Source organism: Pelmatolapia mariae, linkage group LG4 (assembly GCF_036321145.2).
Source record: "Pelmatolapia mariae isolate MD_Pm_ZW linkage group LG4, Pm_UMD_F_2, whole genome shotgun sequence".
NCBI lineage: Eukaryota > Metazoa > Chordata > Actinopteri > Cichliformes > Cichlidae > Pelmatolapia > Pelmatolapia mariae.
The window spans coordinates 24651485-24723573 of NC_086230.1; the positions used below are offsets into that span (position 1 = coordinate 24651485).

Below are 72089 nucleotides of genomic sequence, written 5' to 3' on the forward strand. Positions count from 1 at the left end.
ACGCACGCACGCACGCACGCACGCACGCACGCACACACACACACACACACACACACACACACACACACACACACACACACACAGAGATGCACAGCCAACCTCGGCTGCATCAAAGAGTGGTACTTCGTTCTCCGGACTTCTGGCACGTAGACGTGCTGCTCCTAGTGTCGGCACCTTGCAAGCACAGCAGTCACCTTCCAACCTCTGGCCCCCCACCCCCCAAGCTCCTGGCGCTCAGTCGCAGTTATTTTGCAGGACGGAGGGGACCGCTGTCTGTTCACTTTGACTCATTACAGCATCTCAGGAGTTTGCGCTCTATTTCGCTCTCTCTCTTTCTCTCTCTCCCCTCCTTTCTCTCCTTCTCAGAGATAGGAGGTTCAGCGTTCGCTTCCCGCAAAACTGTCTATGCTCCACAAAAGACACGCGACTGGTCGCTTTACCGAACCACATAGGGCTGCCTTGCGTCCCGGTGATGAGGCTGGTGGCGCACAGCCGATACAGCATTGAAGGAATCCCTCTGTATGTGAAGAAACCGCCCCAGTAACGATTAAAAAAACACGGAGGAACAGCTGCCGGAACCGGTGTCGGCTGGGACGCGAACATTTCGACAAGAATGCATCTCTTCAGTGCCATGTTCCTACTTGTGATGTTAGCTGTCATGCCCGGTGAGGTAAGGACGCATGCATGCGATGAATAAGCATTGCTCAAAAGTTCCTGAAGGACCTATTTACGAATCTCCAAATTGACATTATACCTCTGAACCAACGCTTTGATTGGAACAGCATCGCAATTTCAAATAAGGTAAAATATGTTAAATGACTGCGAAGACCTATTAATCCGAAAATATCGCAGTTCAGTATGCATTCTATCATGCTACTGAAACATAGGGAGAAAGTTCAAGCATAACAATAAGAAGGGCTGTAACAGTCGATGGCATATCCACGTAAACTAGAGCCCTTACACATAAAAAAAAGAATATCGTCATGCAATTTATAGTCACTGCCTTATGGGAATGGTAAGAATACATAAAGTACCGTCTTCCTTTGACAGTATATTAATTGATTTGTCGGCGCTCTGATGCTTTTGATGCCCTGGAGGTCGTTGTTTACAGATCTTCCTATCAACCTCTACATCCGTGACAGAGGGGTCCCGGGGCTCACCGAGAATCAGATATTGCGCTGTTTAAGCGTCACGCAACGAAGTGTGATTTGTGGCCGTGAATGCAAAATATGAGTAATTACTATACTGTACCAAACCAGCGCCAACAAATGGTTGTAGTTTCTGGGGATGTGTGCCTGCTTGTGTGGCGTGCTCTCGTGTATGACACTCGAGAAAAGCCGTGCCCGTTTGGAAAAATGACGAGCTTTGATGTGACAGTTATAAATTAAAGTGAAGGACGGTAAATCATTTGACCCAGAAAAGCTTTCGGCCAAGGCAAGAGCATTTGAACTTGCAGGGTTCAGCTGGTCAACATACGTGCAGTGATGAGCATAACTCAGATGGATTAGAAAGTGTAACGTCTACAGAGGAGCCAGCTACAATTCTCCACATTTACTAGGATCACACAAACTAGCCAATGGTCCTTGTAGGTCAGCGCCGTTTATACCTTTAGTAACGAGCCAAGCTATATTCAGGACCGTGGACAGCGCTGTGTCGCTCCTTCAGTTAAAACTGGCAGTCTGAGTCAATTTAGCACCGAAGACAGCGCCTCCTTATACGTTGGAGGTGAGTATCATCATTTGTCAAAGGCCATCTAGAGGCCTCAGGGTCTTGCAGATATAACACCAAAGATCAAATGAAACGGAATATATGTGCATTTACAAGGTCAGTGAAATACTCGACGTTAAAATGGTATGAAAAATAACAGTGAATAATATGGCCGTCACTCATGGATAATAGAATTGCATCATCTCTCTATTACATTGTCTTCGACTGCATTTCTTTTTCAGAATGGCTCTTTAGGTATTTGCAGTAAATGTATACTGTTAAACTAATGGACTTTTCATCACAAATATGAGCACAGCCTGTTACTCCATTTAGCTGTCGATTATCATTGTAAGATGCAGTATATTGTTGGAACTGTTCAGATTCACTAATATTTCGTATTGCATTTGCATTAGCCATGTGTGGTCACATACATCACTCATTTATGTTTACCAGCCGAGTAAACAATTAAAACTGACCTGTAAAAGGAGTGAAAGCTGTTGTGCGTTTTCAATCTATAGGAGATGAGTAGATGTGCCATACACCTGTTTGGTAGATTTAAAATAAAGAAAGTACAGCACAGATGGTATTAGAGGAGAACTGTGTGTAACTCCTAGAGTGGTAACAAGGTGCAAAACTCTCATTTATTTTCAAGCACAACCCCAGCATGATTAAACTTCCCTGATGCTTAATTATGGAGTAAAAACTGATATATTCTAATCCAAACCAAAAAATTTGTCCAAAATCGGAGGAAATTTGTAAATTGCACAACTTTCTCTGTTCAACAAATACTCACACAGCATCACAGATGCACTTCAATAAATGGTAAACACTTGCAAATGTGATCCTGACAACGTAACTGATGATACAGTTTCATATCTCAACCTCTTCTTCAGTGGGTTTATATAGTAGCTGCCTTTGGGGGACAATTTGTTGTAAGTGTTTACATTAAATATTGAAAGGTTTGAAAGAAAATATGACACCACCCATCTTCTTAAGATTGCATTGCAAACATAAAGTATTGATGAATTCTTGCATATGTACTGCAACGGGGATAACACTCCCTACCAGCAGAGCTCATATCCACAGTCAGCTTCAGTCACAGTTTCAACACAAGCTTTTATGAAATATTTAGACAGCTTTAATGAGACAGATGCACTTGTTCGTTCACTGCGTGTGTTTGTTAAGTGCCCATAAAGCCCAGGGGTCCTTAGTGCCACTGATATAAATGGGCACCTGTTTGACCTTGGCACAGATGTCTTGCTATAATGTGCACACCAAGTGACGCATGACAGAATACAGGTACACTCAATCAAGTGCTAGGATTTACCATACATCAATATGTGATACTGCATGTATTGTATACTTTGTTTGTTCCATCATTAACAAGATAGGGAGTGTAATGTATTGCAGCTTGGAAAATTACTCTAATGTAATAAATTAAAAATAATGAATTATTGAATTGAAGTAAAGATGAATAATAAGGTGACTTCTTCATCAATAGATATAACTTTAATGTTACAATCAAAGACTTGAGAAGAATACTATATTCCTGCTCGACAATCAAGCTCTTTTAAAAAGCATGCAAGGGGCCTGATGGGGATGTAATGTGTATTTTGTTCCAATTAAACAAATGATTTATTTGTTTCATTTTCTAGAGCGGCACAATTACTGTTTAAGGTGTAGTGATTGGTTCATGTACTTTCTCTCTTAGGGTTTGCGGGGCAAGGAAAATAAATAAATTGATAAATAAATAAATAAATACAAACGCTTCTATCCCAGAGGAGTGAGTCAGTGCCAGAGGAATGCCGTTATTGGTTTAAGATTCCTCACCTTGAAGCCTGCCGATAATAGTATGGTTGAGACTTATGGAAATGAACACTTGCTTTGGTGTTTTGCTGTTGAGACACAAAGTGCATTGGGGGAGAAATCCTTGTTGTTCTCAAAGAGGGAGACAGGAGCCTGTGTAAGCAATTGGCTAGATTCTTCAGTAATTTTCTTGATCCCTTCTCTCGCCAGTGATCATGATAAACAACCAATTTGAAAATACTACCCTGTAAGACCTTGTTAAATTGTGTTTCCTCATTCTAGTTTGGTGTGATGATTGTAGGAGGAACTTGCCCAGCCAGGGCCAATTTATAGCTGAAAGGCGAGCAGTGTAACAGAACAAGCACTTGTAAATCAGGCTGCTGTTTAAAACATCATTTGGCACAAACATTAAGTTTATTTACATTCAGCTAATTATACAGTAGTTTAGCGATGCAGCATAAGTGTCAGAGAAACTAGATGCTTTTAGTAACACAAGTGCAAAAAACAGTAACGATAATGCTGTAAGCTGACCTAACGTAAAGCTGTTTACAGTGCTTCTACATGTGAGGACAACAAGGACAGACCTTTGTTCATTCAGAGTCAGACAGGACAAAAAGCTTGGTTGGCGAATGTCCACATGAGACAGCTTTAAATAGTCCACCACCCTGGCATTGACCCTTTGGAAAAAAATGGCTTTGCCTGGTGCCAGCTGAATGAGAGCAAAGCTGCATGATCATAATAAAAACCCTTCCCTAGACACGAACGTGATCGAGCCATGTTAAATCTTCATCCTCGTCTCCACACCAAAAGCCTATTACACAGAAATCTAAGAAAGAAAAATTGTATGTCAGAAATATTTCTTTATAGAAATTCTCCCACTGCCATTATTATCAGAGAACCCACTAGGTAAAGGTTTATACAAATGTTGAGAAAACAGACGTGTAGCTGGATAATGTTCTAAGAATAGAGATGTGAATCTATGTTTTCCAGGAAGAAGGACACTAAGTAGCATGCTGGACAGAGTGTGCTCTGCCAAGCCGCATCATAACCTCCACCTAGAGAATTAAACAAATGAAAAGCTGCAGGAGCATGGGTGTAAATCTGCCAGCGAGAGGCAAAGACACAGCTGATAAAATCACCTTGCTGGACTAGACAGCTCCAGAGCTTGAATGAATTATTAACACTGCATGACCACACAAGCCTATGTAATTAGAAGGTCAAGCAGCAACAAAGATATATCTTCATACGCCAAGAGCATTACATAGTATGGGTGTAGCTCACACATAACTGATGAGTCAATTGACTCACTGCTAAAAAACGTGGTTTTAAAGACATATTTTGTGTTACATGGCAACAATATGTAAGTTTTCTGTAAATGTCATCTGTTTCTTGAATAAAACACCACATAATTAGCTATGTGAACTAATACCTGTGTTGCCTGTGAGTCAGAAGCAATCATGTTTAGCATGATGTGGGTGAGTAAGTGAGCAGGCAGGGTTATATTAGCCTCTGTGCATCCACTTTCATGCGCTCCCCATCAATATACAAAGGTGCTGCTTCACAATCAGCCACAGATAATGAGGTTGCGTTATATCTGATTCACTGCTGCTTGGAGAGATTGAATAGTATGTGCTTGTGTCATGACTGATTAGGGTAGGGCTTGAATTAGTGCACGATAATGATACCACATTGTGTGAGAGATTTGTTTTATAAAAGAGATACTGCTTAAGAAGGGGCTGATGCACTGAGAGCTATCGAGCCTTTGTGCTGTCCACTGTTCACTCCCTCATCTTAATGTTTGATGTGCTTTTATGTAGCCTGCTGCTTCATCATCAGAGGCGTTTTTATGTGTGTGTGAGCGCATTTGCAGGGACAAATAATCTTCACAAGCACCGACACTGTATGGATTCACGACTAAGAACGGAAATCAGGACTTGAAGAGGTTAGCAATTTTTTTTGCTGTAAGACTTTTTTTTAAAAAACTTAAATTCAGTTCAACTCAGTTTATATTGTAAGGCAAAGACCCTACAATAAAAAACACAGCAATCAGACGACCCCACTATGAGCAAGTGAGTTGCAAAATTAAAGTTGAAAGTTGAGACAGCTGTGAATGGTGCCGGTTATATTTAGATCAAGTAGTACTGTGCAGGGGCAGATAGAGGAAGGTTAACGTGCTTTTTGTGTTCTTAATGATGATTTACCTGCTCTTCATCATTTTGTTCACAACTGATTCCTGGGTGACTTAGGTTCTGATGATGCTGGGGAGTTTATTTGAGGTGTGTCTCAATGACAAAGTGAAACGGGTAGCTGATTTTACTACTGCGGTGCTTTGGATGAGCCTCACAGGCAGGCAGTGGTCTGCATGGTAATTGGTTAACGGGTGCACTGCTGAGTAGAGAAGCGTGTGAGGTCAGTGGCCTGACTCTAAGACTAATACTGCCTCCCTGTCATGATTGCCTCCAGAGGTAGAGCTAGCACAAGCTTGGCCATACCTCTTCATATGGAATAACATTCTTACATAGGTTATGTGTTTGTTTTGTTTGCTTTTGCAATTGCCAAACCAAAAAATATGTTTTGTAAAACCTTCAACACACTTGGCAGACATTTAAATATTACTTGAAAAGGGGCTTGCCAGCATCAAATAGAACATTACAGTTTAGTTTCACTTTAAATGACTGCTTACTCATTCCGAGTCACAAACTGTCCACTACATATGCTCAAGGCATGTGTGGGCCCTAAATGACCTCTATTGCTGTTTTCTGTCGTGTTGAAAATCCAGCAGCCTGCTGTCGTATAACGACCATTAGGATTCACATGGACCAAGCTGTCTGACTGGAGGACAGATTGCAATCACTATTAGAAAGCTTAGCTTTGTCATTTCTACATAAATGGTTGGTTAACCTGACATTTAGCCAACAATAACTGGGTGATTAAAAAAAAAAATCATACAAGAGACCTAAAAAATAGCATTGCATGTATCATATTTTGAAATTACGTCCCCCTCCTTGACTCCTGATTTCTCTTCTACAGAATTTACAATGTTTGACTCATGCATAAATAATTTCTCAAAACATTCTGGCTGCTAATATAATGCATAGGATGTTATTTGTATGCTTCCTGTCGACAGAGTATAGAAGCATCGGCTTGACTGGTGGGATGAATATCATCCCTATATCGCATTCTCTACCCCACTTTCTCTCTTTCCTTCTGTGTGAGTGTGCTCGAGGGTGCAGGACTCCCAGAGGTTTATGTCTGTGACTCTAAGCAAGAGTGACATTTCTCTGACAACACCCAGCACAGACACACATGCACCTCTACGCACACTCAAATACACATTGTCTTTGTCTCCTTTTCTCTCTCGCCTTTGCGCTCCAAGCATGTCAGCAATCGGATCCACAGTAGACAAAGAGCCAGACAATGCACAGAATCGATTCAAACAAACGTGGCTAAAGCTATTAAGGCTGCTGAAGTGCATGGTCTGAGTGACAGATGCCAATTAGTGCACAGACGTGCTTGATCATTTGGTCAGTGCTGAACACACAGCTGCCTGTAATAAGGATAACAACACATGTAGCCCTAGTAACAGTCACTATGGGAGTGACCCAGTGTTTTGGGGTGTACGTGAGTGTGGGTTTGTGTGTGCCAATCGGCTCTTTTTGTAAAAATTTATTTATTTTTTTGCATTGCAGTAGGCACCTCCTGACCAGCTCTCTGTACGACCTTGCTTTCCCCTGCTCGATGAATCTTTTATGAGCCTGGCAATGTGGGTTTCTGTGTAGAAGATTGGAATATAAATATGGCTGTTGCGCCTAGAGCTCCTCTTCCCGCTCTGATACAAAAGCTTTCATAAGACTGAGCAGATTGGGCAAGCTGCTACTTAAGTTGCTCTTTACATCTCTTCACTTTTATCGGAAGAAACACATCAAGGAGTGTTGTGCATTCAAAAATACCAGTCACAGATTGTGCCTCTACCTGCTCACTCATATGGCTAGGCAACATACAAACTTGTTTCTTTTAAAAGCGGTTGGTTTTCACGTCAGATTCTCAGTCGTGGATTTTGTTTTCCTTTTGAACGTCCTAGTTAATTGCTGACATTCATCGTATGAAGCAGAGAGCTGTAGCAGTAACTGACACTAAATGAGGGGTGATAAACAAGTGACAGAGTAAATGTTGGTTGAACTGCTCAAACTGTGCTATCCTTCGTCTTCTCTCTCATTTCCCTTTCATCTCTTCTGTTTTTTGTCTCTTCCTGCTTCTACTTCTCATGATCCCTGCTACCTTTGTTCCATCAAATCGTCTGCTCGCCGCCATGTGTGACTGTGACAGCATTGCCTCCCATGTTGAAAGCTAACTCAATTGCAGGGTGATCATTTTGGGTAATGAAGGATGAGAGCTATGCAGCACAGTAGAGGAGGAAGTAGAAGGCAGGAGGAACCATTTAATCGATGTGTTTTCCACGTGGCACTGTCACAGCCACTCAGTAGGGCCATTGATGAGGGAGACTCACTTTCTCTGACTGCGCCAGGGCTTAAAGGCTCCAGTCAGGGAGGCGTGGGAGCCCAGCAGCGACCAGACACTGCTGCATATCAAGCAGGCTAGCAATGCTGCTCTTTGCAGCCCCACGGTGAGCAAGGTAGAAAGGTCCTTTGATAAAGACACTACATGCAGGAGAGGGGGCGATAACAAGATGATCCAGTGGAAGGAACTCCAGCTTGCATTACATTATGATAGCTGAGCCTAAACCCCCAGGATTTCTCCAACTCTATAAAACATACATGGACACATTAGTGCGCAGTACTGGATGTGAATGCAACATCTGGAAGTAGAGACCATGATGCAGCTAAAAACCAAAACATGAATATATATTAACCAACAACTATGATATGCACAGGACATTGCTTTATTTCATGACACTGCTGAATGTCCTGAAATAAGTAGTGTCATGGATAACATAATGCTGTAGGAAACTGATGTAACACTGGGCTTTTTGCAGCCATTTAACATAGATTAGAAAGCTTAGGTTTAGATAAGCCTGTTAGAGCAAAGCAACTTTTCTTAAGTTAGTGAGTCGGATCCGGCATCTGATATATTTGTGATTGTTAACTTCGAACAAAAATGTTTTCATCTTTTTCTTTAAAAAAAAATAATGGCAGTCTCAGACACACAAAGACATCCTGCAAAAAGGACAAAATGTACTTCAAGTACTGAAAAGAAAGCATCCTTTCCCCCCTCTTGTCCCTTAGCAATACTCTTGGAAATGCGTATGCATATTGCATCTAAATTATATTAAAGCTACTCTGTGTGTGAGTGTGTGTGTGTGTGTGTGTGTGTAGGAAAAAGTGTAGTTCCAAAAGCTAATCCACTATAACCGAGACCATATAGTGTGCATGCATATGTTTTTGCCACACAGGCACACACACTGTAGACAGATGCTGTGAACTAAAGCTGCTGTGTTGATCAGGGTTGGTGGGCAGTATCAGTACAAAGTGAAAGGATGTGAACTGAGTTTGAATTAGTGCCCAGTGGAGTAGCTGAGCAGGGCAGCATGGCTGGTAAGTGAGTGTGTGATAGAAAGAGAGAGAGAGAAACTGAAAGACAGTGAAAGACAGAGTAGAGTTACTGAAAATGAAAACTCAGATTGTGAACAGGGACAGAAGGAGAAATAGTCAGAGGGAGCCTTACGACTGTGTCTGCAGGGTTTTTATCTCTCGCATCTTGAACGAGAAGGAGAATAATAATTAGAGGCCTACCACTTTGTCATTGTGATTTTATTCCCCTCACTGGCAACGACACTCTTTTGCAGATTGTCTTTAATTAGCTTCACATCGCTTAATCAATACGGCCATGACCATGACAAAACAATGACATGTGCATCCTGTCGCTTGGGAGGGAGAGGCACAGGAAGCAGCAGGATGGAAGGATGAGTGTTGACAGACAAGATGCGACAAGAATATGATGTAGAGTGGCATTTTTGTTGGAGGAGGGAAAAAAAGGCGCCATGCTCTGATAAAAACCTGCTCTCATGATGATTAGAGTCCGCACTTGTTTGTCTACTTTTGAGTTTGTGTGTGTGCATGTGTGTGTGTGTAGATGAGCTGCATGATAACTATGTCTGTATCTCGTTGCATAACAAGGTGAGAAAAGCAAGCAGGTTGAAGTACTGCTGTGTATCAGGCAGCAGTGATAGTCATGTCAAACTATGAAATGGGATCTAATGCAGTATTTCTTGTTATATGGTATGAGCAGCAGAGCTGAGTGCTTTAGCCACACTAATGGTGATGTGATGAATAGGTATTCAGGAGAGGTCTCTCTCTTTACGCCTTAGTGCCTCAGGCTACTGGCCCTCTCGGCCCAGCTCTCATCTCTTACTCTTCTCAGTGAGAGTAACAGCTTGCAATGAGCTGGTGCAAGTATCTTCACAGCAGAATACATCTCACATGTCATCCACATTTTTCTACTTGGCGTGTCAGGATCAATATCTGCAGCTGCCATACTTAAAATCAGGGTTAATCTTTTCCAAACAGCCCAGAAGGAGGGCATTACGTGTGAACTGTGGGACTCCTTTCAAAGTAAAACTAACCGATTTGTGCCCATACATAGTTTGATGAATTTAAAGGTCATTTAAAATGAGGAAAAAAAATCTAAGCATAAAGGATTTGGATTTTGGTAACTGCTTATAAATGGAAATGATCAAGGAAATTAGAAAATGTAATTATTATTGACTGCATCTCGGAAGGGCCATCTTTATTCATAAGTCTTTCCTTTTCAAAATGACACAAACACTCAGTTGTTGTTCAGAGGTGGGTCCTTGCATGGGTGTCATTAAAATTTAAATGAATGATTTAATCTATGAGGAGAAAAAATATCACCAGAATTCTTTTCCCTGTTATTAGAAACTCCTTTGTTTAAAGGGTAGATCTTATTTTGAATGCATTTTACTCATGGCAATCAGCTAAAAGTCAACAATGGTTTGTCCAATGAGGATCGAGCAATGGAGTAGGAGACTGCCATGTCCTAAAGACCACCAATGAAAGTAATTATGTTATCGATTAGCAAAGAAAGGTGGTGCTTGGTGCTGCATGGAATATTAGTGCAAAGAATGACCTTTCTCTTATCCTATCTGAACGCAGACATTCGCTCACGAGTGTCATTATTAAGCACTGCAGATCTTGCAGTGTCTTCATTGTGAAACGCAGGCTGCACAACATCTTGCATCAACAGAATTTCTGCAGACAAATCCACAAAGCTGCTTGTCTTTGTTTAGCACACAGACAAACTCACATAAATCCTGCAGTGTAATTCATATGTTTGAAGAGGAACTGACTAGAGACAGTAACATAGCAAATGCTACTACAATTATTAGTTTACAGCTTTGTACTGCTAAACATTACATCTGTTGCTGAGAGATCCAGACTAATGTCCTATGTGGTATAGCAGAAGACTTTATAACTACTCTTTACCATTAGGGCCTATCCACCCTCCTCCCACTATCACCTTCCCACTCACTTAACTCACCCAATCTTCTCATCTCACACTTGACTAACTCCACACAATATTACTGCTTTATAATATTTGTACAAACTTCTCATTTTTGCACCGTACTGCAGTTTGCTGATATTTTCCTGTCTGTTTGTTTGTGTAATCACTGAATGGATCAGTGGCTCCTCATTTTGATGTGCAGCACAGACACTGCAGATTATAGTATATGGCTGAAATCGGCAGGGAGTTGGAGGAAGGCAAAGGAAGAACACAGGCTATTACAGGACTGTTTATTTATTCTAATAAGCCTTTTTTTTTTCAGGCTTTTTCTTCCCAACTCAAAAAAGTATAAAGTGACAAGCTAATTTGTTTATCTACAAGTTTCTGCTAACCTTTACCCTCATAATTCCATGTGGCTGTAAATGTAATATTCAGTTAGGGGCTGTTTGGGGATTTCTCTCTGCTGCACACTGGGCCTGTGTTGTACTAATAATGTCTCCCTAATTAAATGTTACAGCTTCTGTGAGCATTAATGACCTGAAGACAGAGGATACAAATGGAGGCTTCAATGTGAGCTCTGACAAAGAGGTTGGACACAAGACTGCAGGCTGGTTCTGTCCCTTAATTACTAATATACGGTACATAGCTGTTAGGTTCTGGTCATTGTTTGCTCCTTGTCTATGTCAAGCATGTTTTTTTCTTTTCTTTTTTTTTAGTATCTGACTGCTGCAATCTCTCAGCAAACCAAAGTGCAATTGGCAAGACCTCACCACTCCTCTCTGGTCCTGTTAGTTTCACTGTTGCAGACATGGCAGAAAACCGACAAAGATGTAAATTCATCACCTCAGGGAGCTTCAAAATACATCTTACACCCTTCTCCCTCCTTTTTAATTTGTCTTGCTGTCTTTCTCTCTGCCTCTCATTAGCATCACAGTTTCCTTTATAACCTTTTTGTCTGTTTCCAGAGTTATCTTTGGCTTACTTTCCTCTTGTGTAACCTACCACGGTGCTTAGCTAATCACTGTGATACCTTCACTTTGTGACTTGGTGACATTTGTAAACAATGACTCAGACAAAGACCAAACACAGCCACTTTGTCCACTGGCTGTCTCTTTGGTCATCTAACAAGGTACTAGATACATGCTATCTAAGAATAGCTACCAGCTCTACTGCAAACAAACATGAACAGAACATTAATGAAACAAAGCAGTTTGAAAGTAAAGTGATAAGATGGTGGAATAGTGCTTATGCTGCATGCTAAAGCAGATTTGAAAATGCTCTTAAGACTAAACAGCAAAATTGTATATAGAGATTTGTAAATGTTATGTCAATTACATGTATTTTATCAACTGAGATGTCTTAAAGTGGTTCAATATCTGAGGGTTTCTAACATTCAGAATAAGACAAGTTAAAATCTGGATGAAAAAAATCATATTGTAAGTTCAGTAAAGGCTGTTTTGAAGAGGCAGGTAGCTATGGGGGGCCTGTCTCAATTAGGAGGATTTCTTTGAGCTTTTGTTACCTTTCTGTTGTGAAGAAGACTTCCAAATTGCTGTCAGTAATTACTCCATTTACAGTAATAGCTTTCGCTATGTTACACAGAGAATCAATGATTAGCTGGGAGAAAAGGTCAATATGTGGCATGGGCTCTGCTGTTGGTCTGGTGTGTGGGACATTGGTAAACAGGTCACATATCCAGAAAATGACTACAGTATTACAGTATCTGTAAGTGTCAATGCATGTCTGCACGCATCTACATATGTGTAGTGGCTCTGTGTGTGTGTCTGGGGGGGAGGGGGGCAATTTAACTGGGCGTATCAAGCCTCAGGAAGGGCTGCACTGAGTCACATTCAGCTGGTGATGATGGCACGAGAAGGAGCAGAACATAGAGCCATGCTGGGCTGCAGAATGCATTGCTGCTGATTGCCACATGTAGTCCTTGTGTATTGGTTTGATCAAGGCTTTTCTTTTACCAAGCCCGAAGCAAAATGTGGCACCCTGCTTGTGCCTGATTGAGCTATCTAAGATTCAACCACATACAGTTTATCGTATCCTACAAATAATACTGTATAAACCCCCATAGACAGTTAGGATTGTAATCAAGGGAGCAATCAGGAGCAATCAGTTCTTCTGTGAATAAATTTGAATGCATGTTCTAGCAGTATATTCAGAAAGCTACCCGGTATATTATACAAGATTTTTTTTTTTCATGTCATGTGTGCTGGAGAAATATTGTCTGCGAGGTTGGCTTGGATTTAAATGTTTTACTCACTCTCTGCACAATAGTTCTTGAAATCTTACTGTAAGTTTGACCATTCTGTGAGCTCAGGCAAGAATATTAAAGGTTCAGGAGCCTGATATGTGTATTCAATCTTCAGTCTTGCTTTGTCTGTGGATGGATCTTCTTGCTTTCATTGTGACTTGATTAGATGGCATTTATGGGCTATATTGTAAAGACAGTAAATAAGCTCAGCAGTAAGGTATTGTGTTGGTGTCAATATAGCCATGCAGACACACTTACCAAATTAATTTTCGTTACTACATATTCCTACAGCACAGGTGAGAAGAACAAATTCTCACCTGTTTATGACCTTTATTTTAGCTAAACGCTTTTAGCCCGACGCTTGGTCGATAATGCTGTCATGTTCCTTGGTTTTGTTTTATGTACTGTAACCCGCATGGCACGGCTTAACCAGGACTGTCACGCAAGCACCATGAAAGGGTAATGCAGAAAAATTCACAGCTCAGTGGAGAAAAAGTGCTGTTGCTCATGGAAGTGGACACAAATGTGAAAAAGCCTTGACATACACAGACAAAAGTCGGCATGCATATGTGAACACACCCACACTTAAATCGAAACGTAGGAGGAACATAACAAATGGGCTGTACTGTAGCTCTCACGGGCAGTATGTACCTAAGGTTAGCTAATTGTCTTCAGATTAATTAAGCTTAAAAGTTACCCTGATGCAAGTTCAAGATTAACAGACTCCCATGCAAGGTCTGTATGCAAGCATCATATATCCTGTCATTATTCATACTCATCATCGTCAATCATCTCTGCGGTCAGAGTGCAACAAATGCCCTACTTTATTTCTGGTGATTGTTCACTACTTGAATTATTGACCATATTCTTCAGAAAAGGGCGTGTCCTCTGTACTTTATGCCTGCAAGTCTTGAATCGTGTATACAGTCCTCGCATGGTCTCTGTCACTACTGTAAAATGTAAAACACCAGATGAATTTCCTTAATCATAGGCCTGCAGGAGCCATTAATAGATTAATCATTCCATGTTGCAAATACCAGTGTGTCTGTTGGCCTGAACCTTGGGGTACAACCTATTTACGGGATTTAAATAGTTGCCATGGTAATGAGGTCACACTTTGTTTAAGCTGATTTTGATCTTGATACATTTAGAAGGAAGTGGGCCTCCGTGTCCATCAGCTAATTAATGAATTATGACTCAGAAAAATAGCCAGTATTCTTAGAGCCAGATGACTCCGCTATCGTTCAGAGCTCAGGCGGGGGCTTTATTTCTGCGAAGCCTTGCTACTTCAGTCATAACAGTTCTGCATCATGATGACAGAGGTCTGTGTAATTAGCTGAGGTGTAATTTGGTTCTGTGTTTTAGCTGTGAATCTGTAGCTGGCTGTGTATTTGTACTGGGTGACAATGTTGCTTGTGCTTGGTGCTTTCTCTTCCCTAGTATTGTAGTCTCACCCAAAGCTTGTCCCTATAGCCTCTGGGCTTTGTAGCGCTCTACTGCCACCCATGGGTGTGCACAAGTGTTTCCATTTCTGTAGTTGGTGGGCAGCTTCACCATTTGAACTGATTAAAAATGCCCTTTATATCCACACCCACAGGCAAGAGCAGAATGGCCTTTTTTTAGATGTTTATAATAACAACACAAGGCCCTGTTTGTGTAACTGTGCTGCAAAGCTTTGCAACATGCATCCCTCCACAGTAATGTATGTATTGCCAGAACAAGAGTAAAACATCATGTGCATCTTTTCTCATTGCCCAAAAAGCAAAGAGAAACAAAAGGGAGACACTGAGGGTTCTTAGAGGCTATATACAATTTACAGTGAAGAAGAACAAAAGGGAGGGACAAAAAACTGCAGACAATGGCACAGCAGAGTTATGCAGAAAATTATGCTAGCCAATTATTCGAGTCAAAATTATATGGAATGGAATGGCAGTGAAAATTAATCAAAAAGGATTAAATTAATACAGGTTAAATGGCTGACTTCCTCTCTGGCTAATATTTAATAAAAGCTTGTTCCGCCAACAGACTTTGTGATTAGACAGTTGATTGGCAGAGGCTGGAATTCTTTGAAGTATAACAGATTGTCCTCATCACCCATTATTGCCATCATTTATTTAGTCCATCTAGTCACAAAAGATGGCATATGACCCATAGTCTGTGAAAAGAATTTTAAAGAGCTCAGTGGAAACATGATCTATACAGCAACAGCTAAAGCACCACTTATCAGCAGCGGACTTTGATTGAGTGATGCTTCAAAAAGCAAGATAAATGTGCAAAAGTCAAAAGTCGGAGAAAAGATATGAGGCTGGATCTTGGATGAGCCTCCTTCAATATTGTTAACCAGCACAATTAGCAGGCACAGAATCAATGTGGTTTTGTTACTGGCACTAAAAAAAAATCAAACTGAAGAATACATAATTGTGTACACTGCTAGACTCAGAAAGTAGAAAATAGAGGGCTAAGAAAACTCCTCCTATGTGAAACTTGATGCATTTTTATTCAGTCATAATTTTTCATCTAAAAAATATGTTCTTTAGAATGAATGATGAATGATTTCTCTGTTTGAGGTTATGTATATCAAATCTATTTCAGTTGTACCTGTCTGCACACCACAGCAGCCATCACAATAACCTTACAGGACTACACTATTTTATGGCTAGTTTGACCTATTTGGACTATTACTTCTGAGAACATTATATGACAATGTCTGGGGCTCTGTTTAATTGCTGGAGCAGTACATAACTAGTACAGAGTACTTTATGGCTGCTGACTGTAGATGGTTATATCAAAACTCTGGTCATTTTATTTAATTGAGCATAGCAATAGTTCAGGCAGGCCATTAAATCCAGCTCAGCCATAGACCTGTGTCAGCCTACACCAGCTGAAGGCTCAGTTGATACCCTTCTACTCATCTAATTGGCAAATCTCAGAAAGGACATGGTCTTTAGGTTGCTTTAGCCTTCTCACCATTACTATGCATTTGCAGGCCGCTCTGCAGCCCACCCACCACCACAGCTCCAACTTGTATGGCATATCTGACATACCTAATGCCACATTTCTCATTCTGCTGGTTCCAGAAGAGAGCCATGCTGCCAAATATAAATTACAGCTGATGGAAATAACAGTTTTCTTTGAACTGACCTAAATGATACAATTTGGTCTATTTTGAGATCTGAAAATAGAAAGTTCAGAGCTTGAGCTTGATGCAAAAATGTGTCTGTGATTTTAAAAAAAGACAAATTATAACTACTTTTATCTGTGTATGTCCTTTTATGTTTTGTGAAAGCACGTTTGAATTTTGAGTATGACATAGTGGAAAAACTGAAGCTGTATTGCCTTATTTTCATTCACAGGAGGGGTTAAGAGTTTGTTTTTACTTTAGATTGGCATGATGCCAGTCTTTCTGATGATGGAAATTGTTGAGTAGGGGCTAGGAACAGCAATCTGTCAAAACATCCTTGGAAGTGTAGAGTAATGTGTGTGTTTTTACTTTCTCAGCATTTTCTGTGCTATCTTGCTATTGCATAATGCATTATTGAACTCTTATTCAGCAGCCAAACTGCACAAATTGGAGCCACAAAAAAACAAAACATAAAGAAAACAAACAAAAAAACCAAGCAAAAAACAAAATAAGAACAAAACAAATAAATAGATTTTTTCTTCGAATCAAAGTGAAATATATTTTACTTCTGCTAGTTGCCACATCTGCACATTGAATGTTTGATCTCTATATCTATATCTATATTAAGCATCATCCTAAATTTCCTTTTCGCTCAGGCATCTTTCTTTGTTACCAGCTTTTCTTTGAGAAACCTGAGAAGATTAGCTCATTTGATTACGGAATAAAGACTCAGAGATGTCTGTATCTATGCTTAAATCTTTGCTGCCACCCTGTGAATATGACCAATACTGCATGCTTTACAGATGATGTGTTCAAGGAAGCAAACAGTAAGGGAATTTGTAAAATATTGCTTCCCTCAACCTCCATATGTGAGCAAAACCTTCTGAAATAAAATTAAACTAATCAAAAATACTCAACTCTAAAAAATATAATTACATTAGAGACCTGTATATGCACATTATAATCCAGAGATAAATACAGATATAACTGGTTTGTTAGAAAAAATAAAAGAAGCAAACTGTTATATTATTAATTTAATAATGAATAATGATTTTTAAAATATACTCTTGTATATTTTAAAAATATACAAAAGTATATTTTTAAAATGCTCGTGGGCTCTATTAGAATAACATTTTTAAGAAACAGGTGAAAGCATGTATGTATATGTGCGCGCGGTCACGTGTGAATGCGTGCGTGTGCTGTCACGCACATTACATTTTACCTTTCTCACTAAAACCTCTGTTAGACATGGAAAAGTGTGACTCTAAACAGTGCTGCCACATTCACCCTCATATCTCCTTGAAGAATTTTCATAAGGTGACAGCTACCTGCCATCAAATTCCGTGTTGCTCAATAACAACGACAGGCAGCGGCCATCACCTGCTGTATGTTGACGGCTCTTGTTTACAATTCCACTGGCTACCACAAGGGGTCAGTGTTGCCACATAAATATAGGGCACAAACAAGCACGAATTAGGCAATAGCAGGTGAGCTGAGGATGGCTGACGTGTTTTGGATGGGGCTCAGAAAGCTGTCTCTTCTGATTATCACTTCACTGTACACCCCACACAGAGGAGCTCATATCATTCACCCAATGTGACTGTTTGGGAAGGGGAGCCCAGCCATGGCTGACAAAATGAATAAGTCAGCAGACCAGGAAGAAGGCAAGAAAAGGGGATGACCTGGCCGTTTTGCCTGAGCAAGCCATTCTGTTATCATTTAGGGCATAAAATGACACGGCCAGTCGTCAAATAACTTCCCAGTAATTGCTGTGAGCAGAGGCTTCAAGGAGAAATTTGAGACATGGTTCAATTTTCATACCGCTCCATCTGGTCCATTGTAGAGGTGAGCGGAAAATTCAAGCAGCTATGATCTCAAAGACAAAATATTTCCACGAAATCGGTCTAGACTTCAGAACATGCTGGATGTCTGGCCTGACACAGGCTCAAACCAGACTTTCCCTGAGGGGAAATGACAGTAAAATGAGACAGAGACAGTTGGTAAGCTATCTGATACTGATTTACCTTCTGTTTGATCACAACAATAAAACTCTGCTACTTTAAAAGTAATCTAAGCATAATTTTTTCAGCAGGTCATCTTACAGCACCAGGATGAGTAGCAAACTGCAGGTTTATTATAACTTTAAGTCAAAATTCCAAGTTGAAAAAAAGCAGTCCTCTTGCAAATGTTTGCAATTACACTACGTAACATCAGAGTAAATTAACATAGTGAGCGTCAAGAAGTTAGTGTCATTTGATATGTTTCTTATCACTCCGACATTGATTCTTTAAAAGTACAAGCTACAGGCTACTTTAGGATATGTCATGAAGCAGAATGAAAGATGAGCTGTCAGAAGCAGCCGTGGGTTGGAGCACCTGCATCTCTCCCACATCATGTCTCCCACTTTGCCAAACCACCTGCCCATATTCACTGGTGAGCCCCTAGCCAACCTTTTAATCTAAACACCCACCGGTCTACATTCTCAGCCCTGTCTTTAGTACAAACACGATGATGAAACTGCAGCATGGTCTACTGTGCCTAGCATTGCACTCAGTTGCCCTGGGCATTCACATGTCACTTAACATAGAGCACAGATCAGTCCTATGAAATCAGTCTCAGATCTCTCTGCTTAAGAAATAAGTGCACGCGCGCACACATCAAGATGTGAGTCATAAAAGAACAGGCAAATGTCAGAGAACGAGAGGGGAAGGAAAAAGAATGGATACATGCATGCAAAACAGGGCTGGAAAGAACAGAGGAAGGGCTGATTGGGAGGGGATGAGACGGAGAGGCAGCCAATGCGCAGCTCTGCATCTTGAGGAAGAGAGGAGGGGAGAGAGAGGGAGAGAGCTAAGAGGAGAGTAAGGAAGTGAGAGAGATGGAAAGAGAGTGAGAGAGAGATGAGAGCGAGAATGTGGGGGAGGGAGGGAGGGAGAGGGTGAAGCTAAGGCAGTCACTCTGAGAGGGAAGGCTCCAGTGTGGTGCTTTTGGATGTGAGCTGCTCTCCTCTAACCAGCCTCTGCCCATCCCTTTGACTGAGACAGTGGTGTGTGAGTCTAGTAATTGTGCTTTACCAGCTCTGGGGGGTGCTGCTGCTGCTCAGGCTCAGGCACAAGCTGACTGGCTGGTTCCCTGGCTAGGCTGTCTGAGGCAGAGTGGGGTTGACTGGAGCTGAGGTCTAGGGAAGGGCAGGGCAGGGCTGGCTGTTGGGCCATTTGTGCCAGGGCCCCACAGGAAGCAAACATGAGTGTTCCTATGCTAAAGATCGGGGCAGTTCTCAGCACCATGGCCATGGTGACCAACTGGATGTCTCAGACTCTGCCCTCTCTGGTGGGACTCAACGGAACCACCATCTCCAGAGGGGGCACATCAGAAAGGATTGTCAGCGTGCGTATTAATTCTTTTTGCTTATTTGCAAGTGTGTCTGCAGTGTTTTGTTTGAGCATGCTGTTGTGAATGTGAGAAAGAAAGCGAGAATGTGACAGATTAAAGAGAGTGACACAGCAGCAGACAGAGGGAGAAAGTGAAGAAACAGAAGAGAGGTTTCAGAGAGACGTGTGAAGACGCAAGTAAGAATAAAAGAGCCCACGTTGTGTTAACAGAGAGACGATGGAGACAGATATGCATGTGAGAACAATGTTTCAGTGAAGCATGAATGATGCATATGTTTGCGGGAGAGTCATAAGTATAATGATGCAGAATTGTTGGCTTGTGATTGTGAGTGATGGTGAGTGGCGGACAGTCCAAGTGTGGATGTTTGCAGGAGACCATATGTTTTTGCCAGGGTGACAGGAGGTAGAGAGCTGTCCTGACTGATGCTCAGGCTGATCCTATCTGTCAGTCACCTCCAGGGTGGGAAGGAGGTGATGAGGAACACCGAGAGGTTAATACAGTTTTACGCTTTGAGTATGTCTTATTCCTCCCTTGCTATGTCTATCTTTAAGCATTTTAGATTGTTATCTCCTCAAATTAAACACTGGCCTCATCCTGAAAGGTCATAAGGGCAATTAAGGTGTTTTATAAATAAAACAGCAGTTTATTTATTTATTTTGAATATTTTTTAGTGGTTGATGCTTGCATAATGTTACACTCTCTTTCTCATGAGATAACACAGACAATGAGACAGACAGGGAACAAACAAAAACAGAAAGAAAGAAATGAATGTAATATTTTCCGGATCATCTGCAGTAAGTGATCGCTTTTCCTCTATCTTGAGTGTCTTTCTATGGCAGCTTACCCATTAAGTAAATGTTCTGGTCTGTTCAAAAAGACAGAATGAAATTGAAAGTCCCAAGAGGTCTGTGACCATCTGGATGTGTGGTTTCGCATGCATGTTTGTGCATGACAGTGTTTGTGTGTTCAGACATGTACACACGGAATGTTTAGACATTCTTGTCTCAGGGGTGAAGGTCCATCTGTGGTAAGAAGAGTTTTAGGATGCAAAGTGGCTTGTTAAAACATAAATCTACCACTTTATGTCTTCCTAATGTATCAGTGGTGTGCCAGTGGAAATGTTTCCCCTTTAAAGAACACTTTCAAACAGTGTTATCTTTTTTGAAAATGTCAAGCACCTGGCAAATTTTGCTTCAAACTGTTAATCTTTCAAACAACTTGCGCATATGTCGGGTAATTTAGAGCAGAACTCAAGGTAAGAAATGTTTGGATTATAAGTCTTATATATTATTCTATTATTCCAGGTTTCCTCAGAGGTTATGGCTTAGTTAATCATTGATTTCTTTTCTATACCAACTCATTCTGCTCAGGATCAGATGGGATAAAAATAAACATTGCCATGTTTATTTTCAATAAACTCTTTTCAAACAAGATTTGAGATCAGAAGCTTAATCATTTGCATTTCAAAAGACTGGATACAATAAAATACAATAAATAGTCATGAGTGGATATTTTCTTTGAGGCAGCCCTAATTCACCGCCAAAGGAGGAAAAATGTTGCTACTGAAGTTCATTTCATCAAAGTTTTATCAAAACTGATGAGCCCGTTTGATGGTGCCACAAATTATTATTGTGTAACAGTCGGTTGTGATGGGGAATGTCTTCTCTTTGAGACAGGGATAATCTCCGCTCATAAACAATGGCAGCAAATAAAACTTTAATGTAAAACCTTGCCTCAAAGTCCCATCACTATTAATGAGACTTTTGCCTGTGATGATCTTAGAAGCAGTCATGACTCACAAATTGTTTAGAGCTTGAATCAAAGACAATCTAGCTGTGGTCTTGTGACACTCTGGTGCTAACATGCCAGTGGCTGTTGCATGCCTGCCTCCCACCCTGGCACCCATGCATGCTGCATTGCATATTCTCTAAGCTCAGAGCTATTTTCCAAGTCTGCTTCACTTGCTTTCTGTGCCTGTCTTCTAACCAGCTGATCCAAGAACACAGCTGACTGAATTTATGTGGGTCTTTCTGTGATGGCACTGAGCACAACACTGCCTGGGTGCTTGTACACATCTGTGTAGTGCAAAACCATGTTCCTTAATGAGCAGACGAGACCCTGGAAACACTTACACAGAAGAAGCGTGGCTATAAAGAATTGCTAAGACAAGTTAAAGCTATAAACCTGCCAGACAGAGTGTACACACTAAATCATCTTTTTTATTATGATAGTAAAATGATTTATTAATCTATAAAGAGTGTTATACGTTTAAAAAGAAATGTTTTTAAAGTGCTGTGTGGACACACAGCAGATACCAGGGGTATATTTGATACATTTCTGCACTTTTTTCCAGTTATTTATCAAGTTCTGGTCAATGAGACATAAAGGCATGGATTAAAAATGAGTTTTAATTTCTTACTATAGCATATATATCTTCTCTGTCTGACAGCAAGACAAACAAGTGGCAAGTACTACTCAAGTAAAAGAAGTAGCATGATGTTCAAAGCTGAAAACAGTGTCAAGGAGAGCACTTATTATCTCGGGCAGAGGTTTAGGAGAAATAATGAGACTTCCAAATTTGCCTTCCAAAAAGAGTAATTACCATAAACAACTACTGCAATTCAAACATTACCTGCTATAAATTGTGAGACACAAGATACACCAAGTCTCTAATGCAGTTCGGTGTTCTTCAGCTTAGAATGTTCAACCTGCAAAAACTGTCGTTGAAAAAAAACTGAGCTGTCTGTCCTCAGTTATAGAAATAAAAGGACACATTCACAGTGCGAGACACATAATAAAAAAAAGGCTTGTCCATGAATTGAACCCTGCTGTGCTCTAAGTTAAAGCTGAAAATCTGTTGAGATGAAAAATGCTTGCTTTTCTACATAATAATAATAATCACTGAATCTCTCAACACTTTCAGTGAACACAGCATAAGTCAAGGATAACTGTCTCATTATAGATAAAAATAAATAAATAAATACAGGTTTGTGTGCACAAGACTGGCATAGATAGGTTATGATCATACTGTTGTTGTACCTCTCAATAAAACTGCAGCAGGGTGCCTGGATGTGTATGCATGTGGTGACGCTCCCTTTGATATCTAAAATAAGAAAGCTGTGAGGCAGAAGTCTGAATAAAATATTCTCACCATCAGAGGAGAGAATGGAACAACAAACGGCAGTGTACAAAGAGGCAGGACACAGAAACTGATTGGGGTCACGCAGCCTCTGTCAGGATGTGAGACCGTAAACTTTATCACTTCCACTGCGGAATCCAATAAAGTGTATTGTAAAAATTGATTCTCAGCTATGGATTAAAAATTAAATACGACTGCAGGCTTTTATTTGCACACTTTATTTTTTACATTCATTGTGCTGCTTTCGATGAAATTTATCTCAGTTGGGATTCTGACAAGTGTAATCTAACGTCTGGTTAATGGGATGCAGTGGGAACAGCGACAAGCTCAGCCAATCTATAAAAGATCATTTTCAATTGTTTTTAACTTTAATTAATTATGTGATCGTCTAGCATAAAGCAGCATTGATCCCAGAAAAGGGAATCAGGGTTTTGACATGGTTCATTTGTCATTATAAGAGTATAATTCCACCCTGCAGGACTCACGCCTGTTGCAATTCCTTCATTTTTCAAAAGCAATTCTGTAATCCATATTTCTACCAATGAAACACTAACTGTATTATAACAGTTTACACAGTGTTTTCTCACATAAGCCACCCTGGCACTCTCTTGCCTGTGTTTAGCACCAGACATGATAGAGCTATCTTGCATCGCTGTAACAGAAGAGCAGAATCCAAATGCTTTTCACTACGGCACCTGGCACGGCGCTGGCTCGAAAAAGTGTAGAGTTGCAGTTGCGCACTCATGCCGAGTGCCAGTGAGTGTCATTTTCTTTCACCTCTCCAAGAACTCCCCCCCTTCAAAAAACACTTGATGCATATGCCCACCCCCACTGTCACTCAAGTGTGAGGTGGATTGGAACAAGTTGGGTGCAGATGGAAGGCGAGCAGGACGCCACTGAGAAGGGTGGCAGTCATGAGGGTGATGGAGAAAGACGGAGAGAAAGGCAGTAGGGCTTAGGGAGCCAAAATGAGGCAGTAGGGAGAGGGGCATGATGAGTTTATGACTCATATTATTGACTGGCAACCATGCTGAGCTGATTGTGTTAATCACTTTCCTTGGGAGCAGAGGAGACCAGGGACTTCACTTGGTGTCTTTATTATTTTAAAGCCCAGCAGCTGGCTTGTGCATTAGGGATTTACTGATTGTTCATTTGAAGAGTGAATGTGTGCATTTGCATGTTTATCTATATACACTCAATTATAGCAATACCTGGCAAATCTGAAAAATGAGAACCGATTGTTTGGGTGTAATATAGATAAAATCGAACACTGTGCAACAGAGACAGATGTCTACTTTTGTGGGGACAAGTACTGATGGATGTTAATGCCTGGCATAAAGCATCATTCTGCTGACAGAGAGGAAAAGAAAGTAAAGCAAAATAACTTTGATTATGAAAGCTGGCACTGCTGGATGCCAGTGAAGGAAAGAAAAAGATTATTTAGGTAGAACTTCATATTTTATTTCCTGAATGAGAGTTCCTCTTCTCAATGACGTCTAGATTTTATCTTCTTCTATGTCTTCTGTCTTTCTCCGTGTACAGCTCGACCTCTCCTCCTCTTCTTAACCTGTCCATCCTCGGTAGTGTTGCAATTTCTCAGCCGTGTTGGCAGTTCACAGTGTAGTGGTCAGCTCTCTTCCATATCTCACAACTTGTGCCTGCCTCTGCCTGTTTGCCCCTTCTGCCTGCTGCTTATGAAAGTTATAATAGACTTCCCGTCATGCTCATAAAGTAGGGAGCTGTAGATTTATGATCTCATTTAACTCTGGCTTTACAGCAGCAAGCTCCAGGGTTGGTTTAATGAAACGCCAGAGGAAGTCCATCCTGCAAATCAGCAGTGATACCACCAGCTCAAATGTCTAATTGGATAATACCTCTAAACTTTGCTAATCATTAACAAAACCAAGCACTCTTAGTTTCTTTGTGCTACAGAGAATCACTCAGATAATTGTTAGACTTAGTAAGTTTTTTTGGGGAATCAGATCTGATTTCTCTGCAGCAGGAAACAGTGGAGAAGCATCTCTTCTTCACCTCTCTCAGCAGAGATTCCCCTAAAGTTGTCAATCAGCATTGTAACTGGATACCGTTTAAACCAAGCTAGAGGAAATTAGAGCCACTTCTCTCTTCTCCGTCAGCCTTTCTGAAAGCACAACTTCTCCTTTTCTGCTTATGAAAGTAAGCAGTTCCTCCTTTAATCAGTTTTCTCTTGGGAGGATGGGAGTTTGTGGTTTGAAGATATGTTTGCAGCTGATGGTGATGGGACGTCATGCATCCAGGCTATCTGATATGAGGTCATGGAAATGGAGGAGACTCTGAGTTGGCACAAAGTGGGAAATCCAGAAATATAAACGAGTAATTTTCATTTTAGTGAGCAAACCCAATTGATTTTTAATTTCTCCAACCCTTTGTGGTTTCCTGTTGTTTTCATTGCTGCTGTCTTCTCCATTAATGGGCTTTTACATGGCAGCCATGTTACAGCGTCAAACCTGTCCATTACATATTTTATTTCATCCCATACATCTGATGGATAAATTTCTGGGACAGTGAGCTAAACGCCTCCCCTCTGCTGAAACCACCATCTGTGTCTGGGAGAAAAGGATTATCCTTTAAACCTGAGGTACTCCAGCTAGCCGCACTGATAGCACGGTGGCAGCTCAGGTTATGTTATCGTCACTACTCAAGTGTAGCACACTAATACACGAGCTGCATACAGTATGCAAACATTACTCACACTCGATTTCACTCTGCATATCTTGAACATAATTATGGATAAAGGAAGATATTGAGAAATTAGCTTTTTCATTACTAATGAGATGTTTGCTAGACTACATAGTTTTGACTGTCTTAAATGAACTAATGTCAATGACCCATTCTCTAGAGATGCCTTAATCATATCATATTAATATCATATTAATACCTTCCAAAACATATTTAAGTTTATGACACTATGTTCAATGTGAGAGATCACTAGCTCTGATATATAGATCCGTCTGGGCACAAAGCATATAGGGACAACGCACATTTGCATTTAAGAATTACCTTTTCTCTCCTGCTCCCTAAACTGCCACTGTGATGAGAATGGTGGAGTTAGTGCTGAACGGATAGGTGGGTGGTAATGAAACTGGAAGTGATTCAAATAAGCTCTTAATTTCAGCTCAGCATTTATGAAACTTTAATGAACAGAAGAGAAGATTGGTTGCTGTGAAAACTCTCTGGCTTGGAAAAGCACAGGAAGAGCACAGCGTGATATTAAACATGTTGGAAAATGAAGAAAGTATGATAATAGGCCTTACATGGCTCTGATATTAAAAGAAGCTACTTTCAGCTCCTCCCTTATTCGCAAGGGGTCGCCAGAGCAAGTAGCTCCACATGTTTTATTTGGCAAAGTTTTTACAGCAGATGCCCTTTCTGATGAAACCCAATGTGCCTCTGATTTTATTTTGCTGAATTTCTACTGCCCGCTACGTAAGATTTCATTTGGGAAAGAAAAAAAAAAGTTGGTGCGACACCAACTGTGGCTCCCTTTGAAGCTGATAGCAATATGAAAAATTAATGCACACTTCTGCATCCATTGGCAAAAATCTAGCTAAGCCCAAAGTGAATATCTCGTGCATAAGCGGACAAGCCCTACGTGTATGGATATGCAGCTATTTTACCGAAGACTGCAGACACCTTAAGAATTAGCAGCTTAAGTAGAAAACCTCCACCTGTTAACACTGCAGGGTACCAGTTTTAATGAAAGTGCTTGTAACCAGCTGTGACTTCACATTCTAGTATTTTACGCACATTCACAGTATTATATCAGCCATTACATATACTCTATAGTTTTGCAGTAAGCATGCATTACAGCTGCAGGAATTTCCAAACATAGCATCTTGAGGGTGTGGATCAGATGTGTAGTTGCATTTCAGTGTCATCCCACAATGCATGTATTATTACACAAGAATTTATGTAAGTACTGTATGTTGAAGCATACTCATACTGATATACATAGACATTATGACAGAACAAGTTTTAGCACAGATGACCGCTCTCACACACGAGCATAGTCACAGACTTCAGCACATACAGAAACCTGACAGTGAGTGAGACGTGAGCAGGGAAGTAGATGCTGAAAAAGATGGCCCCCCACCAAACACACCCACACACATACACACAAACTCCCTCACGCCAAGGCAATGGCAGAATGAGACAGACCATCAGACAAAGCTGAAAGGTTCTGCTGTGGCGACTGGCTCTTTTGTCTTAACTCTGGCTTTGGCTATTGTGCCTCTGTATCACCATATTATAGACTTTTGATGGTCGATTGCCTCGGAGAAAGAAGACTAATGATAAGAAAGGCACTGAGTGACAGAAAAAAGTGCAAGTCACTGCAGGGACTGGAAAATATGCAGCAATACTGATAATATTGTAAAGATATTTTAACCAGTGTGCCAATACGTTCCACGGTGAGTCTTTCACATGGAAAGTAGAAATTCAGTCATCCTGAAATATAGCTAATATATCTATTTAATACTATATGAACAGAATATTTCTCCTTACTTAGCTTAATTAAATTTAGATGCAGTCATATAAATAATTCATGAGTCTATTTAATATGCATTGAATATAATGAAAAAGAGAAAATGTGATAAGAATTACGCGTAGAACTTTATTGTTGCTATTGGCACAGGATATTTAAGTCTCTCACATAGCTATAGTCTGTTTGCCATCCCTCGATTTAAAGTAAGTCAGATTTAAGATACGCTCTTTCTGCAACTGCAAGGGAAGAAGAAGAAGGCAGTGAAAGAGGGAGCAGAAAGAGTGGAGAGGGGGTGGAGTGCCAAGGGATTGGCAGGAATGACAAGATGTGACAGTGAGCACATTGGCTCGCAGGGTGGTTGCTACTTTACACTCCAATCACACAGTCCCCCTGTCCCCCAAGACATTTTAATCTGATCCCCCGACCCAAGGAGACGAGATCACAGCATAACACTGCTCAGAGGAAAGCAGGAGAGAGGCACAGAGCTGAGACATAACATTTTATTTCTAGACTTTTCCGACCTCTTATATGGATGGTTCTTTAATTGCATCTCCAAAAAGGCTCTTTCTTCTCTTATTACAGCTTGCGTCATATGCTGGCTATGCTAGATGCAATGTGAATGAGCAAATCAGAATAGAAAAACCTTTGCGTAAATTGTGTAATGCATACATGTGTGATTGCAAGCGCACAGCGCTGCTTTTGATTGGATTAGACAGAGAGAGACATCCATCCTTTTAGCCTCTCCCCTCCTTCACTGGTAAGGGGCTGCATTATCGATCGTGAACAGCTCCATTTCCTTTCTGTGTCCAAACTTATTAGATGCTCTGCTTTTATACAGCCTGTTCTGATCCCTTTTTCTTCCTCTTTTCTTTGAAATCCCCATTTTCCTCCAATTTATCTTTGTCTTTCTTCATCCTCCACAAAATTCTTGCTCTGTCTTTGTCATGTCACTGTGTTCTCCATCCCTTTGTGTATTTTCCACCAGTGTGTCTTGTCTTATCTTAATCTACACCCATTTCAGCTTTCACCCTCTCCATTATCTTCTAGATGACTCTTCTATCCTCTATCTCTCCCTGCTGGTGTCTTTTACTACTGTGACTACCAGCTCTGTCAGTCTCTGTGCTCACGCTCTTCATCTCCAGTTAAAACTGAAATTAGACTGCAAATGGTTTTGAATAGTTGGGGTGAGCAATTGTCATTAATTTTCTTAGGAGAGGATTCATTTCTGAATGAGTCACAAAGAAAAAAGTAATGCAATAGAGAAATTATGACTTTGCAGCTAATTTATGGTGACAGAATAGGCTCAACCAATCATGATATGGGATGTATAAAAGAGTCTTTTTTTTTCTTCGAAAGACTTTATGCAACACTTTTAAGTATTAGATAAATTTATTGGCTTAGACACATTTTATAAGGGTGGAACACTTTTCAGATTACCATTGATGCGTGCTGGCAGAATAAAATATCTTGTCTCCCCTCATGCATTTTGAAAAGCCAATTTGGTAGTAGCACAGATAAACAACTGCAGACAGAAACAACCATATTTTATTTTTTATTTTATGCCTCTAAGATATATGTGTCTCTGTATTTCTGCAGGCTCTATACCCAAGACCAGAGGAGGGCTGGGAGATCTACAGTTCAGCGCAGGACGCAGATGGGAAGTGTATCTGTACCGTCGTTGCACCAGCCCAGAACATGTGTAACCGCGACCCACGCAGCAGGCAGCTTCGCCAGCTCATGGAGAAGGTGACAGCTGTCAATAACACACCCACACTGGGACACGAGTATTACCCACACAGACATGCAAGCACAAACTGCCACACTGGGCTCGTGTCTGACGCCGTCTGTCACATAAAGGCTGCTGAAGTGAACGGTTTTCCTTTACGCCGCAGTTGATCAGTTGTGCATATGAACACGACACCAGTGAGAAGACTGTTGTTGAGCAGCTGAGTACCTGAAAGTTAATGAATTATGAATTGCTAATGAAAAATATCCAAAAACCAACCCATGTAATTGAATTCACTGAACCTTAGCCTTACAATGTTTCTTTTATAAATATAAATTTATGAGATGAAAATTAATAAAATTAACTGTTAACAAGTCAGTGAAGATTACAAGTACTTTACGTGGAGACTTGTAAATTAAATACTGTGCTACCAAATCTGGGTTGATTAGGACATTTCATTAGAGCTCTTGTGCTTACTTGTGATATTGATAACATTTAATGACGTAGTGTGTATTATGAATGCTGTTTTCAACAGGCAGAGAATAAATCTAGGTATTATTTACATGCAGTAAAGCATTACTGACTGACACGTAGAGCATGCTAATACCTAGTGCACAAACACAAACACGGAACTAAGGTCAGGCAACAGGTAGGTTCATAAATGAGCCGCAGAGGTTTGTTAAATATCCAGATCTGCAGGCAGCACACCTGTCTCTTTTTATTTATTTAATTCATTTAATTTGTATTCATGTCTGTTTAAACAGTAGAAACCAGAGAAATGATGTTAAACACCTTTCAAGTACTTAATGGTCTATGGCAGAGTATCTTCGGTCTGCTCTCCAGTTCATTCATAGTACAGTTGATTTTTTTTCTTGGACAATCAAAACCAGTGAGTAGGTGAAAGAGAGGCTGGCTTCACCGAGTAACTGAAAGCCTAGGAGCAAAGAAGCAGAATGGAGGAAAGGAAAGACAGGAGGGTTGACATTGATGTGGTCTTGTGAGGAGAGGTGGTGGTAAATTGAGATGCTGAATAAGCTCCGAGGCCCTGATGGATCAATGAGACACCTGAATTCACATATTGCATTCATTCTCATTGAAGTTTCCCTTTTCCCCTGACAGTCTCTGTCTGCTCCTGTTTAAAGCACATGTTCACGCTAACAAAATCCACACTCATCCACACTTTAAACGAAGCATATTCCAACAGAAAAGGAAGAGCCTGGAACATAAAGAGACAAACTCGGTAAAACTGGTGAGAGAAGTTCACCTACACATTTGTGCGATGCAAAGTATATATTCTTTTATAGTCTCCATATTTGCTCTTACAGTGTGTGTGTGTGTGTGTGTGTGTGTGTAAAGAATAGATTTTTATATATATTAAAAGACTGCAAGTTCAGTTTTATAATAACTATAAAAATGCACTAGTCTGTTTGCATGTTGATGTTTTTTTTCCTCATTTTTGGTAAATATAATTCTTTGGGAACTGACAGGTATTCAGTTCGTTTTCATTCTGAACCTTTGGGGAAAAAATAACCTGGTAAAATGTATATGAAAAGTGCATATTATAAAATACTGTTTGTATTTGGAAAACTTTAGATTAATTCTGAATGCAAAGCAAGTGCACATTAATAGTATTTCCTCATCCCCCTCTTTTGTCTGAGTTTTTTCCTTTAATTCCATGTTCTGGCATGTAGAGGGCTGTTCAATTTTGGTGACACCCATTTAACGAAAGTGTAAGTCATTTTCGACATATAATTTTTGGTGTTGTACTTTGCATACAGTTCTTGAGCACTTATCTCACACCAGTTGCATCGGTGTTGTTAATCCAGGTTGGAGGATGATACATTTTTATTAAAATGAGCTAGTTTCTTATATATTTTTTTCTTCAATAGCATGCCATTGTACAAATTATAATTAGCATTTCCAACATAGATCCCAGTGTGGTTTCTTTCAGTGGTTTCCCTTTTGACCTTTTATTTTCTGATTGTTTCCAAATATGTTCTGGAGTTCAGTATAAGCAAGGTGTCAGCTTTTTTCCCCACTGGCCTCTTTTCCCCATCTTACCTTCCTCCTGCCCTGCATACAAGTACAAACACCCCCTTGTTGCTGACTGGCTGGAGTAGTGTTGCATGGATTGATCAAGTCAGTTTGTTTATTACCTGTCTCCAGATTTAATTTCCACTGAAATTTTATATTTTTATTTTTCACTGTTGTAACAAAGCAGCCTGCATTGATTAACAGTAAGCGATTAATTAAATTAAAATAAATAAATAAATAGCTTACAGTACTTTGCCATTTTTTTCCTTAGTGATTCAAGTGAGTCATACAATCATATATAAATGCAGTCTTCTGAAAAACTAAGTACATTGCTTCTATAGAAATGAAGAGGGTAAGTAGCAGACAAGTCCTCCTAATCAAATGCACTTGATTAGCTGACCATCTAATGTGGCCACCTCTATAACGGCAGAGGTAGTTTCCTGGTCAGGTGTGTGTTAACACAATGCCATGGAGAAAAGACAAAGGAATGATCTCAAAGAAGCAAATATTGGTGAGAATGGCTCTAAGGCTCTTTCTAAACTATTTAAAGTCCATTATTCTACAATGAGAAAGATTATGCATGAGTGGAAAAGATAGTTGCCAATCTTCCCTCGAGTGGATGTCACAACAAATTCACCCAATGTGATGTTCAGTGAAATGGCAAAAAAACCCCGAGAGCTACATTTCAGACTCTACAGGCATCAGTTAGCATGTTAAATATTAACGTTCATGTAAGGCCACCTGTCTGACAGCTAAACCTTGGCCAAAATGTGTCCATGCAACAAGACACGCCCAGCAGCAAATCAACAACAGAACAACTAAAAAATGAAAGAATCAGCGTGTTGCAGTGGTCAAGTCAAAGTCCAGACATCGACCTGATTGAAATGCTGTGGTGGGTGAAATGCTCAAATGGAATTATGCAACATTATAAAAAGAAAAAAAACGAAATTTCTTCCATAATGATGTGAGAGGCTGATAGCCATACAGAAAGGGATTACTACAGCTTATTGCTGCTGCATCACAATCACATTTTATAGCAGTTTTTAACTAAGATAAGCCATAATAACTGTCTTTGTGACGCCTTTAATGTTATTTGTTGATAGGTTGTTATACACCTGTAAATTTTAACTGAACTATTTGCATTGGTTAATTGCATTACATGTGATCCCTTGAAATGAAATACAATTTATTATATAAAATAAGGATTTAGACACTACAATAATAGTCAACACCTCTCACACAGTATCAACTGAGCTTTTACAAGCTCTGGAAATATTACTATTATGTTATATTGCATACAGTGTGGATGTTTATGCTACTGTGTCTGTGCCCCCAGCATGCACACTACTTGTAAGACACTAGTTATTAGAACCAAACACTCCCATCTACTACTGTCCACAGCCCAGCTTAATGAGGACACCTGGGGTAAATGCTGCTTCAGCTGCACACAAGACGTTAGTTTAAAGACTACGTGTTATTCTCTGTGTATAAGCACATTATAGTTCCATGCCCACCAAGCATCCTCATTTGAACTCAGAGCATGCGGGTGAAATGTTTGATTGGACCAGATCCACAAAATCTCTCTCTGACAAAGAAAGCCAAGGATACGATAACAATGTCAAAACAGCCCCTCTGTTCAAAGAATTTAAAGTAGCCTTGTGCAAAATCTCTATTCAGCTTTCTGTAAAGCCAGACAAAATGCCATTTAATGCAGAGCTGACCTGAAGAATACTGTGCAAGAGTGCTCACAACAGACTTTTAAACACCTCATGTACTCTTTTAACCTTTCTATGGAACTGTGTTGAGGTAAAAAAAAAAAAAAAAAAAAGTGATATGAGGCCAAGTCAGCCATACACATAAGGACAGTTTTTAGGATTTGGTACAAAGTGAGTCATCGTGCTGGACAAGAAGCAGATACACCTGTGACTGATTAATCTGTGCTGGTGAGGGTAGAGAGAATCGTATGTGACCAAAGGTAAGCATGAAATGCCACAACTCGGAGGACTGAGTGGTCCCAGCTGTCACCTGCCCTGGAGGGTGGTGACACTGCATTTGTTTAGAGTCCATCCTGCTGGAACATTTTACCCTTCCACATTCTTCCATCTAATGCACATGTAGTGCTGTAAAGCAACTTTTAATTAGTGAAGGGATATATTTTCTGACCAAATATAACCAGGACGGTTCATGAAGCACATGAGGAATGAACTGGTTGTAGAAAACAAGGGACACAAAGTAATTGAGTGGGTTGTCAGAGAGTAGGCAAGCAAAGCATTTGGTGCAAAGCAGACTTTGTGCCAAACGCTGACCTTTGAGAGCTTGGTCTGTTTTTTGTTTATGTTAGGAGTGATATGAATAAATATATTTTGCTTGCTTGGAGTTTTGATTGCGCATGTCATTGTGGGTGGGCGTCTGTTGCTGTGGGTAGCTGTACATATGTACTCATACGCCTCCGGTATACACGACAGCCCAGTAATATTTATCAATGTTCAAGTGATTTCTGGCCAGTTCAGTGCATCGTGCAGGAGATGAGGGGGTGCATGAATCAGTAGGTTGGTTATGCAGAAACAGAGTGGGCTGTCAAAAGTGAATAAGCTGAGTACTTAGTAAAAATTAAACATAGTGCAAAACTGAGTGTTCAATAAACGCCTACTTAACAGCATGTTTGCTCCTCCACGAGGTTCGTTTAGTAACATTTCATAGGCATCCATTACCTTTTGTACGCTGTCATGATCATGAGCTTACTATCCTTATTTTCATAGCTGTAGCATTTTTATATGAGTGAAACTTGTTGACTTTCATTGCATGTTGAAAGTCATGTATAGCTGCGTTGTTTTTTTATTACCTCGACAGATTTTAAAGGACTGTGCTGCTTTTTAACCTCCTCATGCTTTATCTGTGCTGCCAACTTTCTTTTTCATTACTTATTTTTATTAATATGTATATATATTTTTTAAAATTGACAGTAAATAAAAGCATATATAACTTTCTTCTGACCTGTAGTGTTTTTTATGTGCGATTTGCACACCTTCAGCTGTAGAAATGCCTGCCTTCCCTTGAAAATAAATAAAAGAAATGGAAAAGACCTTGTGGTGCTCAAATTGCCAAAACGCACATTTAAAAATGTTTAGCAGCACATTAAATGTATTAAACTCCACAAATCACGCAGTTAGCAGTTATAGACTAAATCCTACCACTGTATCACTTCTTTTGAAAAATGACACATTTTTAATGTAATTTTGCCTCTGCACACCATTGCCATGGATTATAGACCAGATAGTGAAAATGTGATTAAAGTACAGACATTCAGCTTTAATTTTGATTAGTTTTATTAGATTAACTATACATAGTCCGCCATTTTCAGAGGCTCAGCTGAAAAGCTACATTCCCTCCCTTGAGATGCCCCACTAGGCATTTACTGCAGCCACCTTCATTAGCCATTTCTTTATGTGTCTTTCTGCAATCAGACTTGTCTTGAGTAACTGAAAAGCATGGTTGCTTTTCCAATATGCTTTGGGTCTTGCATTAGGAAGTGCTATCTGACAATTTTGCACCATTTGGTTGAATCTGAGCTGAGAGTATAGCCCTTTAAATTTTGCAATACATCCTATTACTTTTATCAGCAGTCACATCATCAATAAACACTAGTTGCCTGGTTCCACTGGTCAGCACATATACCCATGTCACAACATTGCCTCCACCATGTTTGACAGACAGTAGGTAGATTTTGTTTTTCTTTGCAGAGCTTTGTAGGCTCTTTGAAATGTTTTCTGATAAAGCCAAGTCGAGCCTTCCTGTTTTTGTGTGTACCAATTTTGTAACATTTTGTAAACCCTCTGTATTTCCTATCGTGAAGACATTTCTTGATTGTAGACTGTGACAATGATGCAGCTACCTCTTCAAGAATGTTCTTAACTTTGATAGATTGTGAAGTTGTATTTCTTAACCATAGAGATTACATGTGATCCCTTGAAACTAAATACAATTTATTATATAAAATAAGGATTTAGAAACTACAATAATAGTCAACACCTCTCACACGGTATCAACTGAGCTTTAAATAATAGAAATAATATTGTCATCACTGTTGAATATTCCTGTCATCATAATTATCCATCCATCCATTCGCTTCCGCTTATCCTTTTCAGGGTCGCGGGGGGCGCTGGAGCCTATCCCAGCTGTCATAGGGCGAGAGGCAGGGTACGCCCTGGACAGGTCGCCAGTCTGTCGCAGGGCTAACATACAGGGACAGACAACCATTCGCACTCACATTCACTCGCACATTTACACCTAGTGGCAATTTGGGTTATCCAATTAACCTATCCCCACAAGCTGCATGTCTTTGGACAGTGGGAGGAAGCCGGAGTACCCGGAGAGAACCCACGCAAACACGGGGAGAACATGCAAACTTCACACAGAAAGACCCCGGCCTGATGTTGGAATTACTCAGGACCTTCTTGCTGTGCGGCAACAGTGCTAACCACCGTGCCACCGTGCTGCCCCATAATTATTTAAACTGAATTATGCCTAATTCTAAAATTCAGTGTGATTAGTGTACATTTTAAAGCCCATTCTTTATTTCAGTAATTTTTACAGCTTATGAACGAAACAGCACAGATTATGTAGTTTCAACCAACTTCTTTAACTTCATATTTAAATTCAAAAACAGGGCCACCTCCACATTCTTCTTTGGCTGTAACATTTAACTTGGAATATGAATGAAATGGGAGCAGAAGTTTTTTTTTTTTTTTTTTTTTAGTATCTGCACATGAGTACTACAAAAAAGATGCATACAGACAAGTAAAGGACAGGTTTATAGACATTTCACATTCACAACTGAGGCCACAAAGTTTTCAGTTCACCCCACCTGTGTATCTGGAAAACCCATGCCAACCCCAAACTACGAAGGCAGGATTACAGCAGGATTTTTTTGTCTTGCCTGACTCATTTACTGCAATTTAAACTAAATAATGAACAACTGTAAAAATGAAACTTACAATAAATGATCTGTGATTGAGGTGTAAAATGAGAAAAAAATCCTAACCCCTCCTCTAAGACAACGCGCGATCATTAGTGTCATTGTGGGCTTGTTTTTGTGGCGCAGGTTCAGAACATCAGCCAGTCAATGGAGGTGCTGGACCTAAGGACATACAGGGATCTACAGTATGTCAGAAACACAGAGAGTCTAATGAAAGTGGTAGATGGAAAGCTGAAGGTGGCCTCTGAAAATCCCCGCAGCCTCAATCCAAAGGGCTTTCAGGTAATTGGCTCTGTGTCTCCTTATGTACAGTGTGTGCGTTGGTGTTTATATGTGTGTATATTATTGTCAAGTGAATGCAGACACTGTTGATTTGGCACTGCTCGCCAAACTTATGCATTGCAATCTCTTTTGCTCTTCACAGACAATAAAATTTTGTATGACTCGCGATGCACTGCAGCATAAACATAGGTACACAAATTCATTTCCAGTCTTATATGAGTTCTTTTGTCATGCACAGAGAAATCCAAGTAAATCGCACACTCATGAGTGATTAAATTCTTGGACCTAGAAAAAGAATGGGGTTTTTGGGGGGGAGGGGGGTTGCATTTGTCTCTTTGTATCCATTTGTTCTCTATCTTCAGTGAGCTTACTACTTGATATACTTAACATTCTGCTGTCTGCCTTTAGATAACAGGCACATACATTCACATTTATCTCTACCTTATCTGTCTACAAGCTAGGGCTTAGCTGCCATTATTAGTAAGCCTTTTTGTCTTCCTGTCAGCAGGCTGTCCTACTGGGGCTTTTTAACATTTCTCACACTCTTACAGATATTAGATGGACCATAAAATAGTTTGATTAAAAGATGGCTTGATAAATGCTAAGTGTGCTTTACCGCTGGGTCCATACTGCAGCACAAGGACAAGCACGAATGGCTGTGTTTTGCTTTCAGTGTGTTTTATGAAAGCCATTCCAAAGAAGGTAATGAAGATGTTTATAAAATTAACCAATTCATCAGCACTGCCTGAGATGACTAAAATATGCAGAACGAAATGAGTTATATCTTCTGATCTATCTTAATTCAACAAAGAGGGGAAAAAGCTGGATTTGTCCAGACCAGGTTGGCTGATGAATGCGTGCAGCTTAAAGTTGCCGATGGCAGAGTGCGGGAGATTAACGAGAGTGAATTTTCTCTTCTTGAAAAAGTGAAAATGAGATTTATGATGTGGCGCCACGGGGCTGAGAGCTGCTCCATCACCAGATTTACGATAAACCTTAACAAGGAGGAAACAGCCCCTCCTGTGGCGGCCACACTTTATTGATACGCCCATTTCTCTCTTGAGCCCACTGCTTTCCACGTAGGCAGCCAGGTTCTCTTGCAGCTTCCTGTACTCCTACCTAAGGACATGTTGTTCTTTTAACTTCTAAACACACGATGAGTCACAGCCCAAGTTTATTTACAACTAGCTCTGCAACTGCAGCAAGTAGGTGAAGTTTCATCACCCAAAACAGATCACAGGCGTTTGGCCAATTTGAATAGTGTTTCTCATATAGGTGGCTTTCCAATCCAAAATATTTTCAAAGGAAGTAAAACTGTATTTACAGACATGGAAAAACAAAATATTTGCTTTTTAAATAGATAAACTATTCCTTTTGTCCTTGAAAGAAGATAAAAGGACATCTAATTTCAGGGTATTGATATAAAATATTAAGAATAGATGTTGTAAATCTCATTAAAAATCAAAGGTCTATAGTTTTGAACAGACAAACCAGAACCTAATGGAGACATAAGCTTTATGAACCACAAACACCAAGGGAAGATTGCACTCACTCTCATGTACTGACTATCACAGGGCAGTTGTGTCCCCTATCTTGACTATTCTCTAAGGGTGTAATCCTCTTCCCCCTTTTCTGTGATAACTATCACAGGAGTTAAAAGACAAGGTGACCCAGCTGCTCCCCCTGTTGCCAGTGCTGGAACAGTATAAGACTGATGCCAAGATGATCCTGCGTCTTCGGGAGGAAGTAAGGAATCTGTCCTTTGTGCTTATGGCTATCCAAGAGGAGATGGGGGCCTACGATTACGAGGAGCTGCGACAGAGAGTCCTGCTACTTGAAACCAGACTCCACTCCTGCATGCAGAAACTTGGTATATATGGAAATGATTGCGGGTGTTTATATGTGGTCATTGTTACCCAATTAAAAATGTATTACCATATATCATTGCAGCATTTAATCAATTTGACAACAGTTGCACAGAACAGAATTAATGATTACACTAGGATCATTGCTGGTCAAACCTCTGTAGCATGTTGTTAACATTTCCACTTTGCTCTGATCTCAAATTATCTGCATAAATTGAGAAAAACTGGCCTAGAAAAATGGAATGAATAATAGATTGCATTTGTGTGTAATGTGTTAGCTTAAACTGATGATTTTACAAAAACCCCACACATATAAACTGATGAGTTAACAAAAAAGACTGCAGTTACAGTTTAGCCCTTAGCTAATTTGCGTTTTATTATTGTTTTACATTTGAAATTGAACCAAGAGAGAGAATTATAAAAAAAAATAATGCTCACTTTTTAAGTACTGGGTAAAAACCAGGACAGTAAGACAACAATGGAAATATAAAAATGATGCCGCAAAGTCAGTCGGTGAACCAGTTTTTGTGTATTACAGATTTCAAAAAGCAAACACAAGATCGCATTGTGGAGAATCACAAATGAAAACAAGACAACAGAAGATGACTGCACAAAATATTTATCTATACATTTATCTGAGATAACGGTACAAATAGTACATTTTCTTAGTGTACAAAAATTTAAACCTCTACAGTGAAAACAATTGGAACTGAACCAATCCAAATGAAATGCCATATTTCAGATGAATTATAAAAGAAAAATAGTGTAATCTGATAGAGAAAACACCTGAGTGCATGTGCGTCTGTGTGGCCTCTTAGGTATGTAGGCATACATGCTTTCTTAATTCTTCTGCCTCTTTGACCTCCAGGCTGTGGGAAGCTCACTGGCGTCAGTAATCCCATCACAGTACGTGCATCAGGGTCAAGGTTCGGCTCCTGGATGACAGATACCATGATACCCAGTTCCGACAACAGAGTGAGTTTCTCAACTGCTGCATTTCACCAATACAGGAACACAGGATTATTATTATTATTATTATTATTATTATTATTATTATTATTATTATTATTATTAGGATAACCAAGCAGAGAGGATAACCACAGTCAACCTTCTCAGTGAGGAAAAAAAAGAAGAAAATATGTGTCACGGCAGTGCCACTATATGGCACTTCAGTGACTGATGCACTGTTTTCCGTGAGAATGACTTCTCATGAGCTTTCAAGGGGGGGAGACAGTGAGAAAAATGGGAATTCAAAGCTGTGCCACTGATGGATAGCGTATCTTTCCCTCCTCCCTGTCTTCCTCTGTCACTACAACTCCAGCTGATTAATCACTTCATCATCAGTGGAGAAATAAATGAGTTGTTTGGGCAAAAGTTTTCCAAATCGCTTGGGTAATTACCAGGAGTGTGCTCTGGACCCAAATGATATAGTAGTGGGTTCAGCTGATCAGACATGACATGCAGTTTTGTATGGTCAGGCACATGGCAAGAAGCAGCAGGAAAGAGACAAGGGAAGAATAATATAGAAGATTAAGGGCGGGCTATGGTGACTGAGATGAAATGGTGGTGTTGGAAAAGTGGAAGACTGCATTATTAGCCATGTGTAGAAGAGAAGGGAAACTGATGAAGTTTAAGAGGAGAGATGAGCTTGGCCTTTTTCTTTCCTGCAATGAATCATAACAGCCTAAATAGGTGTTGTGGACAGAAAAGGTCAATTTTTGTGACTGAATGTCCTGATCTTTGTCTTTAATCACCTGGCTCAATCATTTCAATCTCTCCAAGTATTAATAGGCAGATACATCAGCAATGCCACATTAACATCCGCAGCAATAATCATAATCATTCTGGGGAAATTTCATTGCTGCTCATGAGCCAAAGGCAAAGGAGGAAAAAATCGGAATGTGCAAGAGCTTTGCTTTACTCAATTTCTGTCTCCTGCTCTATTCTAGAGACCCAAATTAGCAGGCATAGGAGAAACAACGCTTAATGCTCTATAATCTCCCCTCCTACATAATTCAGCCGCTGTGTCTCTTCACCATCAGCTCCTCCCATACCCTTCCTTTCTCCTCTGTGCATTTGAAAATACTTACTCTACAATGGAGAAGGAGGCAAAAGTGGGACAAGAAAGAAAAATTGCAGTAACAGAATCAGAAAAAGCAGTAGATCGCAGCAAAGCTTTCCTTCAAATGTTCAAGAGAAAAATAACCATCTAAGCCAACTGCAGTTTAATTGAATCAATTAAAAGCTGAACTGTGCCTCAGTGAGAGCACTGAGGGAATGAGATGGGAAATGCAGCCAGAGAGGGGCCATGTCAGTGGAGAGATCCGCTGAGAGTGCTTGAGGAAAAAGATAGAGTTGCTAAATGGATTGATTTTCTGTAAATGTGGACTGGAAAGGGCAGGGAGCACAAGCAGTGGTTGACTGCAAAGCGCAGGCAACATCTTCACTCCCACATGCCTGGCAGATCAGTAGCTCTGCACACACATCGATGCATGCACAACTCCGAGAATCGATATACACACACTCAAACAAGCACACTAAACATACACACTAAACATTCTTATTTTAGGCCATTGCAACTAGTGATAATGAACTGTGACTTACAATTTCTTACAGAAAGGTCAGGTTTAACACAACAATATTTTTCTCCAGTAATCTCAAGACCTTCTCCTTAACTTATTTTTCTGACCTTTTTTCCCTATGTTATTCATTTTTCTTTTTTCCACAGGTGTGGTCCATGGACGGTTACTTCAAGGGACGTCGGGTCCTGGAATATCGCACAATGAATGATTTCATGAAGGGCCAGAACTTTGTGCAACACTTGCTGCCACACCCTTGGGCTGGCACTGGTCATGTGGTCTACAATGGTTCACTGTACTACAACAAGTACCAGAGCAACATTATCATCAAGTACCACTTCCGTTCTCGAAGTGTGCTGGTGCAGCGCAGTTTGAGTGGGGCCGGCTATAACAACACTTTTCCCTACTCCTGGGGTGGCTCCTCTGACATCGACCTGATGGCGGACGAGAATGGCCTATGGGCTGTTTACACCACCATCCCTAATGCTGGAAACATTGTCATCAGCCGCCTGGAGCCTCAGAGTCTGGAGGTGCTGCAGACTTGGGACACAGGCTTTCCTAAGCGCAGTGCTGGAGAGTCTTTTATGATCTGCGGCACACTATATGTCACCAACTCCCACCTGGCTGGTGCCAAGATCTATTTTGCTTATTACACCAACACATCAAGCTATGAGTACACAGACATCCCCTTCCACAATCAATACTCCCATATTTCCATGATGGACTATAACCCCAGGGAGAGGGTCCTTTATACCTGGAACAACGGACACCAGGTGCTGTACAATGTCACACTCTTCCAGGTTATTAAGACTTCTGGAGACTGAGGACCCTCAGACTGACTGATTTAAATAATGCTGTGATTATTGTTCTGGGGTGTCAGAGGTGGGGGGCACAGACTATGGGAGGTGTGGGTTGGGGGCTGTAATGTATGGGTATAGGCTTGGATTTTTTTTTAAATGAATTTCAAACTTCATAGAGTGCTATTACTCACATTCTCAAAAAACCATCCGACAGTAAGGTCGGCAAAGATACAAAGACTGAGCGCTTCTCTCTCTTTTTTTCTTTCTGTGATGAGTAAGCATGGTTCTTTTTATTTGTGATGATAAATAAATATCCTCTTTACCATTTATGCTTTTGTATTTCATTGTCACTTTGATTTCAAAAACCTTAGATGAATTTTTGGAAGAGGTGAAAAATCTGTCTGAAAATGTGGTTTCAAACTTGAAAGGCTCAAATAGGAGTAACATTTCCTTTGTCTGTGTTGTTAATGTTCCTGTTATTTCCCTGAAACCTAGCTCAGACAGATACAAAGCACAAAAGATGCATTTAGAATAATATTGAAGCTATTTTTCTTGCCCGAAATACTTAAACACACAAAATATGCCAAATGATACCATTTCAAAACAATTAAAATAATGCAATAATTAGATCTACTCTATCCTGCCAAATCACAAGATGATGAAAGGACAGCATGAAAATACTGACAAGACCATTTCTAAGGTTGTATTAAATTATAGGTCTGGAAAAATCGCCAAAGATTTTCCATCAGAAAACAACAGGGCACAGCACTCTGTGAATGCAGGATAATAAAATTCAAACAGCGTTGAATTTAACTGCAACGGCAACCACTTACATTTCATTTTACCAAGGTGAATTGAAAGTGCAAGCAAAACACCTGATAAAAAGAGCAGATGGTGGTGCAAAGGGTTGAGAAGAATCCACAGCAAATGAAAGACAGAATGTAAAAGGTATTACATTAGAGATGACACTTCTTTGTTATTGTTGCTTGTCAGGCTCCAATCTGCTTTAATCTTGTTAGTCCCACAGCTCCTCTCAGATGCTTTCTGCAGAAAAATGATAAAATGCAAACCACACAGTAGCACACGGCTCGCATGAAATTCTCAACCTGCAGACCTTTTATTGCATCTTTGTCATTATTTACCACTGAAATATTTCAGAAGCCATACTGGCATTTTGTGCTGCATGGAGGAGACAACAGCCCGCTGTGCTTCATTTCAGTGCTTTCATCTATAAGGTTTGTGCATGCTTTGCAGGGGTTGTAACATAAAATAATATCGTAGATTCACCTTTTCTCCTCTTCGTAGTAACCATGGTGGATTTATCCTAGATGACCTTTCTATCAATAAGTGCTATGCTGAAGAGAACCCCGATGAGTTCATACACAGTAGCGGCTGACATTTAAAGCACAATGCAATAAAAGAAGGTACAAAGCATCTAACAACATCAAACAGAAACAGTATTGACTGGGAAAAATAAATGTTTTGGAGCTACCACAATATTACTCCACATGTAAAAGTAACCGGTTAACAAAGAAACAGATAAAAGTTAACAGAGACTGAATGTGCTCTTAACACAGGTCCACCACTCACTGCTCTCCCACTGCCCACACACACACACACACACACACACAAACACATGCAACTGGTTTTAAAAAGCGGTGCAGCACATCCTGAATTTGCAGGAAAATATAAAACAGACCAAGACATCACCTATAGTATAAGTAGAATTTCACCTTTTAAAAAACTTTATAGTTTATAGTTTCATAAGCACAAAATAGTATTTGAAGTTAGGCGTAACTGATTATGGCCATGAGTGGTAAAGATAGGACTGCATTTTCAAGCTAGCAAACCTTTCTTCTTAACAGAAAGCAAGCAAGGAAATAGTGACCTGTACTAAACATACAAATAAAGCCATGAGACTGGAAAGAGGCACTCATCTGAGAAATGTGAATGGAATATTTATCCATTCCACAAAATACAACATTTTTTAAGCAGTGTTTTTTTTTTTTTATTAATGTTTCTTCAAAAGAAACAGAGTTCAAAACAGATAAGAATCAAAAGAGAGCTTTGCAAGGACCAACACGTGTGCTGTTGTGCCACCCAGTTCTCACACCTAGTGCCAGTAGATGTGGCAATAACAAAGACAGAGATCAGGGGTATAAATAATAGCACCAAATCATTATGTGGTGACCCCATTTGAGTATTGTATCATCACATCTGTGTCAGTCTAGATCATCTTCAGCTAAGGCCAGTTTGTCAGAGCACAACCCCCTGCTGCAGAGCAACAGTACTTATGTGCCATCTTTCCTCAGGATCATCTTGAGGATAAAAGACAGTAGACTGAAAAAGGTGGTTGTGATTCAGGGCGTGTAAAAATGTACTGTAGTAAAAATTCAGAAGCGACATGTCAAATGTTTTTTAAAAATATCTACGAGGGAAAAATATATTATAAGTTAGAGCAAGAGGTATTAGTTGAATAGATAAATTGAATTAAAAAAAATAATAATTAGTGAAAGATGGTGATTTTGTGCTTATTAGCTAAATAAATTTTTTATTGTTCTATCAGAGTATGATGAATAAAGTGTGGATTCTCAGATTTAATATAAAGAGCTGAACAAAAATATTACATCAACCCCTGTGAAACAGTTTTCTATTTGCAAGGCCTTCAATGTATTAATCATAAAAAATGCAAGCAATGATGCATGAAGTCTTGAACTCATGAATATCACCAACGAGTGATTTTCCTTCTTTCTTGTTATATGCCTAGCCTTTATATCAGTTATCTTCAGTTCTTATTTGTGTGTTAATCTTTCTGCCATTAGTTTTTTCTTCAGTAAAAGGCATGTTCAGTCGGGATGAGATTAGGGAACTAACTTAGCTACTGAAAAATATTCCAATTTCTAGCTTTATAATACTCCCTGCATTGCTTTAGTAGCATTTTGGGTGATTTTCTATATGTAATGTGAAGAACTTTACTGGAATTTTGCTAAAGTGAAAAGCAGCTCTACACACTTCAGAATGTGTTCTGTTTAATTATGAATTAACACTAGTGACACAGTGCTGATAAAAGCTACAAATGTATATGCATTACACTACATTTTACAGGGGATCTTGTATTAATTCAAATTACGAGTCATTCCAACAGTGCAGTGGAAGCGGAGATTGACCCTTCGTTTATTGTGGATGAGAAGGCACAGTATGCACACAGTTTATATTTAGCATATAAGCTATGCCTTTATTGCTTCTCAAGCATGGGATACTGTCATGGAGTGATTATGATATAACAGAAGCATAAGCATCGACACATGTGCAACAGTACAAGGAAAAATCATATGTAAAGCAAAAAACAGAATTTGTAAATTAATACACGTTTAACAAGCTTGAAAGCCACTATCTGGTATGAGACTTTATTCTTCAACACAGCCTGAACAAAGCTCTTGGGCAGCTTTGTTGTAATTTCCTTAAGTAGTCATCTCGTTGGAATGTCCTTCAGGCTTCTTGAAGGATATTCAAAGTTCTTCTTTGAATGTTGGCTGCCTTTTGTTCTATTCTCTGTCAAGATGATCCTCACACAGCTTCAGTAATGTTGAGGTCCGGGCTCTGGGGAGACCACTGCATAGTTGATACTGTTCCATTGTGCATCTATCCAGGTGTGCTTGTGCTGCATTGTCAGTGTGTTCGGGATTGTTGTTATGCTGAAAAAAGAAGCCACTGCCAATCAGACAACGTGTTTGTGGATTAAAATCTGATCCATAATGCATACCATTACTTCTATGAAGTCATAATTTCATCATCATAATTCCATAAATTTTGACAAGATCCCCAGCCTCACTAGTTTAAAAGAACCGCCAAACCACAACAGAGCCTCCACCATGTTTACAAATGTAGACATATATCAATTTTAGACAGTCATTGTTTGACCTTTTACCAGACCTCCTCTGTACATGTTGATGATGATCTGAAACAAAATTTTCCCATTTGGATTCATTGCTAGTAAGCTTATTTGGTTAAAAACCTATTGGGGAATCACATTGTTAGTACAAAAATACTATTTTATGACTGTCAGACTGTGATGTCTTTGACACTTCCTTTGACAGTTTCCTCATGCTTGAGCAATACATAGGTCAGTGTTAAAACAGTTTAACAAACAAAACACAATCCTCTTAAATGTCCACAAATAAAAGGGCAGGACTGAAAATAAGTAATAATAAGTGAACCAATATTCAAGACCACTTTAAAACATTACAAGAAAGTCTGCCTCATTGGAGGTGAAACATAAAGAAAGAAGCGGTGTACTGCACAGTACTGTAAATTGAATAATTGAATAAAATCATTTACCACCAATTTAAACTGTGGATTTAATTAAAATTTCATAGTGACAATGTTTCAGATATTAAATTGGGATTGGGGTTAAATTAATGGTTAAAATGTTCGAAATGACTTGCTGTGTTATTATTTCATCATTCCAGGCTGGACAGTAAAGTATAATTTTACAGCAAAGTTGTTGATTCATGTCATTTGCGGTAAAGTATGAAAGAAAGTTCATGTGGAAAGACCTTTAGCTATTTCTGCAGTTGCATTTTTCATTGTTGTTTGAGTCAGCTGTGACTTTGCACATTTTCTCATGGTGCAAAGTCACAGCTACAGGACCCCAGGAAAAACAAAACAACAAACTTTAAAATTAAAGTTTGCATGAATAATAACCAAGGCAGAACGTATTAACCTACAGAAATCTCTCAGCATGAGCAGCTTCCGTTAATGGAGAGCTGAAATCTAAAAAGAACAATAGGCGACAGAGTGGCTTTGCCGGTTTGATTTACTTAAAGTGGTTATGAACATGCATTCGCACATGCAGTCGGACTGATTGAGTGCAGGTGGCAGCGACAGAACTGGCTTGATAGAGTGCATGGGGTGAGATTCATCGGCAGGAGCAGAGATACAGAACAGCTCGAGAATTAAGAAGCAAAGCCAGTTCCAGTTTAATCACGCAACCATCCTCGAGAAGAAGGGTTTGTTTTGATGGAAACACAATCATCTTTGTGAGTGCAGCTGGTCCTGAGACACTCCTCTTTGATTAAACTGTAGAGTACATTTGCTTTCTGTCCCTTCTACTCATACAGTAGGTCATGCAGCTACTTCTGTCCTCTGAAAGGAAAACTCGCAAATCACCCCAGCCTTGTTTTATGCATCCTTTCACTGTAACCTTTTACATCACCTTCCTCATTAATTGTGCCCTCAGCCACACTTGGAACAACACACCCCCCCCCCCCCGTCTTGTTCAGATTCACAGTAAACATTTCCTCTACTCCCTGCCCCTTGAGGTGACACAGAAACGCTATGAACAGGGCTTTGAACATTTGTTTCCTCATGATTAAACATAACTTGCACTCAGTTTCCTAATTTTTTCCACACTCCATATTCATGTTTGAACTCTAAAGGCATGCAAAGGTGCCGGGGTGTCGAGATGGAATAATGGGTTAGCTGGAGAAGACGCTAATTTACTCTACTCACCTCTTTGGAGAACCTTCCTCATTAATGTCCTCTTTAATTGTGTTTTAAACTTCCATTGATTCAGCACTTGCATCCCTAATCTCATTAGGTGCTGTTTTATGAAGGAAGGACAGTAGATCCATTCTGGGCTGCAACCACGGGCGATTCCATTTTATAACCTGATGTCAGAACACTGCACTCCTCGCTGAGGCAGTAAAGGTTTACCATTGAACTGTTTTCTTTTTTGATGTCTCTTTCTGTAATTACAGTAAGATGCTGTTGGAGAAAAGAGATGAAATTTTAGCTCTGGTGTGCCAGAAGGGAAAAGAAGTCAGGATACATAAATACAAACATCACAATGTAGCCACAAGCTGAGCAATAACAGGCTGGTAAGTCAATATAACTGAAAAAAGAAACTTTTAGAAAAAGGAAAACACTTTCCACCAGCTAAACAGATGAAAGATGCTAAAGGAACCACAGATCACAGCCATATACAAAGGGAACTATTATATTACTTTTTCACCAGGTGGATTAAAATTGCAAAGATTTTAATGTACATATATTTCTCTTAATAAGTCACGATCACTGTCTAAATTAGATAGCAAATCTATTGTAATCAGGCCCACTGATGCACATATTGCATGTCTCATATAAGCTATTTGCAGTGTTAGGATCGTGGAGTTAATTGGTTCACTGTTGCAGCTTCACATTAGCAGTATTTAACTGGTGAAATATGCATTGGCTTTTATTATGAATTTTACCAAGAAAATGCAAGGTCATTGTCTGCGAATTTACCGTGTTTTCCTGTAGTGTGTCTGCCAAACAAGAAAACTGTAATGTCTTACAGCAAATTAGTTTTTCTTCCATTACTCCATGTAATGTTTAAGAGTCTTTTATGAAGAGCTTCAGGCAACAGGCTTTTTTGAGCAAAGGTCACTCTCCCTCAAACTGTGTTTTTCAGACTCATTCCACATGCAGCATTAAATCCCAGAATGATGGAAAAAAGGCCAATCTTTGTCTGCTTCATCCATTAAAGTGACAACACTTTGTTTTGCAGCTGCCAGAATTTATGATTGGTAGTATTAAACTGCATTTGCTTTTACCACTGATAACTGCAGGTGACCCTGCTCTGTGATGTTTTAAGAGAGAGGGAACATTTTTCTTTAAATGGGCCATCAGTAATTGTGGAGGTCAGAATTTTAGAAAAATATTTCAATCATTCTATTCAGTTGATATTTTTTTGTCATGCATGTTGTTTGAAAGTTTTTCTAATTCTTCAAAATTTTTCAAGGTTAGCCAAATTGGATAGAGAATATCGTGGCTCTAGCGGCTTGGTCACTGCAAGCCTCACAGTTTTCACTCCTCAACAGTATCCTGTTCTTGAGGAGCAACAAAAGCATATTTTAAATGCTAAAAACAGCCTCTGTACATATTCTGTATTCACATCGACCATCATCAGTTGCCTGAAATAGCACAATAGTGCCACTTCATCTAAGCATATACCACTGAACATCATAGCCAAATAGGTAAACTTTCTATATCCCCAAAGGATTTTACACCTTATGTTCTGAGAGTTGAGAATTCTCCCTGCAAGATTTGTGCCCAGCACTTCAAAACCCTGTCATTGTAGAGTACTGTGAGTAGACTGATGACAAAACAAAAAAAACAATTCTCAATTTAAAAACAATACCTAAAATGTGGAAAACCTGAAAGGTTTGAAGCTTCCTGAATCCTCCTGCATACTTTCATAAAGTATGTCTAGCTCGTAGATACTGCAGGTGGTATCAGTATCTGCTCATTTGGCATTTGCTCAGCTAGGCCTAGCAAACCTACATTGGTCTCTGACAGATACTGGATAAAGTTTTTGCTGAAAATCACTGCAGAATAGTTGCAGTTTCAGGCAACCTGCTGGAACTGACGATTGCTGATGTCAATGCAAAATATCTACAGCATTTATATTTAGCAGCTAAGCTTTTATTTTGTTGCTGCCCAAGTACGGGAAACTGTCGAGGAATGATTATGATATTACAGAAATTCCCTTCAGCTTACATATTAGTGCTTCTGGTAGAGGTGAGTTTGGAGAAAGAAATCGGTTTCCGATTTGGTGCAAACAGTATGGGCACTTTCCTCTCAAAGCATTGCTCTATCAGGCCTGCAGTGTTCAAAACATGAACGGACACACACACACACACAATGTTCCTTTCTTTGAACATTAGAAGTAGTTATTTTGAATAAATTCTCATTCTAAGGCACCAGCACAGACCAAAAGCTTTCATAAATTGCTTATAAAGTGCTACTAAAACATGAATCACTGGATATTTTCTCTGTAACGCAGGTTAAGCACTGCTTAACCTACTTAAATCAAGAAACCTCCCAGACTCTGAACATAACTTCAAAGCAGGATAATAGTCATAATAAGTGTTTTTAAACATTTTTTTATGTGTGTGTGTGTCTGTGTGTCCAATTCAGCTCATTTGAAATATTGCCCATTTAAAAAACTGCAGAGAAGATGGCAACATTTATATTTTGATCCAGAAAGTATTATATTAAACATGTAAAGAATGGAAGTGGAGCTATTATCAGCTAAAGATCTGAATCATTGTCACTTTTACAGCTTGCTAATTAACCAGAAAAATTCACACTATTGCCTTTGTTTTCTTTCTTTGGATTATGACAATTTGTTTGTAGTGCCAATAGACTCACTGCAAACTGAACTGAGAAATAGTGTTGAAATTGCAGTTATTTTCAGATATCAGACAGGCTTTATTTAATCTGTTTGGTAAATGGATGGTTCGCAAATGAGAGCATTTTCAAAATGTACTTTTTTTGCATTAAACCAGAGGGAAACATTTTGACATGGTTTTATTGCAGTAAGTTATTATGCTTTAGTTTAGCATTAATTGGTCCGATCCACTTAACACCATATTGGGTTGTATCCCATTACCAAAATCAGTAAAGGTAGGAGGTTTGTAATCTTATAAGTGGGGAAAAAAACGCTCAGGTTTGTTTACTAGTATTTTTCACTGGCTGGAAGCTAATATTTAAACTGGATGGATGTGTTTATTAAAGTAGTTTCTGTTTTCAGACAGGGTGCAGATATATGAAACATGCTCAGAAACGCAGGGCTGCTCATGAGCAGCAATAGAATACAGGAAACTTCAAATATGGCAGGCTAAATAAGAAAGTTCAGGCAAGGAAAGTAAAATGTTGTGAAGGAGACAGAGTGACAAGCAAAGTGAAATCCAGGTTAGGTGAGAAGACTGTCAGAGAGCAGGCCTCCTGTACTGTATGTCACGGAGACGAGATGCTGTTCTCTCCCCCAGAAGATCAAAAGAGATGTGCGGGGCTCTCTGAAGAGACAGAACCTTTTCCTCTTCCTCTTTCCTCTCTGTTCTGTGACAAATTACAGTTGTTAAAAAGAGGAAAAAAAATGTGATCCATCAGAAAACAGCAGAGCATGGCCATGAGACCTCTTTTTTATAAAGACCTGTAGTTGTAAGCTCCTAATATACAGAACTATAGCTGGATTAAAGTGCCCAAATTCACAGGACATCACTCCAGTATTTCCAGGACCTCGCTCTTGTAAACTGGACTTCATAGGTTAATTTTTTTAAAGTTAAATAGTTTTAATTGTGAATCAGAACAAGTTTGTCTCTATATGCAATACATTTGCTCTGTATTTTTTTTTCATAGTAGATACATGAACTAATATATTTTGACTTTGTGTGAAATACTACCAACTCACAACAGAACCTGCTGTTTTTAATTCACACCTGCTCCAACAGATGATTACAGATGACTTCACTTCAGAGCAATCCATCTGACTGAACATCAGAGCAACACAATTATTACAAACATGCACAACATCTTGCACACACAAAGCACAATTTGACATTTTGACCTTGTGACATCTTTGTACTATAATACACGTCTCCTCTATTGGAGCATAAAACAATTTAGACAACAGCCTCTTTAAACCACTGAATACATTGTAAAGGTAAATATAATTCAGGTGAGGAACTTTGTCAATGTGATGTAAACAAGATTATTTCTCTTCACATAATTCATAAATTAACTATTATGGTTTGTGCAAGGAACTCAAAGGCAGGACGTGCTGGAGTTCAGTGTTTGTGATTTTAATGAACGCTTTCAAATTTACAATCAGTAAGTATTTGCAGTTACTCAGGAATATAAACAGCTACAAACAATGGAAGTTTTGAGTTTGATTTCTTTGCAGGTTAAAGTCCAGTTACCACCAAGCAAGCAAAGCTTCATTATTAAAAGAGCTGAGTTACATTACTATATTTGTGTAGTCCAACAATACAGGAAAACTGGGGTTATATACTGTTGATAACTGTAGATGAACATCAGGTGGTTCAACACCTGAGAGAATGGCGAGACCATAACACAAGCATGATCTGATTCTCAGTAATATATGCACAAAAAATAAATAAAATTATCACAATAAAAATGCTTCCTTCAGAATGTTTCATTATAAATCCAATTAGATACACAACATATATGACATATTATTGGATGTGGATGTAGAAATTTTATGCTGTGGTGTTATTTTTTTTATGTATGTTGCTGCTTTTTTTATCCTTTATGTATTGAGCACTATTGGTAGCTGAAAGTTATATCTGCTTGTTACTACCATTGCTAAGCTCAAAATAGATATGTGGGCAGGTTTGATTTTTTTTAACTCCTTATACGATCAGGATTAGCTGATAATTTATTGTAAATCTCAAGTAATAGTGAGATTTACAATTATTAAAAATTTCATGACCCTTAAAAACTACATTTATATTGCTCTAATGGTGGCTGAGGTGTTATTGGATGCCTCTTTAAATAGTCAATCTTTTTCTCGTGCCATTTTCTCTCTCCCTCTCTTCCTATCTCCCTCTCTTCCTATCTCCCTCGCTCTGCCCGCAGTGTGTGTGTGTGTGTGCTGAATTTTCCTCCAGGTTGAGAAACATGTGAGTTCATATTGTTCCCATATAACTGTTGTATAATTCATGTATTTACAGAATATGTATTCAGTTCCAAACATCCAATAAATCTTCATAATGCACACACATTCATAAAATGATTTCCCAATATTTCCCCACACATGCATTAAAACATAATCTATGTGTCCATGGAAAGACTTCTGTCCCAAAGTTTGACATTTAATAACAGTTTAAGTATTCATTTATGTGGAGGAGCACAAAGGACTCAGAGTGAAATCACTGAAGAAAGAAATCCATGAGGGTGGTTTCGTACTGGTGTAATTATTTCTCTTCAGCTTGCGTTTGAAAGAAAATCTCACAAACAAAATACCTGGTTTTTTTTTTTATAAATAAATATGCAGAGGCATTACAAAGTTTCCACCAGGGAATTGCTGCCTTTTCCTGCCTCCACTGCGACACAACAGGGCCCTATCCCTGACACCTCCAGAGCAGCACAAAGTAAAGGTAATTAAAAAACAGTCGCCTCAGCCCCACCCATCCATAAACATTGCGGACTGCAAGCATTGTGCCACATTAATATGCAAATTGGAGAAAGGGCTGCGATCAGGGTGCTTTACTGATCCAGTTATTAAATTAATTTCCCCCAAACAGGCATCAGGAGCTGCTGAGGTAGTGAATGGGTTTTCCCTCTTTCTGCGCATAGTAATGAGCCTTTATCAATTTTACATTCATCACGGGGGGAAGGGAGATGGAGAAGGCGGTGTATGATGGCACCACCTCCCCTGTGGCAGGTCACCTCGCTCTGCAGTCGCAGTCATTCGCAGGGTAGTCCATCAGTACAGCAGCCATTGGACACAAGGGCACCAGGATCATCATATGATCTCGCCTCTCTCCCCTCTCAGTTCTTCTGGGACCGCATGCACAGCTACACACCCAGATGACATGATCGAATTTTTCAATGACATCAACAGGTGATGTTACACAGCAGCTAGAATGCTGCAGTCTCCAAGGAACTGCAGTGTCAAACCACTAAATTTGTTGGTGATTGTAGCAGACTGCAATTCAGTGTGAATTACAAACAAATACACCGTGTGAGTTGAACACAGCATGTGAATGGACACTGACAAAAAGTAGTCTCACTGGTGAGGCAGTGACACTTTGCTAGAGAAAATGAAGATGACAGGTTACTGTTGTTTCTTATGGCAAATGCGCACACACTGATAAAATGATCTTCCTTCAAACTCGTCTTCCTCAATATAAAAACACTGACTTACAACAATCAAATCAGCAAAGAGGAGAGCAGGTGAAATAAGAGCTTCCTCCTGGGAGGCGTGTGGGAACAACTGGATTGTTTCTCTTACGTGCCTTCTTTTATTTGTATCTGAAGTGACCTTGGGCAAAGACTAGAGTATGGGGACATTAGCAAACCAGCAAGTATTGTTATGGCAATTACTAGGAAATCACTGGGCCACGGGGAGCAATTATGTGCTTTGTGTTTACAATCCAGCATAGGAGAGCGATGGGAGAAAAAATGAAGAAGAGCAGGCACTGAAAAAAATTGGGCTGTGGGCAAGTAGGAAAGCAAGAGCGCAGAATGAGGTAATAAAAAAGCAGTGTGGAGTGGCAGAAATGGGAGGAAGTCGGCAGTCAGGTGTGTGAGAGGATGGCGAGGAGGAAAGAAGAGGTATTTGAATGGTAGTGAAGTGGACTCAGTGAAGTGTAAGTGTAACAACAGTAAGAGAGAAAAGTGGAGGGACAAAATAGCCAGTAACTCTAGAGTTTCTAGAGCCTGTGATAGCTTGGATTTCTAATACAGCATCTTGGTCTTTTGAGGCATAAATTTCAACTGTTTCTGTGTCACCATTGTAGCTGCGTACACTGCCAGATGTGAGCGGTAACGAGCTGGCCTGGCGACATGGTCAGGCTGAGTCTGGGGTTTGGCTGATAAGAATGAGGGGGAGGAGGTCACTGAGCTCACTGTATTGAGACATAACCGCCGGTCAATTCAATTTCCTTAAGGACACAGGAGTCCAAGCTGCAATCAGAACATTTCATATCACAGCCAGGCTCCTCTTGCCCTTTCCCCCAATCTCAGCAGAGAGGAGTTGGAGAAAGGAAGAATAATGAGAGAGGGAAAGAAAGAAAATAGGGGAAAAGTGTCAGAAGATAATTGTCGGGAAGGGTGGGAAGTTTAGAGGTTACTGCAGTGGCCCAGAAAATCTTAATTTCCTGTCAGCGTTATTGTAACCAGTTATTAAGCTCTAGCTGATCTCAAGAGGAAACGAAGGGAGGAACATCAGAGAACACGTTCACAAACAGATTCAGTAAAGCCCGAGTGCTCAGACAAACAGGCTAACACTGTCGGGATGTCGGGATCTGTAAAAGAGAAGAATCAGCCTCTCCCCAGCGCTTTAATCTTTCATATCAGTGTGTGCTTGACTTTCAGAGGAGAGGAGGAGCAGTATACATACAGGCCACCCAGAGGATCAAACAGCATGCTGACTGCAACAGAGGATTCTGCAACAAAGACACCAAACCACCCTCAGATGCAGATAAAGAAAGAGTGGAGGATGACTAGGAAGAGCTGAGGGAAGGACGACATATACAAAGCAGAAATCTAAAATTGACTGGAGACTTTTAGGATGCCTGTGGACACCCACAGACCTGAATCAAAATCAAAGATGTAAAGTTTGCATCATCTGCCTACTTAAAGAAAACATGACCAAAATGTAGCCTTGTTTAAACTCCCAGTTTTAGACAAACTTCACTTGAAATCTTTCAAATGGTCAAGCCGTTTTGTACTGATTCAGATGGTCTAATGAACCTTAGGACTAGGGCAGGGCAATATAGCCAAAAATATTTATCACGATATTTACAGCTTTATTAATGCAAAAAAAATCCCCCATCAATGTATTTTCACTTAAACAAGCAACTGTTTTTTATGTGCATTAAAGCAACATAAAAATTTAACAGTGCAAATGCAAATTCCTTGCTGACAGTTTAACCAAAAGGCATTTCCAGTGGAAATTGGCCGACATATCCTGAGCATAACCATGTATAACATCCACAAAACTTAAAAAGAGGTTGTACACACAGAATACGGTAATATTACAGTGGAACCCCGACTTACGAATACCCCATTTAACGAAAAATTCAAGTTACGAAGGCACTTAACAGCAATATTTCTGCCCTTGTTACGGCAAAATGCCCGCGTAACGAAATCCGCTGGCTCTGATTGGCTGAGCCCAGAATGCCTACCATGCCCAGAATGCCTTCCGAATCATGTGACAACCCCCTTGGCTTTCGTACTTGCGCTTCGCTGTTCCACTTGAACGACGTATTGTTGTTGCAGTTAGCCTATAGCCTATCGTTCACTCAAAAGGCGCGATGGGTGCTTCGACTTACGAAAATTTTCGACTTACGAAAGACCCTCGGGAACGAATTAATTTCATAAGTCGGGGTTCCACTGTATGTTGAAGCACAGTACGTATTACTCGCGGGCTACCAAAATATGTTCTTTGGTGTGAATCTGACGGACGACAGCCAAAGCCGTTCCACACCACTGAAGTTGTACCATTTTTACAAACCAATTCTGGTTCATCTGTTTCATTTAATGATCCGCTTTCGCCCTTCTCATTCTCCGTCGCCGCCATGCTTTTTCCGCCATGTGCGTATGAAAACAAAGGCACTGCGCACGTGTGTTTTGCCCATATTCTATCGCGATACTTCATTTTCTTATCATTGCTTAACATTATACCGGTATTACCGTGAACGGTAATGATATGGCCCAGCCCTGCTTAGGACCGCGTTGCAATATGGGGTAACAATATGACTCATTTAAGCAGGGCTGAAGCAAAGAATCAGGATCATATCTCTCTAAACAGTGAAGATCTTGAAAAAAGTTGATTCATAATTGATGCACAGCAGAAAATGAAGTGTGTAGATTGAGTGTTGATTTGCTGACAACAAGCAAACCCAAGTCCATACTGTGCCTGAACAATCACATACCATCACATATTAAAATAATGTGAGAATTGATATTTAGTGAACAAGGGAAAATGGCATAGTGGGCCCTTATTTTTCAATTCTCTCAGTCTTATAGTAGTTTGTCTAACTGTATTTGCATAGATTAAATGGTGTGTGTGTGTGTGTGTGTGTGTGTGTGTGTGTGTGTGTGTGTGTGTGTGTGTGTGTGTGTGTGTGTGTGTGTGTGTGTGTGTATGTGTATGTGTTTGTGTAAGAGGTAGGAAAAGAGGTTTGACTGGATTAAGATTAAACCAGTTTGCTGTTACAATGTGCATTGTGTAAACATTTAAAAAAGAGAAATGCCTTAATAAATACAACTGTAGCTTTATTCATATGTAATCTCAATCTTAGATGCTGTATTTGTATTTTTTGCCTGAGGAAAAAACAATAGATGCTTAGGAGTCCCGTTAACCCCTGTAGTCACTGGACTTACACCTCTGGAAACACTGAGTATGTAGCCACCATTGAAATCGGTTTGTCAACAGTGAATCATTTTAATTGACACTGGAAGTTTTCCTTTCCGCCAAAAGTTTTTTGTTTTGTTTTTTATCATTATTACAAACTGCATTATCCCAGACAGAAAAAAGAGCAAACAACAGAGAAAAAAACAACAAAGCAGTCTTCCCAATCCAAACATGACAATCCACATCCACAAGTACAGGAAACAAAATACCCAGGCTCGCATAACAAAATCCCCATGTCAACTCAAAAGATACAACAAACCAAACCCAGTATGGTTTAGAGCAAAAATCACTCTGATTGACATTCTGTTAGATAAACATCTTTTACAAAACTCAAAAGAGTCCCCAGACTTTTCCAGATTCCACTGTTTGTCTCCCTCTGAAACTGGAGGTTTTGATTAGCTGTATGTTATATAACCTTTTCACATTTTTGTGTTTTTACTTCTGTCCTAAAAGGATGACTACAGCAACCCTGCAACTAATGACCAATGATTCAGTAGACAGCTTTCCAACATTAGGTAATTAGCTCTGTTTAGCAAAGAACATCTTTACTGTCCTTCCAAATGGCAGGATTATGAAGCCATTTAGACTGAATATACATAAATCATTGTTAGGAAAGAGATTCTCACCAGTCACTGTTCATTTGCTTGATAATGTAAATATCTAATCAATCAATCACATAGAAGTAACTCAATGCATTAAGGCACCTATAAATGGTCAAAATAACCTGCTAAAGTTGAATCCCAGCATCAGAAATGGGAAGAAATTGGTTCTTGGTGCCAGGCAGGCTGGTCCGAATATTTCTGAAATATTTCTAAAAGGTCAGAACTTATGCATAAACTACATCAAAACATAGAGAACATAAAGAACATAAAAGAGTGGATCCGTCTGGTCTTGTATCAACAGTTCAAGCTTCTGGTGGTTTTATGGTGCTTCCAGAGGATAACAAGCATATCACAAAGCTCAAATCATCTCAAACTGGTGTGTTGACACCATGACAATGAGTACACTGTACTCAAATGGCCTCGACAGTTACCAGATATAAATGTTATTCTGTAGTTTACAAACCAAAAGTTTGTTGAACTTTGAAGGGTAGCATAGAAAATGGGTTCACACAAGTGGGTGGCTGAAATTAAAGATGCATTAAAGAAACCAGATGCTGACAGAAGTATAAACAAGCGCTTTGTTGCAACAGCAAATTCATCAGCACTGAAAATGGAGAGCAAAGAGGAGAGGGATGAAGAGGTTGTGATGAGCAGCTGAGCAAAAGAAGAGCGGCTGATGAAATGATTAGAGTGTTTTGAAGTAGAAAAAGACAAGATATGGGCTCATTATCAAGAACCATGGAGCCAAATGCAATCACTGAGAATGTCTGCTTATTTACATTTATTCAAAAACTCAACCTCTAGTGGTACAAATCTGTAACAACATTTTTTGTGAAACAGCATCAGTTGTTTCACGTTCATTTCCTCTCAGACATGTTTCTGCAACGTCTACCAACCCTCAGGACAGGCGGTCACTATGCAGATGACAAAAGGTTCAAAATTAGTGTTTTTAGATATTTCCCACTCATATACAGTTCTACAACTAACTAATAATTCTACTTCGAACTATGTAGGACACCAAATGATTACAACTATGCAGTGCAATGTATTGCTAGTTGTTGCCACAGGAAAAAAAAACTGAGGGAAAGACAGAGAGATGAGCAAGATTCAAGACAGCCAACTCTAATATTGTTTCACTGAAGAGAATCTCTTGAGTTTTATTACCAGACTTCAGCAGCAGCTGAACTGCAAGGAGGCAAACATGCTGTACATTTTTTATCTGCTTCTGTTTCACCCCATACCCCATCCTCTTTGTTCTCTTTGTCATCTTTTTTTCCTCCCATATACAGTATGTGACGTCTAACACGCTATTTCATCCGTACTTGGCAAGCCCTCTGACTGACTGCCTTATTTGCTCTCTAATGTTGTCAGGAATGCAGCAACCCTTCCTCGGGTCATTGCTTGAGGTTGAACTTGTATCTCACTGCCTGACAGAAGGAAAGGAAGGCCAAATGGAAAGTAAAGAAAGGAACGGGGCTCTTTCATGCTCAATAGGAGGGGAGAATAGAGACAGAGAGAATGCAGAAGTAGAGCAAGGGGGTTGGGCAGGGATGGGCAGGTTGTGGGGGTTCACAGAAGAAGAGCTGCAATACTGAGGTCTTTACCCAGAGAAAAGAGACAGCCAGTCTGAGAATACACAGCACTATCACAGTGGGTTCCCCACTCTTTTGCAACCTTCCATCACACTAAAATGTGGTACCTGACAGCAGCTGACAGGTTCTACAGCAGGGGGCAATACAGAAGACCACACGGCACATGCTGTTTATGCAGGTCTCTTGCATATGTATTGCATGTGCACATCCATGCATGAAATAGGGTTTATAGCTGCTGACGGGACTAGAGCTATCTGCAAACGTGATGTATAATTAGGACTTTATTTGCATCAAGCTTTGTTTGATTTGAATTTCAAACTGACCCACACACATGACAGTAGTTCATATTGTGACTGCTTGTTTATGTGTTTGTGAGAACAATCAAACTTCACAATATGCTCTAGTTGCCATATCAAAGAAAAAACCCTCAACCTCTATTGTGAGGGTATTTGTGAGTGTATGTTGCAGCCATAGTCCACGTGTTCCCTTGAGCCTGGATTATACTTCCAGCATCTAAGAGTGCATTAGTGTCAGGTCCAAGTCACATAAATTTTATGATCAGACCGTAAGCATAAGGTCCCAGTGGACATATTGCATGCCTGTCTGTTTTTTGTGACCGCACTTGTCCAGGACTGAGGATTTAGATTACAATACCATAGCTTCACATGCACCACAGATAGCCGACATCAAAAAGTCCAACCTGAATTACAAGACTGTCTTTTTGTCTGTGTAGATTCTCAGTCATCCAGGTCATAGTAGCCTAAGGAGTTTGGAAAGAAAGCGACTGGACTTCTTTAAGTTTCTTGGAGATGTTTCACCTCTCATCCAACAAGCTTGTTCGCTTTTAAAACCAAATGGTGGCAAGTCATAGTTATTTAAACTCTAGTGCGGGTTGTCCCTTAAGAGGGTTGTTGACCCTCTATTAATCATGTGTCTCATCACAGGAGATGTCTTTGCTTATTTTCTATAAATTTTTAACTTGAAGATGTCAAATTGTGATTGCCTCGGGTCTTTAAATTATTAGCAACAATACAATACAAATAGATAAATATTCAATTCGTCAATTGTTAAACTTCTGATAACTCTATCAGATCAAATGCCACAGAGTTATACCACCACAGGCTAAAGACAGAAAAGTCTCCAACGACAACTGAAAGGTTAATTTCGCTGACTCACTGGTTATTTCAGACTCTCATGCCCATGGGGCTGCGCATAACTTCTAATAGCCTGGAGGTTTGCTTGACAAGGATTTGGAGCAAATTAGTGCTATGTTTATTGGCAGTTTGAATCAGAAACTATTCAATAAACTGCATTTTTCAGACAGTTTTGAGAGTTACTGCAGACGGTGAAGTTTAGATAAACCTTATAAAGTCTGGCTGCTCTTGACAGTTTTCTTGTTTGACATTTTTTGTCCACAGCTGGAATTCTCAGTCTGTATCTTTGGCTGGCTTTTCCTGTGACTGAGAGACAGACAGACAGACAGATAGATTAAGGCAACTCCATTAAAAAACATTCAGTCATAACCACAAATAAAATATAATCTAAATAATCTAAATAATCTTAGCAGGGCAGGGATAGTTCAGTAGACAGAGTGTTCGCCCCATGATCTGAAAGTCGGGAGTTTAAATCCACCGAACGGCTACCCTTAGGTACCGTCTCTACACACTGCTCCCCAGGCGCTGGATTGGTAGTTGCCCACTACTTCAGTGAATGAATGGGTTAAACGCAGAGGACTAATCAATTTACTACAGGAATAAAGTAAACATTATTATTATGAAAAATTTAGATAAAAACAAAAAAACAAAAAACAGGATAAAGAGGATAAAAAAAATTGGAGCAGGAGGGCAAATGTGTATGGGTGACTGATTTTTTTTTAGTGGGGGGGAGGGTCCATTGCATGTGTGACCTCTAGACTCATGAGATGGTTGTCTGTGAAGGTTCTCAGTCATCCAGGTCATCATAGTCTAAAGAGCTTGGAAAGAACAGTGTCTAGACCAACCATGCGTTTATGAAGTGGCTGCAGCCACTCCAGAAACACATGGCACAACGTAGATAAGCCACCTCCACAGGACAAGACTCGGCTGTCCAGCTGCATCTAAAAGACCAAGGTCACTCTTTCGAGAATGCCAACGTTCGCATTTTGGACAGAGAAGATAGATGGTTTGAAAGAGGACTGAAAGAAGCCATCTATGTCCACTCTGAAAGACCACCTTTGAAAAGAGGTGGTGGCTTACAACACCAAGTGTCGGCCATCTATAATCCAGTTTTGAGATCCCTTCCCAGACACCATAACAGCCACTCACACCCTGGGCCATTTGACCTCATTAAATCACATGATAGGGTGGGGCTAGGTTTCACAATGGGTTCCCCCGAAACCTTGGCTGATTGTGACCCACACCCATTTTCACACCTTGCCTCGTTTGATTAGGTAGAGGATCAATATGAGGGTCTTGGGGTGACTCCCATAGGGCTTAAAATCTGGGACTCTTCACCAATTGCTCTTAGAACTCAGTTCCTATTGCATACACCTGAGGTTCTACTTGTCCCCCTCCTTGAATGGTTGCTATTTCTCTTTAAGCAGTTCCTTAATGTTACTGGTGACCAGGGTTTATTATTGGTCACCAGTAACACAGACTAACTTTACAGGCTGGATCCAGAGAGTCTCTGTAGAGCTAGTTTGTCACATCCAGGCTCAAAGGATGTGACAAGGAGGAGGGAGACCACACAGAGGCTTGGGAGGCTATGAGATATTTTAATGGAATAAAGAAAAGAAACCCAAAAACAGATTGAGTGGTATGACTGCAATGGCTGAATGCACCATACCAGGACAAAACCAAATTCTTAATCAGTCAAGCAGTATACACAAGAGTAAGGAGCAACAAAAGGAGCCAGCGGAGATTCATTCGGGCCTGGCCTGCTCAGGTGTGCTGCATCTGAAATTGGGTCAGCTCCACCTACTAGACACCTGAAAGAGAGACAACAAAGTCAGCCCACTATCATCATCATCACCCCCCCCCCCCCCCCCCCCCCAAACTCATAGAACAGCGTTCTTACCCTGAGCCAAAGCGAAGTTAATTTAGTCCATGATAGTGTTCACCCAGCTGTCAGTGTCGACATTTATGTTTTCATCCTGTGGCTCCAGCAGTCTGTGCACTTGAAACAGTCCCTGAGAGACTTGCTGGTCTCAGGAGATCATTTCCTGAATGAGCGGGTGATAACAGGCAACCTCAGTACACAGGGTTTATATGTGGGCTGGAAAAAAATCAGACTGTGATCTGATCTGCCAAGTGGTGGTAAAGCAGAGGCACAGTAAGCATCCTTCACATTAGCATAAAAAACATCAAATATCTTATTTCCTCTTGTGAAATACTGTACAAATACAGTCAGATGGCAGATGAGAGTGGTGTTATGGTGGTCTGGACTCTTGCAACGGTTTAACTTCACATTCAATTACATCATGTCCTACTACTTTCTGCCTGTGGTGGAATGTAAACAACAATGTCGACAATGTGTGACAGTTCACTCTGTATATGGTACACATATAGTGCAAGCATAAGACTGACTTCCAACAGTTCAATATCCTAAGAGCAGATCGCACCCTTCACTGTAACATCTGTGGGGTGACAGAATATATTGTTCAAACCATCTATTGTTCACAAGCAGAATCAGACCCTCACCTTTGGTCTTAAGGCTCATCATCTTACCTCTGTCAGTTCACGCAATAATGAAGCCAAGTAAGTCCACACAGTAACCAGGTATGTTGTCGTTTAACCATGTTTCCATGAAACACAACAGGCTCCACTCCAGGTAGAGTCCTTGATTTCTCAACAATTCCAACCTGTCGAACCCCTTGTTGACTAGTGAGTTGACATTTCCCATCAGAACTAATGGCAGAAACAGCTTGTACTTCTACCGACTAGCATTTAGTTTACCCTTTCCCTTATCTCTTCGGAACAGCCTCGGAACGGCTTCCTAAACTCCAGCGGGATCACATATCCCACCACATATCTGGTCCTTTGCAGAGACAGAAGATCATCCCATATGCACACTAAGCTTTGCACATCACAATACTTGAAAAATGCACTCCAAAGCTGTGCACTGTCTCAGGAGCTATTTGGACCTCTCAGTACGGCACACAATCTAATTCCCATAGATGGGATTCTCAGCCTGCTTTGTTGGTTGGCTTTTCCCATGCTGTGTCACAAATCTTACACATTTTTCTTTCTGTCTTCTCCAGATTAATAATGTTTCTAATATTGAACAGAAGAAGTCACTTAATTTTTTATTATCCTATATTACATATAGCCTTTGCAGTAAACCTCTGTGGAAGTACCTGCATTTTTATTTCATTCATATATTCTTTTTTTCCTGTTAATATGTATAAATACTGTATATAGTGGGAATGTGTCACATCTACATCAAAGAGGAAATACAAGCAATCTGTGTGATGCTGACAGCTAAATGTGAATGGGGAGCTCTCATGATGAGTGAGAGATTGAGGTCATCCTGCATCCTGCATCCTGATCTTTGTTGAGGTCTTTCCAAAGGCTGTCACTTCATAAAGTGAAACAAGCTATTTAATCACCACTCTCCCACGCACATTTAAAAAAGAGGTGACATTACTGGGACAGACATCATAGAAAACAAAAATGTTCTTGACTACTCCCATAAAGCACAATGAGGTGAAAAAAACAATCTTGTATTTGACCTCTGAACATCATTTGTCGTTAAGAGAGAAGATTGTACACTTTATGCATTTACAATTTAAATCTGACTAGGCAAAGAAAATCTCATTCAGTATGGCTGGACTACTGAGGATTTTCCATTTGCTTTTTGCAGTATTTTCCAGCCAGTGATAAAAAACAGCACTACACACTTCACATAACAATTCGCCACACTATACCAACAAAAACTTTATGAGTGTACCACTACTGTCTCAGATTTCCAATTATAGACTGTGCTTTTGATTAACACCAACTCTTTAAATAGGTTTTGCCCTACTTTCTCTACATATAACAGTGTTGCTTACATATATATGCAAGAACACACTGATCCTGACAAAACAGCATCCCCACTAACAAGGGATAAAGTTATTCCGTGCTACTGCAGGTAATGTTTATATCCAATAAAACACAATCTTTGTCGAGAATCTGTATGACTTTGTTAAGATAATACTAATAAAAATTCTATTTCTTTGACACTTACCTAAAAAAAAGTGTAGAAGAACGAATAAGTGGCCAAAAAAGTTCAAGTCACATCATCACAAAATGGCTTTTTACAAATTATTTGGGCTTTACTTTTAAAAATCCACTTTTGTGTGGTATTGAATGCAGTTAAAGTGAATGGAAATAGTGGAGAAATTTAAAATAAGGCACTCTACACCTGTCAAGACAAGTTGCACCTAATCTTACATTTTCCACAAACCCTGCCCATACACTGAGATATATAAAAAGGTATACCATCTCTGCAAATGTAAAATAAGAGCTACAAAGAATATTCTTGGCAATGAAGCAGAACACAGACCACTTACCCAGCTTTCGGGGCATATTGTTAAAAATTAAACTAGACATATATATCTATAATTGGGCTCTAGATCCCTTTTTGTTTGAAAGTACTATACTGCCAGACTCTCACTGAGTCAATTTGTGTGGGTATCAGCTGTGGTGTCAACAGGGAATAAAATGATAATGAAGCAAAAATACACCTGAGTGTTCAAACAAGAACCTCTAGGCAGCTAATATGGATATGTGATGTTAAGCTTCCATTTTATCTCATCTTAGCTTTTATAACGCCTGCTTCAACAGTGTCTACAAGATAATTTGGCAGACAAATATTGTTTGCTGTCGTTCCACGGAGGCTCATTTAAATTTCAATTTGGTGGCAACAGGAAGGAGGGAGAGAAGGATAAATGTAAGGTAGCGAGGGGCGAGGCAGCAAACGGTCCAATCACTCATAGATTAGAGTCATTTGTCTCAGTCGGAGGGGCATCGGTTCAATTGTTCTTTAACTATTTCCTTTGACGCAGAGTATGGACTTATTTCTGTTTACACAATAAAAAAAAGTTCTCCCACAAATGAATTCTATATATACATATATGTTCTGACTCTGTCCGAACTGATAAATGTGATGAACTGATAAATGTGATTCTTGAAGAGTTACAAAAACCGGCAAGCAGAACGACACAGATCTGGGATTTTAACAAAGCCTCAAATAGTTCAAGATTGCAATGCTCACCCTGTCACACTGAAATGACAGCATTTGACAAGTGGTCATGTCAAAATGCACCGACCTCTTGGGTTTTACAGAAGCTGTCAAAGTCATTCAAAAAGAAAAAAAAAACAACAACAATAAAAACACAGCTTTTCCCATTTCAGTAGGTATTGTGGGAACAAATAACAGGTAAACAAAGGATGAAAAAGCAACAAAAAGGATTTGGGCTCCCTGGAGCTGGCTAAGCTCTGCTGCTACAAGGATTGTCATAGAATAGGGCGAAAAGGGAGGCAGTTTTTTTTGTTTTGTTTTTTTTATTATGGATGCTAACAAAAGAAAGAACAAGGAAAGGAGAGTTTATAAAAGAGCTGTGTAACTGCGTGCTGCAATTGTGCACAAAGTTTGTATTTGTTTGCGTGACACATTATGTGTACATGTGAGTATGCATTAGCATGAGGTGTGTATATATGCACCTAAATGGGTACGGGAATGAATGAGGAATCAGAGGAGAGGGAGAAAGCCAGGAGAAAAGAATTGCTGTAAATTAACTGTGAGAGCCAGCTAAATTGCTGACTCATATGGTGCCCAATTACACTGCAGGAAGGCTTGGTAACTGCCTTGGTCTGGGCTGCTGGTTAGGCTTTTCACAGAAATTTGTTATTTTGAGGATATTTGATGTCCTCTTCCCTAAAACAGCTACTGCAAATACAGAGCATGCTTATTGTAATACTGTGTAACAAAAAAAAAAACAAAAAAAACAAAACCCTCTAAAACTGATAACAGAAGTACAAAAAATGGACTTAAGTAAAACAATATATTATATTTTTATCATATATAATTATATATACTAGTTCTATTGTTTGTTTAAAACAAGCACATTTTTTGAGATTGGCAAGTCTGATACAAAACAGCCAACACTATAAAAACTAATTGAAAATTAACTGAATTAAAAAACAAAAAGAGTTAAACAAAAGCTTTTCTAACTCATTTTCTGACTAATTTCAAAAATTTTGCTCATGCTTTCCTGCCATGTTTGTCTACAATGCTGTTTTGTTGTTTGGACTTGTCATATAGTATGAAAGTAAAAAAACAAAACAAAAAAACAAAAAAAACAAAAGCAAAAGCAAAAGCAAAAACAAAAACAAAAAAAAAACAAAGCTATTAATGCAGCAATCTGTTAAATGTTAAAGAATCCTTTTTTCATTGTAAAGAAAGGTCTGGCGTTCTCTCCAGAGACATCTGTACAGCTGAACAAATAGGTGTTCACACCTGTAGGGAAATGCAAGCATTTCTGGTTTTCTTCTATAATGGTACTATAACTCCAGGGGAATCAGGAGGGGGCGTTCATAATGCATATATAAATATATAAATCACTGTTATGTTTGAAATTGTAAATAGCACTTCAAAATTCTCAATTAGTCCCAGCTCCAAGCAACATATAATTGGGTTTTGGAAGAGAACATAAAATACAAATATGGGGATTAGGTGTTATCAAAATAATAGATTGTATTGAAGCACAGAAATTCTATTTCAAGCTTTGGGGTTGACAGAATAAAAATATGGATATTATATGAATACACTATGGTCCAGGCAACAAAATAACCTCGAGCGCAAAAGCTGAGTTGGAGTAAATTGCCATGGTAATAATGCTGCATTATAAGTCAAGCTGTAAAATTGGGCAACAGTCTCCACATATTGTCAGTGCAGTCAGATAACCGGGCTGTGTGCAGCCACCTAAGATGGAGACGAGTGTAATCTGTTGAATGAGACAAAGCTTTAAAATAAAACTCATTTCTTTCCCCTTGGCATTCTGCTTTGTCTGCAAAAATGAGGATTTGCAGTGACTTCTCCGACACTCAGGGCCACTGGTGAATGAAAAGAGTTATTATTCACATCATAGTATAGTCCACACACACACACACACACACACACACACACACACACACACACACACACACACACACACACACACACACACAGAGGCATACACAGGAAGACACATTCACCATCATAGAGGGGTCCTTTTGCTGTTCTTACTTATCCCTTTCTATTCTCCTTATTGGTCCTTTATGACTCCCTGGGCTGTGTGCTTACAAGGGGTACAGCTCCACTTAACAGCCCCTGTATTTTCAGAAGACCCATAATGACAATTATAAAAAGAAAACAAACCAAAACCAAAAAAGAAAAAAAAAGCAATAACTCCAGACATGACGGAAGCAGGAATGAAATGAACACAATGAATAACAAAATGAGGTCACAGTAATTCGAATTAGGTTGGCCAAATAAACTGCTGATTAGTGTCTGCTCACTCAGGTCATAAAAAATATTAACAAAGTGTAAAGACCTAGTGTTTTTCAATAATAATGTCTAAAATTACTTTAGGATGTTCATTATTATACTCAGATTGTATCTGGGCAAGATGATTTCAGGACAATTTTATATATAAGTCTTTTATAAATGTACTGTGAACTTTTAAATTCATCAGTTACTTACTTATAAATTTCACTCAATTAAGATGAGAAATATAGTGAAAAGCTATGCGGTGCTTTCTTTTGAAATTCACAAGCCAAAGAGATTTACCAGAGCAATCCAATACATTTTCCAAAATAACAAGTGCACTTCATTTGTGCAGTGTAATTACAGAGTGTAGAATCCATTAATATTCTATACAGATTATTCACTAATCACCAGTCACCAGTTACCTAAATCATCTAAAGCTATATGGGATTTAAACTAAATTAGAGAAGGCCTATTACAAGTAATTAACTTGAAATATGCTCAGTTATTTCTAGACATTACCACATATTTTCCGACACTGAAAACAATTGTAATGACCTCTATAGGGTTTTTTTGTATTTAAGATGTGAAATTATGCTTTTTGCAGACATTTTCTAATTTTCTCATGTCTGACTCTGCCAGTACATGTCTTCTTCAACTGAAGAGGATAAAAAGAAAATGCTTATAACCTCAAAAAATGAAAAGAATAAAAACATGCTCTCTGTTTCAAGAAAAAGCTGCTCGCATGCATGTGTTGGTGCGTGTCTGTTCACGCACGTGTATGTATCTGGGGAAAAAGATGAGAATAATAGAAGAAAATATGGACTTTGAAGGAAGAAAGCATGAAAAAGAGGGAATTTTGATCACCAACTGATATGATCTGGCTTATGCATTATGAATGATGCAGAGGAGGGTGACTGGCTCTCTAAACCATCTGCAAAAGTAGCAACAGTTAAGAAACTGAGGGGATGAAGAGATGAATTTGCATATGGGTTTATGGATTAATTCAAGGGATAGGCAGCAGTTACTTTCAGTAGAGGGTTGTTTAATTAATGTCAAGAGGTTTTTCAGATGTGCTACAATGATTCACATAATTTCAGTTGGACCATTAAGACAGCAGTCCAAACTCTCCGGGGAGTCAGACCACCCCCTACCCCATATCATGGATATTTCTGAGTGAGAACAGGGAAAAGTAGCATCACCACGGAAACCACAGATAGCGCAGATGAAACATATTACCATGGGAACTGGAAACTATGTAATTATGCAAAAATGTAGCAGATTAAACATATGATCAATTTCAGAAAGTAAAGTTTTAATATGGCGCAATTTCTAGACATGTTTTAGGGTATCTTTTCCCCTCCTTGCATTACTATTGTTATCGCAATGCATCCTGTTTGACATCCATAAGGTGCATATGCGGGAGATAAAATGATGTATGTGGTATGGAACGGCAAGCAACTGCAGCGAAACAGAAACTAGAATGTGTGCATGTGTGTGTGTGTGTCTGCAATAAAAGAGAGAGAGTGGAAAAGTATGGGAGAGAAAAATACTGCACCCTCTTTGTCATAACATGATGGACCTTGCTGGAAACACAAACTGACAGCAGTGTTTAATTTCCTTGCAATATCGGAAAATTGAATGCAATAGATAAACACTGACACGGCTTTACATCAACACTAAATGCTTATGATTAACCATCAGATCCTGCAAAAATATTCAATTATAATGCAAGCAAAACTTTTTAAAAACTAGAACACGATGTATATTATTCTATATTTGAATGAATAGGAATATATAATGAATAATGAATGAATGACAAAAAATGGTCTGCTAATGTTTGTTTCATTTCTTTGTTGCCATCCACATGGCAATAAAGAAATGACAATAATTAATAGATAATTAATAATTATACATGGATAGACTGTTCAATTAGTTGCCTCTGAACACAATATTATAACATTAAGAGAGTGACTCCCTGAATGGAGACCTTCAAGCATTGGTCCACCATCAATGCCAATTTTATTATACTAGTTTCTCACCTTAAGGCAAACAGGTTTTGTTGCATTAATCTCCTGCACAATCAACCAGCCGAAAAGCGGCCACAAACTAGTATACTCTTAATACCATTCCCAAGCTAATGGAGAGAGTTGTGTGAGGAAGCGTGTCCACCGTAAAATCATTGCCAAATAAAATATGCTGCTGATCAAGCATGTGATTCAGGACCTGGGTTAACAGCAACCCCCTACGGTGATGATGAGCATCATGTTGGGTGGAAGCTGTGCTGAAGCTGACTGAAGACAAAGGTAGAGAAAAGGGTGTTTGGTTCAGGTCAGGAATGGGACAAAAAAAATCAACCCTGGCACTTTTGGTCTCGATGGCCCAGATGAAAAAAACAAAAAACAGAGATGGTTCATTCATATAAGTCCAGATATTTGTTTAATTCCTCAAAGCAATGGTAAGGTTAAATAAAAAATAGATTAAAATCGTAAATGTATTATTCAGGAAGAGGTCCAAGGAGGCGTGGAGGAAGAGCGAGTGAGTAAGACAGCGGAGCTCAGGCGACAGGGGGCATGGACAAAGTGGGAGAACATCTTACAGCGGACAGTAACCTGGACAAACATCATTGAGGCAAATTTCCATCATGTCCATTTCCTTGTTCAGGTTGTATATGATGCCTTACCAAGCCCAGCCAACATCCATGTGTGGGGCAAGAGTGACACACCAGCATGTCTGTTATGCTCTGGAAGGGGATCCTTACAACACTTGCTGAGTAGCTGTCCAAAGTCCCTTGCAGAAGGTCGCTACTGCTGGCACCATGACCAGGTGGTGAAGGAGGTTGCAGAAGGTATAGGTAACCTATATGTAACGTATGCTTTGCACACTCTTGGGTTTCTCTTGATGAGCTTCATGAGGTACTCACATGAAATGGTTTTCCAACAGTCTTGAAGGAGTTCCCAGAGATGCTGAGCACTTGTTGGCCCTTTTGCCTTCATTCTGCGCTCCATCTCATCCTAAAACATCTCGACTGGTTCAGGTCAGGTGACTGTGGAGGCCAGGCCATCTGGCTCAGCACTCTATCACTCTTCTTCTTGGTCAAATGGCGGTGTGTTTGGGGTCACTGTCCTGTCGAAAAATAAATGATAGTCCAACTAAACACAAGCTGGATGGGATGGCATGTTGCTGCAGGATGCTGTGGTAGCTGGTTCAGTGTGCCTTCAATTTTGAAAAAATCCCCAACAGTGTCACCAGCAAAGCACCCCCACACCCCACGTCACACCTCCTCCAAGCTTTACAGTAGGAACCATGCTTATAGAGACCATCCGTTCACCTTTTCTGCGCTGCACAAAGACATGGCGGTGGAACCAAAAGATCTCAAATTTGCACTCATCGGACCAAAGCACAGATTTCCATTGGTCTAATGACCATTCCTTGCATTTCTTGGCCCAAACAAATATCTTCTGCTTGTTCTTTTTCCTTAGTAGTGGTTTCTTAACAGCTATTTGACCAAAAAGGCCCGATTTGCCCAGTTTCCTCTGAACAGTTGATGTAGACACGTGTCTGCTAATGGAACTCTGTGTGGCATTTATCTGGCTCTAATCTGAGGTGCTGTTAACTTGGGATTTCTGAGGCTGGTGAGTCAGATAAAGTTATCCTCAGCAGCAGAGGTGACTCTTGGTCTTCCTTTCCTGGGGCGGTCCTCATGTGGCCCAGTTTCATTGTAGCACTTGATCATTTTTGCGACTGGACTTGGGGACACATCCCAAGTTTTAGCAATTTTTGACTGACTGACCTTCAGTTCTTAAAGTAATGATGGACTGTCATTTCTCTTTACTTAGTTGATTGGTTCTTGCCATAATATGAATTCTAAAAATTGTCAAATAGGGCTGTCAGCTGTGTACCAACCAGACTTCTGCACAATACAACTGATTGAAGTTACACTCTGTTGAACATAGTGTAACTATAAGTACACTTCTTTCGAAGGACTTACTCAGCACAATTCAAACTGGAACCGGAAAAATTGTATTCGGTGATGTACTCCTACACAGGACACCTTAAGGAGCTAATCAAGTTAGCCTGGATATGCTAGGGAGCTCAACGTAGTTTCTCATGGGAAGAAAGCAATAATGAGTTAGGACTGGTTGGTTGGCCGTGTTAGAATGAGGGGGCAGAGCCCTGAGCACAGCTCGACAGGTCTGCCATAGACAGACGTGGTGTCTTTGGAGCTTCCGTAGTTGGTCATGCCAAGGCAATTCCCATAGTGAAACACTGAGTGAAGTTAGAAAAAGAACTTTAATGCCAAAGTTGTCCAGAAACACAAAAAATACAAACGGTAGGAATGCAAACACTAAAATGAAGTGAGAAACCACAGAGTAAGGAAGCATGCAATCAAGAGGGAAAACAGGGACTGTGGAAAACAAGGTGCACAGTAGCACACAGTACTGAGGACATTGCACAGGGTAAGAGGAGAACTGAGGTATAACTACACAAAAAGTAATGAGGGAAGCAGAACCAGGTGGGAGCACAGCTGGAAATTATAGACATAACTAGGTAAGGGAAGTAAACACAAAGAAAAAGCAGAAAACAACAGTGTGAATAATTCAGACCCTACACAGCGTTTGATAGTTGTTTATAATTTTTATTTGCATTACACACAGATGCACTTTGCTTCAGCACCAGTGTCCCAGCACGGTCAGCTTTCAAGCTGTCTTCACACACACGTCCTCCCTTCTGGTCTCCGATGTCACTATAAAGAAGGGAAGACCTTGTTAAATGAATCATCTCACC

The 72089-nt window shown here is 39.7% G+C and overlaps 1 protein-coding gene across 2 annotated transcripts; it reads left to right on the top strand.

Moving 5' to 3' along the window:
• Positions 1–268: 268 nt before the first annotated feature.
• olfm2a (olfactomedin 2a) lies at positions 269–42004 on the top strand. 2 transcript variants are annotated; one of them, XM_063470714.1, is made up of 6 exons: positions 269–670; positions 29027–29176; positions 36292–36447; positions 38098–38317; positions 39181–39287; positions 41041–42004. In XM_063470714.1, the coding sequence occupies exons 1-6, from the start codon at positions 614–616 to the stop codon at positions 41713–41715; spliced, it is 1365 nt and encodes a 454-aa protein (XP_063326784.1). In that variant the 5' UTR covers positions 269–613; the 3' UTR covers positions 41716–42004. The 2 variants fall into 2 exon arrangements, with proteins under 2 accessions (XP_063326784.1, XP_063326783.1); XM_063470713.1 differs by lacking the exon at positions 269–670 and adding an exon at positions 19346–19763.
• Positions 42005–72089: the final 30085 nt, after the last annotated feature.

Coding starts and splice junctions, on each gene's coding strand:
- olfm2a (XM_063470713.1), top strand. CDS start 19,620: ATGAGTGTTCCTATGCTAAAGATCGGGGCAGTTCTCAGCACCATGGCC. Junction 29,177..36,291: donor TTCGCCAGCTCATGGAGAAG/GTGACAGCTGTC, acceptor TTTGTGGCGCAG/GTTCAGAACATCAGCCAGTC. Junction 39,288..41,040: donor TACCCAGTTCCGACAACAGA/GTGAGTTTCTCA, acceptor TTTTTTCCACAG/GTGTGGTCCATGGACGGTTA.